Raw genomic sequence first — 71166 nt, 5'->3', positions numbered from 1 at the left:
GCATTACGGTACGAGTAAAGTGACTTGCCGGTAACGAGATTGAACGAGGTATTGGGATACCGACGATCGGATCTCGGGCAAGTAACATACCGATTGACAAAGGGAATTGTATACGGGGTTGCTTGAATCCTCGACATCGTGGTTCATCCAATGAGATCATCGAGGAGCATGTGGGAGCCAACATGGGTATCCAGATCCCGCTGTTGGTTATTGGCCGGAGAGCGATCTCGGTCATGTCTACATGTCTCCCGAACCCGTAGGGTCTACACACTTAAGGTTCGGTGACGCTAGGGTTATAGGGATATGTATATGCAGTAACCTGAATGTTGTTCGGAGTCCCGGATGAGATCCCGGACGTCACGAGGAGTTCCGGAATGGTCCGGAGGTAAAGAATTATATATATGGAGTGCTATTTCGGGCATCGGGACAAGTTTCGGGGTCACCGGTATTGTACCGGGACCACCGGAAGGGTCCCGGGGGTCCACCGGGTGGGGCCACCTGTCCCGGGGGGGCACATGGGCTGTAGGGGGTGCGCCTTGGCCTACATGGGCCAAGGGCACCAGCCCCAAGAGGCCCATGCGCCTAGGGTTTCAAGGAGGGAAGAGTCCCAAAGGGGGAAGGCACCTCTAGGTGCCTTGGGGAGGAGGGATTCCTCCCCTTGGCCGCACCCCCCTAGGAGATTAGATCTCCTAGGGCCGGCGCCCCCCCCCCTGGCCCTCCTATATATAGTGGGGAGATGGAGGACTTCTTACCTTGATCTTTGGTGCCTCCCTCTCCCTCTCCAACACATCCTCCTCCTCCATAGTGCTTGGCGAAGCCCTGCCGGAGTACTGCAGCTCCATCACCACCACGCCGTCGTGCTGCTGCTGGAGCCATCTCCCTCAACCTCTCCTTCCCCCTTGCTGGATCAAGGAGGAGACGTGGCTGTTTCGTACGTGTGTTGAACGCGGAGGTGCCGTCCGTTCGGTGCTAGGATCTTCGGTGATTCGAATCACGTCGAGTACGACTCCCTCATCCCCGTTCTTTGAACGCTTCCGCTCGCGATCTACAAGGTACGTAGATGCATCTAATCACTCGTTGCTAGATGAACTCCTAGATGGATCTTGGTGAAACCGTAGGAAATTTTTTGTTTTCTGCAACGTTCCCCAACAGCATTGTGCCTCAACACCGCTCCAACGGAGACGTACTTCCCTTCAAAAGGAAGGAACTTCAGTAACACATCCTTGTCTTCGCCGGCTCCATTCTTGGTTATCTCGTACCTTTACTTGTGCAAGCTTATTTGTGTCGTATCCCTTACTTGCTTGTTGTTATTGTTGTTGCATCATATAGGTTGCTCACCTAATTGCATATCTAGACAACCTACTTTGATGCAAAGTTTAAATTGGTAAAAAAACTAAAAATTGTTAGTTTCCTATTCACCCCCCCCCCTCTAGTCAACTGTATCGATCCTTTCACCATGACCTATCATCACGACCGCAGAGTCCTCTTTAGGAGTAGACATTGGGAGGCAGGGATGGATGCGGCCAACGAAGTCACGGTAGGTCATCATCTTCCAGGAAGACGGCGCCCCACGGGAGGTCGGCGTCGACCAGGAAGACGGCGACGGCGCGCAAACCTAGCTTCCGAGCGGGCTGCCTCTGAGCGGAACCGTTCGCTTGCCAAACATGATGAAACAACCCGTGGACGAGGGTGTTGGTGTGACAAAAAAAGACAAAAAATCACAAAACAGATAACAAATTAAATAGGTACATAAATGCTTTCATGACGAGGTTTATTTGTTTCCAAAAACTCGTTATTTGTTTCCAGAAAATATGTTATTTGTTTCCTAAAATAAATTGCATTAATAAGAGAGATCGGTTGATTTGGATAAATTATGAAAGTTTAGTCCGTGATTTTTGTACGTTAGGAAAGTGCTGATTTGCTAAAAAATGAAGAAAAAAATAAACCAACATGGAGAGTGGTGGTGGGAGGGGAGACGAAAAAAATCAGTGAAAAAAAGGTTGAAAGTGATGGGACGAAAATAAATCGTACTATTCAACCAACTCAGACATTACAAGTAATGATTTTTGCAACGAGTACTCCTCAACTAGTGATTTCGTTCTATCTGCCGCTTATTGCGCGGCGGGCGCGACTATCGCTGGCCTTCAGCGGGTGAGCGAGCAGTACCAGCCCATTAGCACAGGACGCCACAGCCTTTATTTCCTGCTCTTTTTTACGTTTTCAGTTTTATTTTTTTACTTTTATTTTAGTACTTTTGTTTATGCTGAACAAGTATTTCACAATGTTGAGTAGGTATTTGAAATTTTTTGAGAAATTATTTGAAAAATGTTGAACAACTATTTGACAAACATCTTGATCATGTATATAAAAATGTTGAACAAGTATTTGAAAAAATGTTGAGCAAGTATTTGAAAAATGTTGAAAAAAGTATTTGAATTTTTTTATCATGTATATAAAAATGTAGAATGAAAAACAGAAAGATAGAAGAATGTTGAACAAGTATTTAAAAAAATGTTGATCATGTATATTAAAATGTTAAACAGGTATTTCAAGAATGTTGAACAGGTATATAAAAATATAGAATGGAAAAAAGAAACAAAGAAAAAAAATGAAACAAAATGTCGATCCTGTATATTTGAAGAAATGTTGAACATGTGTATAAAAATATGGAATGGAAAAAAGAAACAAAGAAAAAACAAAAATGAAACGAAATGGAGAATAAAAAGAAATGAATGAAAAATCGGAGAAAACAAAATAAAAAAAAAACCGGAGAAGATCGGCTCTGGTCGCCTCTAGTAGGTCGCTATCCTACTACTAACTACTAACTACTCGTGGGTGGATTGGTTAGTCGCGCCGGTGATCACCCTTGGAGACCAGGGTTGCGATAAATAGTCGCTGTGTATTGTGGCAAACTGTCGGGCAAACGCACAGGCGACTGACTGGGCTGGCCCGCTGGCACATGAGCGGATATGTACGGAGAAACGATTGAGCACTGTAGCATAAATTCGCAAAAATATCACGCATTACCAGAGATCAAACCCAAGACCTTCGGCTTTAGAGCTTGTTGTGCTAGCCACTAGAGATATTCAACGCGAATAATTACAGTGCGGTGCAAGTTTATAAGATCCAAAATTTTAGTTTCTTTGTTCCCGGTTTTTCTTTTTGATGTTTTCTATTGGTTTACTCGAAATTCCAAATAATGTTCTCGATACTGAAATTTGTTCAGAAATTCAAAAAAAATATGTGTATTTTCTGAAATTACTCATATTTTTCAAACATTGTTCATGTTTCTAGAAATCCGATTTTTTTAAAAAAAATTGAATGTTTTAGAAACGAGAACACTTTTCAATTTTTAAAGTTATTTTGAAAAAATACAAATATTTTCTCAAAATGCAAACATTTTTATAAATCACGAACAGTTTTTAACATAAGAAGTTTTTTTTAAACGGAGAAAATATTTTGAAACTCTTATTTTAAAACGTGAACATTTTTTAACCTCCCCCCCCATTTTTTTTGAAAATTGGATCATTTTTAAAAATTGGCGAACATTTTTTTAAAATACTAATAAATTTGGAAATACGATAGTTTATAAAAAAACTCAAACATTTTTTGAGAGTGCAGAACAAATTTGAAAACGTGAATAATTTTCAGAAACAAGAACACTTTTTTAAATTTGCAAACAACATTTAAATAAAGGAACAGTTTTTGGAAACACAAAAGTTTTTCCAGGACGTGAACATTTTTTGAAACTGCAGAACAAATTTGAGAACATGAATAAATTTTGGGAACACAAACTTTTTTTGAAAATGAGAACATTTTATGAACGAATTTAATTTTCAAAAACACCCAAATTTCCGTAAAATGCAAACATTTTTATAAATTTGTTGACAATTCCCAAAAAAACACAAATATTTTTTGAAATAAACGAGAACATTTGTCGAAAACTCAAGCTTGTAGCATTTTTTTGGTTTTCTTCTACTTTTATGGGTTTTCAATCAACTTTTAATATTTTTCCATTAATATGAATGTTTATTTAATAAAAGGTTGTGCATAATCAATATTTTTAAAGGACACGACCATTTTGTAAAACTGTAGACATTTTGTTATTACATGCACATTTTTAATAGTTTGCCAGTATTTTTTTACATGATTTCTTTCAAAACTACATGATTTTAGAAAATATGTTTCATTTCTTAAATTGCACAAACGTTATGAAAACTCACAATAGACATATAGAAAATTCACAATATATTTTAAATATATATAATTTCATATATATTCATGTATTTTTAATTAAATATGTATCAAAAAGGAGAAATAAGATAAAAGAATAGGAAATCCCTGAAAAGAAGAAGAAAAATAATTAAGAAAAAGAAAAGGAAATGAAGACTAAAAACCGAAAGAGTAAAAAAAGAATAAAACCCGAAGAACGAAAAAAAGAGAGAAAGGAAAAACGAAGAGAAAAACGCCAGCGAAATCGCTAATGGGGCCTGGGCCTACTGCCCCACGCCTGTGCGTTAGGACAACTATTTGCCGCATTGAGCGGCAAATAAGATTTTCGCAGCCGAATTCATCCCCTCTGCACCTCTTTTTTTTTTTTTTTTTTTTTGAGGGGCATCCCCTCTGCACCTAGACGCACCTATTTCCGATAGGCAGGCCGGCGCTGCGAACCCACGACAGATCTCCCTATTGTCGCCATCTCTCTCACGGTCCTCTTCCCCTCCGGCGACTCCAGCGCGCGGCACAGCCGGCAAGGCGGCAAGCAAGGTAATACTCCGCACCCATCCTTCTCGTCCTCCTCTTCTCGCCCCTATAATCCTTCCAAGAATTCCTCTTATGTCGACATGGATCCACGGAAACCACGTCCCGGCGCCCCAGATCCATCCACGATCCGCCCCTTTTCTTGTACCAATCGAACCACCTGACCCCCGTCCTCTCCTTTCTTGGTGCGTAGATGGATTGGCAGGGGCAGAAGAGCGCGGAGATGCTGATGCAGGTGCTGCTGGTGGCGTCGGCGGTGGCGGCGTTCCTGGTCGGGTACGCGATGGCCGACTTCCAGCTGATGCTGCTCGTCTACGCCGGCGGGGTTGTCCTCACGGCGCTCGTCACCGTCCCCAACTGGCCGTTCTTCAACCGGCACCCGCTCAAGTGGCTCGACGCCGCCGAGGCTGATCGCCACCCCCGCCCGCAGATCAGCAGCGCACCAGCGACGACCGGGGGTAAGAAGAAGACCGGGAAGAACAAGTAGTCATGTTACTTATTGGTCCATGTGTCGCAGACATGTTTTATGATATATCAGTTGCAGAACTTCTGAGTATGACATGCTAGATGTTGTGTTACCTGAATGTTTTATATGACAAAAAATTAGCTTCCTTCTTGGTGTCTGGATGTCTGCTTTCATGGTGCTGAAAAGCCTGGTCACCTATATATGCTCAATACGGGCAGTGCCTATCAAAAGAAAGGAAATTATAGCATGTGCTCAGTTCTATCATGTGATTTTGAAACTAAATGCTTTGTTGCCTCTCTGGAGTATGGAAAGGACTGGTGAGTTCTTAACAATTGCCAGGATATGAGTTGTGACTGTTGGTCATTGCAAAATTAAGATACCTTGAGAACTGCCTTGATTTGCCCGGGTGGTTTCAGGTTAAGCTGTGCCTACAAATTTTCTACAGTATCATTTTTTGCTCTCAGTTTTGCTGTTAAGTGCAATCTATGCTTAGCTACTGTTTTGCTGGTCGTTAGATGCGTGATGATAGACTGCGTTGTAGCATTTTATTGGTATCTCTGGTGTTTGTTTGTTTCAGTCATCATGATGTTCAAGAATACCATGCATGATGGAGCTTTTGTGCGTTCTGAGTTCATCATTAACCTGTTGTTAATGGTCAACGTTGCAACTGGAAAATATTGGTCATCCCTAGTTAGTTTCTTTGTCTAATACAACCTCGGTCCGAATTACTTGTCTTAGATTTGTTCAGACAAGGATGTATCTAGACAAGTGTAAATCTAAGACAAGTAATTTGGGACGGAGGGAGTATTTGATTGAGGTGGCATCTAACATGGTTGTCTGAAGGGGACAACTTGAACACCTTCAAGAGTCAAATTGAGTTTTTTTTCAGACTTTATCTCTGACCTTTGAGACTTCAGGGTACCAAACATGTATTCAGAAATGCTTTTGTTGGGGTAAAATAAACTTCCGGTTATGCTCCCCTAGTTATACGGCCATATCTTAGTCATGTTGTAATAATTTTTTAACTAAGGGAGAACCTTCAACCACTATGTCTCAACATTTGGGCTGTCTTATTGCCAATACTTCTGTCCACCATTGTTTGTCATATCAAAATCTTAACATCAGCCACACTTGAGCCACCACAGAAACTGGATGATTTTTGTATTTCGATGTACTCCCTCCGTCTGAAAAAACTTGTCCCTCAAATGGGTGTATCTAGCACCAAGTTAGTGCTAGATACATCCATTTGACGAACAAGTTTGGGACAAGTTTTTTCGGACGGAGGGAGTACATTTTTTTTTTGAAACGAAAGGGGCTGCCGCCCTGCCCCAACTTTTTATTAAAAAAGCAAAGGCAACCATAGCAGACTGTTTTTTTTTTTTTGCGGGAAACTTCGAGCTTTATTCAACTATTCTCTGTTCCCGCATGATCAGCCAAAACGCTGGTCATGAGGAAGCCAGGGGGGAGTCCATCCAGCACTCGGTGATCCCCAAGGTGCAAGCATGTTTAGCACACAAGTGGGCCGACATATTAGAGTTTCTCGATACATGTTGAACATCAAAAGATAGAAAAGATAAGGCTAGCTCTTCTATTTCTAATAATAGCGGCGCTACGATGGAGCGCGAAAACCGTCGCGAGTGCCATAGCTAAACCAATTCTAAGCAATCTGTTTCCATGAGCACTTGCGAAAAGCCTTGAAGTTGTGCGAATATCACCCCATCTCGCAAAGCAGACGCCTCGGGGTAGGGCTTACTCCAGGCTGCCAAGAAGGTCGAGGAAGTCCGTGCCACTCCTCCAGCTCCACTTCTATGTTCAAGCACTGAAACACTAGCATCTGTGTTTACCTTTGTCCAGCCTTGATACGGTGGCCTCCAGCCATAGCCAGGTAGAACCTTCGTCTGTTCCAAGGGAAGCTCCATCAAGGCAAGAGTTTCTCTTATACGTTTGAGAGATTGCATCGGGTTCATACTTGCTCTGTCATGCGTTATATTATTGCGAGAGGTCCAAATAACCCACATGACAGTAACAATTTTTGCCAGATCACTCTCTGAGAACCAAGAGTCGCAAAGAATATCCCTACACCAAGTCATAGGGTGTAACTCCGGTAGCTTGACTTGCAACCATTTTCGAGCTTCTGTCCAGAAAGTTTGAGCATGTGAACACTTGATCAAAGCATGCATCAAATCTTCATCAGCTCTCATGCACACCTTGCATCGTGCTATGGTTGCAATATGCCTGTACTGTAGTGTGCTCTCCACTGGAAGAATGCCACGGAGGACCCTCCACCAAAACACACGTACCTTAGGTAGCACTTTGAGCTTCCAAAGACGAGTCCATAACTGCTTATTATTCTCTGAAGATTCTGTAGTCGCCCCTTCCTCTAGAGTTGAATGCTCGTTATGAGTCATTAGAGCGCGATACGCTGACTTCACAATATAGGAACCCGACCTCTCATGATCCCAAGCCCAATAATCATCACCACCTCCTTGTCTGAGTGGAATATTTAAAATAGCATCAACATCCGGTGGGATAAAATTTTCTCAAACAACGCCAGCTTTCCAAGATCAAGTCACATCATCGATCAAGTCTGAAACAAGATTAATAGGTGATGTACCTATCTGTGCAGTGGGCCGCAACGAAAGCTTGCCTGGTAGCCATCCATCCTGCCACACGCGCGTGGACGAGCCATCGCCAATCCGTTTTAGCAGGCCAGTCTCCAGTGCCGCCTTCCCGGCAACGATTGCTCGCCAGGTAGCCGAAGCGTTACAAGGAACAATAGCATGCATAAAATCCGTGTTCGGGAAATAGCGGCCTTTTAACACCTACAAAAAGAGGGGTACACTTTTTGTACCCCTATAACTGTGCACGGGCAGTCTGAGCCACGGGCACCACCACACTGAGCAAGGCAATGGAGGTGAGCCAAGGTAAGGCCGAAGCTCAGGAGAAGCAGAACGACGCCAAGACCAAGACCACAGAGAGCAAAGGGGACGAAGCGGACCCCCCCCCTCGGCAAGATCCTTGCCGGGAGGCGGTTTTAGCAAACCCGGCAAGACCCTTGCCGTGGCAGCTCGCCCCACGCCTGCGGAGTGAGTCACCCTTGAGTCCACTGCCCCCATGGGGCAAGGATTCGGGAGACATCCCCGTGGTGGCATGCAGATCTTTATGAAGGCATTCAAGATCAGATACACCCTTTAGAAGATGATGATCCTTGGCGGGATCCCAGCCAAGGAAGACCACAAGGCCCCCGGCAAGAGCCTTGCCGGGGATGACAGCAGGCGCCACGGCAAGACCCTTGTCGGGGCCCCGGCAAGGCCCTTGCCGAGAACACCCGTAGGGCCACCATCAGGCCCACGCCAGTCAAACCTCCACCACCGTTCACATGCAGCTGCCGACCCAACCAGCTGGGCAACCTCAGCTGCCTGCCTGCCTACATGGCACCGCGAGCGCCGCTGGCCAGGGCGCGTGTCAACATGAGAGGGAGCGGCGACAGACGAGACAGGGCTCTCCCCCATCCCCGATAAAGCAAGGACACCTGGGCAAGATGCATTAAATGCGCCTTGTCATGTAATGCGAGGGATAACCTCACATCACTGTTCCCTTTCCACCTCCTGGTGCTACTGTGGCAACCCCTTTCCTATAAAAGGAGGCCCGAGGTGACCAGGAAGAGGATTCGGCTTTTGGAGCTCCTCACGTCCCATAGCTAGCTCAAGAACACAGATATGCAATCCACCAAAGCAGGAGTAGGGTTTTACGCATCCTCGCGGCCCGAACCTGGATAAACGAACCGTGTGCTACCTGTTAGATCCGCTCTTCTCACGACCCCGCGCCCCGCAACCGTAGCAGGGATTCTTGTGATCCCATAGGTGTCGTTCATCACCGACATCTTTGGCGCGCCAGGTAGGGGAGCGCAGTTGTGAGAATCGGCTTTAGCAGTTAGTTCGACGCTTCTTCATCATCATGGCGCCCAAGAAGAAGACGATGGTGGCGGTTGGCCCGTTGGAAGCCGGACATCCCGTCCCGACGCGGGCGAGCAGCGGACCGGTCGCAGAAAGGACCCGGGGCGCCGTTCGCGAACACCAACACGTCCCAGCAGCCGGAGTTTGGGAGACGGCGATGTTCGTGCGCCTGGTAACGGGCCGCACGCCGCCAAATCCAAAGACGGAGCCAGGCCCTCCGCGGGTGGCGCGGGGCCTTCCAAGATCGCTACCGCCCCGCCCGAAGGCGATGCGAGGGCCTCCAAGACTCCCACGCCGGCACCGACGGCGCGCTCTTCTCAAACGGCGCGTGACGAACGACGCAATCACGCAGAAGACCCCGGGCGACGCCGTGGGAAGAGCCCCGAGCGCCACTCCCGGGAGGTAGAAGACCTGCCCGCTTGCCGAGGCGCTGGTGAAGATGGCATGCGACCGCGGGGTCGTGATAGAGCTCCTTCTGACATGGTCAGAAGTCGAAGCGCGTCGCGATCCGTGCAGGTTTCGCTGCCACCAACGCCAGCAGAAGCCCTGGCGCGCGCGCGGTTGCTCCTCGATTTTCCTCCCACTACGGGGAAACTCGACGAATGGAGAGCCACTATCCGAAGCCTTGTTGCGGTGGCCAACAAAGACGAACCGAGTCTGGTGGAGCCCCCGAGTCGACGCTCCGACGGAGTCCCACGCACCAGTGGCAGGAAAGCCGGCGGCGCCGCGACCATGGTGCACTCGCCTCCTCCTCGCCCGGTACCGCGGACGCCAGCCCGTCGCGACGTTGCGGGCGACGAAATCTCCATAGCGTCGTCCGACCCGCGGACCCAGTATGACCAGCGCCAATTCCTTCGGGAATGAGAACATGAAGACGCTCGAACCACTATCGAGCGCCGGCGCGGAGCGCGCCACCAGACAGACAGGCGAGCAAGGCCTGCTGTGAACCACCCGGCACCGGAGAGCCCTGGAGGCCTACCTTACGAGGTAGGCTGCCCGGCTTTTACCCGTGAGCTGCGGCAGTTCCAGTGGCCCACTCACCGCACTTTCAAACCTGACGTGGACGAAAAGTACAGCGGCAAGACCCACCCGTCCGAGTTCCTCAGCATCTACACCATTGCGATGCAAGCTGCCGGAGCTCGTGACGATAAGGTGCTTGCGAATTACTTTCCGTTGGCTCTTAAACCCAACGCCATGTCGTGGTTGATGCACTTGCCGGTAGACTCTATTTCCTCCTGGTCGGATTTGTGCCATGAGTTTGTGGGCGCCTTTACTGGAGGCCACCAAGCCCATGGCCAAGCGAGCGACTTGCACATCATTCCCCAGAAGGGAGGCGAGAGTCTCCGCAAGTATATACAGAGGTTCAGCTGGATACATTACAATATCCCTGATGTTCACCCTGCCGCCATCATCAGCGCGTTCCATCAGAATGTGCGTAACCGCAAGATGCACGAAGAGCTGGCAATGAACAAGGTGAAAGATGTAGCAGAACTCTATGTTCTTGCTGACAGATGTGCCCGGGCTGAAGAGGGAAGGAAGTACCCCGGCGAAGACGCCGGCGTGGAAACCGACTCCTCAGATGAAGATACCGCCGCCTCAGCGAAGAAGGGCCGGCGCCATAACAGGAAGCGCAAAGGTAAAGCCGTGCTTGCCGTTGAGGGATCTGGAGACACCAGCTCCACCAAGAAAACCAAGGCAGATGACCCCGGCAAGGAAATTGTCGGATGTGTCGCCTGCCGGGCCTTGGCGGTTGCCGAGAAGCCAGGAAACTCCGACAAGTGATACTGCAAGATCCATCGCACCAAAGGCCATGCTCTCCAAGACTGCCGACAGGTTGAGCTCCTCGCTGAGAAGCAGAGGGCTGAATATGAGAGGCGGGACAAGGAGAAGGGCCAAGACGGTGCTGAGGGGTCCGGCAAGAAGCGTGACGGCCAGGCGGGCCGTCGCGGCAAGGATAAACAACCGGAGAGGCCCGCCCGGGGCCGTGACAAAAAGCCAGACGACGACGATCACGAAGAGGATGACGAATCCGGTGACCAAGAGTTTCAGAAAGCTATAGAGGCCATGTGCGTCGACGGCGGCGCCTCGCTGCATACTTCTCACCGCCAGCTTAAACAGTGGGCACGTGAGATTACAGCGGCAGAGCCGTCGTTTGATGCCCGAAGGCCGCTGAAGTGGTCCAGCACACCTATCATTTTTTACAGGATCACCCTGATCGCACTACTGCGGTCGGGTGCTTGCCATTGTTGGTTTCACCAACAATACGCAACCTCAAGGTGACAAAGATGCTAGTCGATGGCGGGGCCGGTCTGAACTTGATCTCGCCTGCCGCGATCGAGAAACTGCAGATTCCTGATGGAGACCTCGAAGAGATGGGCATGTTTCAGGGGGTCAACCCGGGAAGAAGCCAACCTAAGGGAAAGGTCACGCTGCCCGTGACTTTTGGAAGCGACCTGAACTACAGGACAGAGAGGATTGTGTTTGATGTTGCCAAGATCCCCTTGCCCTACAACAGGATCCTTGGCCGCCCAGCGCTGGCCAAGTTCATGGTGGCGTCACACTACACCTACAACATCCTGAAGATGCCAGGACCTGTGACGATCATCACCATCCCCTCCGATAAGAAAGATGCGCTGATTTGCGCTGACCAACTATACCAGCAAGCAGTTGCAGCAGCTGCCGCCACTAGGGCACTTGCTCCTGCCGCTGGGACCCCGGGAGGGAAGAAGAAGACCGGTGAGACCTCAGACACCCACTCCGGCAAGCGCACCTCTTCGAAGTGTAGCACTCCCGTCGAGGACGTGCCAGAGAGATCCACCGGCGGAAACAAGAAGCCCAGGGCCATACCGCCGGGAACCAAGAAGGTTTCCGTCAATAAGGACGGCACGGGAGGAGCTTTCACCATAAGCTCCACCCTTGACGACAAATAGGAAGACGCGCTCGTCACCTTCCTACGGGCGAATGTCGATGTGTTTGCATGGCAAGCTTCCGACATCCCCGGCGTTCCCAGGGAGGTGATTGAGCACCAACTTGCTGTCTGTCCTCATGCGCGGCCCGTCAAGTAGAAGGTCAGTAAGCAAGCTTTGGAACGACAAGAGTTCATCACAAAGGAGATCCAGAAACTGGAAGCAGCGGGTTTGGTAAGAGGAGTGCTCCATCCAACATGGTTGGCCAATCCGGTCGTAGTGCGCAAGGCTAATGGGAAGTGGAGGCTGTGTATTGATTACACAAATATCAATAAGGCTTGTCCTAAGGACCCCTTCCCGTTGCCGCGCATCGACCAGATTGTTGACTCCACAGCTGGGTGTGATCTGTTGTCATTCCTCGATGCCTACTCCCGCTACCACCAGATCTTCATGACAAGAGAAGACGAAGAGAAGACAGCATTCATCACCCCATGTGGTACGTATTGTTTCATACGGATGCCTTTCGGGCTGAAGAGTGCTGGTTCGACGTTTGCGAGGGCGGTCCAGATTGGTTTTGAACCCCAGCTCCATAGAAATATGGAAGCTTATATGGATGACACAGTGGTCAAAACCAAGGACAGGGCAACCCTCATACCAGACTTGCAAGAAACATTTGCAAACCTGCGCAAGATCAATCTCAAGCTGAACCCTGAGAAGTGCGTCTTTGGCGTCCCGTCCGGCAAGCTTCTCGGGTTCTTTGTGTCACAGCGTGGGATAGAGGCCAATCCGGACAAGATCAAAGCTATAGAGCAGATTGAAGCACCCAAGCGAATCAAGGATGTGCGTCGGCTTGCTGGTTGCATCGCCGCCATTGGCAGATTCATTTCCAAGTCTGCCGAGCACGCCCTTCCCTTTTTCAAGATCCTGAAAAAGGCGGGCCTGATGGAGTGGACGCCAGAAACCGAAGCAGCATTGCAAGATTTGAAGAAGTACCTCTCCTCCGCGCCGATACTGGTTGCGCCTAGGCCACAGGAGCCGTTGCTGCTATACCTGACGGCAACGAACCAGGTGGTCAGCGCCGCATTAGTGGCGCAGAGAGAGGTTGGCGACGAGGTAATGGCAGCGACAGAGCCCGATACCACCAATGCAGAGACGACACGGCCGGTTGAAGTGCCGCCGAAGAAGAAAATGATGCAGCACCCGGTCTACTTTGTCAGTTCCCTCCTGCAGGGAGCTAGATCAAGGTACTCCGGCGTGCAGAAACTGCTCTTTGGCCTTCTTATGGCCTCGAGGAAGTTGCGTCACTACTTCCAGGCACACGAGATCACCGTCGTCACTCGCCTCCCTCTGCAACGGATATTGCACAATCCAGATGCAATGGGAAGAGTTGTGGAATGGGCACTGGAGCTGTCCAGCTTTGGCCTCAAGTTTGAAAGTACTTTGACGATTCAGAGCCGAGTCCTGGTGGAGTTCATTGCGGAATGGACCGCAACACCTGACGAAGAAGCCCAAGAGACTGCTCTCCCCGGCAAGGAGGCAAGTTGTAGTTGGATCATGTACTTTGATGGAGCTTTCTCCTTACACGGCGCCGGGGCTGGCGTACTGCTTGTCGCGCCCACCGGAGAGCACCTCAAGTACGTGATCCAGATGCAATTCCCCAGGGAGGTGTCAACAAACAATACGGCAGAGTACGAGGGGCTGCTTGCCGGTCTTAGGATCGCGGCGGACCTCGGAATCAAGAAGCTCATCATCAGGGGCGACTCGCAGCTCGTCGTCAAGCAAGTCAACAAGGACTACCAGAGCCCGTTGATGAAGGCCTACGTCGATGAAGTGAGAAAGCTGGAAGAGCATTTCGACGATATACAGGCTGAATACGTTCCCCGAGCGGAGAACGATATCGCCGATTACCTGTCAAAACGCGTTGCCCTCAAGCTACTTGTGAAACCAGGTACCTTTGTGCTCCAGCTAACTCAGCCATCCGTTGATCCATCAACAGAGCAGAACAAGAGGAGGAAATCAGGACCCGGCAAGTACTTTCCCGTCGAGCTTCCCGGAGCCGCCGGCAAGGATGTTGCCAGGGACACTGAGCCCGCCACAGGACGGCTAGCTCCGGCGGAGCGTCAAGCTCTTGCCGTCGAGACAGCCGTTCCTATAGCGGAGGAAATGCCTTTAGTCCTCGCCATCGAGCCCCAGGCTCCAGCGTGGGCACAACATACCGTCCGATTCCTCCAAACAGGGGAACTTCCTGAAGAGCGGGAAGAAGCGGAAAAAGTAGCCCGTCGCTCTACCATGTACCAGTTCGTTGATGACGTCCTGTACAGAAAGAGGCCGAACGGTGTAAAATTGAAGTGTATCCCTCGGGAGGAAGGACTGGAGCTGTTGGCGGAGATACACGGAGGCATATGTGGATCCCACATCGGATCAAGGGCCCTTGTCGGCAAGGCATTCCGGCAAGGCTTCTTCTGGCCCACCGCCCTCCAGGATGCGACGACACTAGTCACCAGGTGTGAAGCGTGTCAGTTCCATTCAAAGAAGCTTCATCAGCCAGCTCAAGCCCTTCAAACCATTCCTCTCTCCTGGCCCTTCTCGGTCTGGGGGCTCGACATACTGGGCCCTTTCCCCCACGCTGTCGGGGGCTTTGAGTACTTGTACGTTGCAATCGACAAGTTCACAAAGTGGCCGGAGGTGGAGGCAGTGAGGAAGGTCACAGCTCAGTCAGCCGTCAAGTTCTTCAAGGGACTAGTGTGCCATTTTGGTGTACCCAACAGGGTCATCACCGACAACGGTACACAGTTCACAAGCCGCACCTTCATGCAATATATCCAAGACCTCGGCAGCAAAGTCTGTTTCGCTTCCGTTGCTCACCCACGGAGCAACGGTCAAGCTGAGAGGGCAAACGCTGAAGTACTATGAGGATTAAGGACCAAGACCTTTGAAAGAACATGCGGTGCCCCCATGTTTGGTTTTGGTAATTGATGACAATCTCTATGGACTAATGGTTGCCTTGAGTTATATTTGAAGGTTTTTGTCCATAGGCTTTTCTTGGAGTACATGTGTTGGTTTCAAGGAGAGTTTGTGTCGACCAAGGTGCTATTCAAGGAATTACCTAAAGATTGGTCTTGTGAGAGGTTGATCAAGACTAAGTCAAAGAGTGAATCAAGTTGACCAACCCACAAAGCGTAGAAGATGTACCGAGAGGGATCAAGTGATCCCATGGTATGGTAAGCATTGTCAATTACGCTTCGTGTACTAACCCATGGTCTTCGTGAGGGTTCTTTGTGGGGTTAGGTTGTGGTGTGCAAGTTCAAGTGGAGTATCACGAAGAGATCAAATGCTTGAAGCTTGCCGTCCTTTGTGGTGACAATGGACTTGTGAAGATGTGCGGAAGAGTGGCTCACCCATAGTGGAGTATAGGGGAGCAATCAACTAGTCTTCATCAAGTCAACCCAATCAAGAAAGGTGGTCCAACTTGAGGGAGTCAAGATCGTCTTCATCTAGCTCAAGTGGACCATGTGCAAGGCAAAGGTTTGCCCTTGATAGGTTTTCTATTTTACCGGTCTCATGATGGTAGTTGGGAGACTGGGTTATAGGATCGATTGCCGTACTATCAAGGGGGGCTCTCGATGAGTAGCTTGATCGTATCGTTCACTGAGAGCTCAAACCATTGCATCCTTGCATCATCTTTCTTGGTTCTTGTTTGGTTCTCTTTGTGAGTCTTAGAGCTTATGGTCATCTTGATGACAAGCTTGAGTTCATCGAAAACGGAGTTCGCATGCGTCTTCTATGATGTTTTCGGTGTTGTAGGTTTTACCGGTCTTATCCGAGGAAGGGTCCTCACCATTTTCTTATGGGCATTTTCTAATTTGCTTCTTATTGTTATTTCTTTCAATATTGTGTTATCCCTTGTCGCTAGCTTTCCAACAAACTTGGTTTCATCGAAAACGGAGTTCGCATGCGTCTTCTATGATGTTTTCGGTGTTGGAGGTTTTACCGGTCTTTTCCGAGGAAGGGTTCTCACCATTTTCTTATGGGCCTTTTCTCATTTGCTTCTTATTGATATTTCTTTGAAGTTTGTGTTAGCCCTTGTCGCTAGCTTTCCAACAAACTTGGTTTCATTGAATTCGGAGTCCGTTTGCAAAAGTTGTGGCAGTTTTGGTGTTCTGAAAAGGCTGCAGCGGTACTACCGCGAATTGGAGCGGATGTAATTTTTTACTACCGCTCCAGAGCAGTACTACCGCGGCTCCTACAGCGGTAGTACCGCTCCGGACCAAAAACTCGTCCCAAGTCTTGCGGTGGTAGGCCCGGATGTATTTTTTTAGTACCGCTCGCAAGCAGTAGTACCGCTACCGTTTGCGGTAGTACCGTGAGGTCGAGCGGTAGTACCGTGAGGACGAGCGGTAGTACCGCTCTGGCGGTTCTTCTGGCCTTTTGCCTCCTCGCTGTTGTTTTTCAAAGGGGTACTTCCGCCCTAGCGGTAGTACCGCTCCTTGGAGCAGTAGTACCGCTCTGTGCGGGCTGTGAGCATAACGGTTGGATTTTACCCCACCTATAAAAGGTGGTGTTCTTCCCCAATGAATCTTATCCTTTTAGCTCGTGTTCTTCCCCCATTGTTGACCTTCTTAGAGCTTGCTAACTCTCAATCCCTCCATGGATTCTTGCTAGTTTTTGAGGGAAAAGAGAGAGGAGATCTAGATCCACGTTTCCACCAATCACTTTCTCCTCTAGGTGAGGGGAACCCCTTGGATCTAGATCTTGGAGTTCTTGGTGTTCTCCTTCTTGTTCGTCCTCTCATTTTCCTCCCTAGCATTAGTTGCTTCGGTGGGATTTGAGAGAGAAGGACTTGGGCATTCTGTGTGCCCTTGCCATTGCATTTGGTGCATCGGTTTGAGTTCTCCACGGTGATACGTGGAAGTGAAGTTTGAGAAGCTTATTACTCTTGGGTGTTTGGGCACCCTAGAGCTTGTTCATCTTGGGTGCCTTGGCGCCCTAGACGGTTGGTGTTGTTCGGAGCTCAATCATTGTGGTGTAAAGCTCCGGGCAAGCGTCGGGGTCTCCAATTAGGTTGTGGAGATCGCCCCGAGTAATTTGACGGGTACCGGTGACCACCCCCAAGGGTTGCCAAAGTGTACGGGTTCGGTGACCGCCCCCAAGGGTTGCCATTTGTACGGGTTCGGTGACCGCCCTCAAGGGTCCCTTAGTGGAATCACGGCATCTTGCATTGTGCAAGGGAGTGAGGAGATTACGGTGGCCCTAGTGGCTTCTTGGGGAGCATTGTGCCTCCACACCGCTCCAAACGAAGATTAGCATCCGCAAGGGTGTGAACTTCGGGATACATCGTCGTCTCCGCGTGCCTCGGTTATCTCTTACCCAAGCTCTTTACTTATGCACTTTACTTTGTGATAGACTTATTGTTTCTTGTCATATATCTTGCTATCACATAGTTGCTTATCTTACTTAGCATAAGTTGTTGGTGCACATAGGTGAGCCTAGTTGTTTTAGGTTTTATGCTTGAAAAATTAACCGCTAGGTTTATTCCGCATTTGTTAAAGCCTAAACCATAATTATTTTAAAACGCCTATTCACCCCCCCTCTAGGCGACATCCACGATCTTTCAACCTTTGACAGGCTGCACAAGAGTGGAAGGCGCTGGATTGATGAGTTGCCGACGGTTCTTTGGTCGATCAGGACGACGCCAAATCGAGCCACCGGCCAGACACCCTTTGCCCTGGTATACGGGGCAGAAGCAGTTCTCCCCACTGAACTCATATACGGGTCACCTTGAGTGCTCTCTTATGATGAGCTTGAGCAAGAGCAACTGTGGCAAGATGACGCAATGCTCCTTGAGGAAGATCGTCTTCGGGCGGCTGTGAGAGCGGCACGCTACCAGCAAGCCTTGCGCCACTACCATAGCTGCAAGGTTCATGCCCGAAGCCTTGAGGAAGGCGACCTTGTTCTTCGGCGCGTTCAATCAGCCAAGAATTCCAACAAGTTGACGCCAAAGTGGGAAGGCCCTTATCGGGTAATACGAGTCACCAGGCCCGGCGCAGTCCGCCTGGAGACCGAAGATGCCGTTCCGGTGAGTAACTCCTGGAACATTGAGCATCTTCGCAAGTTTTACCCATGAGGCGCGGCTTGCCGGGCCCCCCCGGCAAGCCACCTTTTGTACAAGCATTGTCGATGATGCATGTAACCCTTTGTACAAAGCCAGGCGCAGACCCTGAGCACAGATAAATGAAGCGCTGGCGCCCTAAGTTATAGCATGCATGCTAGGTCGAGTCTCGTCCTTGGTTAGGGTTGATAGTGCTTAGCGGCGACTAACCCCTAGCTTAGAGGTCGAGTGTGCGTATCTTTGTCTTTCTTTTGTCTTCTTTGGTTCACAGGACACACGGATATCCCTGCCAAACCACTTGGGAAGGAAAAGAAGATGAACAGACCAGCATCTAGCCCCCGGCAAGCCAGCATTGCCGGGGGCTGCAAGAGCAAGGATTCACCCACGGCGAACCAGGGTTGCCGAGGGCTGCATCTTCAGATAAGGTCTTCATCCCTTATCATGCATTCCATTATGGACCGAGGTATGTGAAACCTTGTTTTCCCCTAAGCTACCGTGCTCCCATAACTCTAGGCCCTAGGGCTCGTTCCTGGGGCCAGGTTTGGTCGTAGTCGCGGCAGCGAGAGGATGAAACAAGGAGCCTGAACCCACCTCATCCCTGCCTCCGCCAAAGGTGTGAGAAAGGTTGAGCGAAGTGGGGAGACGGCAAGGCCTGTTGCCGGGCAAGGAAATGTTTATCTTAAAGATATCAAGGATTTACTCCTTGTCGTGTGTTTTACCCACAAACAAATGACCCGACAAGCATCCCTTTTTCATTAAAAACATTCTACTCAGGTACAGTCCATAGGGAATGAAAAACATGAATGATGGGATTACAAGTTTTAAATTCAGCTAAGGCCCGAAGGCTTACGGACTAAAAAGAGATAAGGTGCACGTAATCCCTTCCTTGTCCCTCTCCTCAGGAGGCAGGTCAAGGAGGCGAAAAGGGCAAAAGGAGCGCCTAGGCGAGCTACGGGCGGCAGAAGACACCAAGAGAATATCTCGGTGGCCGTCCAAGGGCTGGATGGTGATGGCGGCGCCGGAAGCGGAGCTCGAAGACGAGGCGGCAGGACGTCAGCATGCGTCGAAGGCGTCGGTGCCCGCGTACTCCGACTTGACGGCCTTGCCGCCCGCCCTCTTCCTCCTCCGCGGCCTCCCAACGCCAGCCGCCCAAGGAGACGACCCCGAGAAGTTCAGGGAGCCGGCGACGCGGATGATGGGGTCGCCGGTGCCGCACGGAGCGGCACCCGACACCTAATCAGACCCGTCATCCTGCCGCCTGCTACCCTCGTCGTTGCTGCCGTTGTCCTTCTCGTCACTCCCACCCGAGGAGGAGTCTTCACTATCGGAAGAGCTCTCCACGCAGCACCTTGCACGGGTCCCAAAGCACCCGAAGACCTTGACGGAGAGAAGGCCACCCTCCATCAGTTTAAAATGGAGAGTGAGCCCCTCCGTCAAGCGGTGGATATGAGCGAACGTCTTCCATCCCCGACGAAGATACATCACGTGAGGGGAGGGGAAGTCGACGCGGGCCCGTGTGCCACTGATCCCGCAGCCCCTCATGCGCAGCCACAACGACTCCGGCGGATCCAGCTCCATCTCCCGCGCGAATGGAGTCGGGAGACGAAGGCGACGGCGAGGCGGCCGGCGCAGCCTGACGAAGAACTCGCAAGGGTCGTCCCCAACGTGGCCCTCCATGGGGGGAGGAACTGCCAGCGGAGGCGAGGCCGGCGCGCCGCCCCGTCCTCCTCTTCCCCGAGCGCCTCGGCCTCGCCCATGGCCTCGCCCCCTCCCCCTTCCCCTCGCGGCTGGCTCTGCCGCCGCGGGTGCAGGAGAAGGAAGGACGCGTTGTCGAGCGGCGACCCTCGCCGCCACCGTTGAAGGACCAGGATTCCCTCCCTCCATGACGGATGGGAGGGGGGAGCAGAAGTTGAAGGAAGGAGGAGATGAAGGAATGCAGGACGCCATCCCCCCGTTCTTTATAAAGGAACGGGGTGGGGGCTCGGCCGCCCCACTCAGCCAATCAAGACGCGGAAGGCGCAGGGAACTGGAACCGACCCGCCGCCCCAGCCCGCGGCGGCCCGGTTTCCCGCCTCCACCGTTCGCCACCCCGAGCGCATGAAAGCCACGTGGCGGGCGTGCAGGACCGAGGCGACGGGTGAGGCGACCTCTCCCCACCCCGTGATCGTGGGGAGTGGACGCCTTGAAGACTACGCCTTGGCCCGGTTCAGTAAATGGGCCGCGCCTCCACGCCTCCCTCACTCGCAGCTCGTCGTCAAGCAAGTCAACAAGGACTACGAGAGCCCGTTGATGAAGGCCTACTTCGATGAAGTGAGAAAGCTGGAAGAGCATTTCGACGGTATATAGGCTGAATACGTTCCCCGAGCGGAGAACGATATCGCCGATTACCTGTCAAAACACGCTGCCCTCAAGCTACTTGTGAAACCAGGTACCTTTGTGCTCCAGCTAACTTAGCCATCCCTTGATCCATCAACAAAGCAGAACAAGAGGAGGAAATCAGGACCCGGCAAGTACTTTCCCGCCGAGCTCCCCGAAGCCGCCGGCAAGGATGTTGCCAGGGACACTGAGCCCGCCACGGGACGACTAGCTCCGGCGGAGCGTCAAGCTCTAGCCGTCGAGACAGCCGTTCCTATAGCGGAGGAAATGCCTTTAGTCCTCGCCGTCAATCCCCAGGCTCCAGCGTGGGCACAACATACCGTCCAATTCCTCCAAACAGGGGAACTTCCTGAAGAGCGGGAAGAAGCGGAAAAAGTAGCCCGTCGCTCTACCATGTACCAGTTCGTTGATGACGTCCTGTACAGAAAGAGGCCAAACGGTGTAAAATTGAAGTGTATCCCTCGGGAGAAAGGACTGAAGCTGTTGGCGGAGATACATAGAGGCATATGTGGATCCCACATCGGATCAAGGGCCCTTGTCGGCAAGGCATTCCGGCAAGGCTTCTTCTGGCCCACCGCCCTCTAGGATGCGACGACACTAGTCACCAGGTGTGAAGCGTGTCAGTTCCATTCAAAGAAGCTTCATCAGCCAGCTCAAGCCCTTCAAACCATTCCTCTCTCCTGGCCCTTCTCGGTTTGGGGCTCGACATACTGGGCCCTTTCCCCCGCGCTGTCGGGGGCTTTGAGTACTTGTACGTTGCAATCGACAAGTTCACAAAGTGACCGGAGGTGGAGGCAGTGAGGAAGGTCACAGCTCAGTCAGCCGTCAAGTTCTTCAAGGGACTAGTGTGCCATTTTGGTGTACCCAACAGGGTCATCACCGACAACGGTACACAGTTCACAAGCTGCACCTTCATGCAATATATCCAAGACCTCGGCAGCAAAGTCTGTTTCGCTTCCGTTGCTCACCCACGGAGCAATGGTCAAGCTCAGAGGGCAAACGCTGAAGTACTGCGAGGATTAAGGACCAAGACCTTTGACAGGCTGCACAAGAGTGGAAGGCGCTGGATTGATAAGTTGCCGATGGTTCTTTGGTCGATCAGGACGACGCCAAATCGGGCCACCGGCCAGACACCCTTTGCCCTGGTATACGGGGCAGAAGCAGTTCTCCCCACTGAACTCATATACGGGTCACCTCGAGTGCTCGCTTATGATGAGCTTGAGCAAGAGCAACTGTGGCAAGATGACGCAATGCTCCTTGAGGAAGATCGTCTTTGGGCGGCTGTGAGAGCGGCACGCTACCAGCAAGCCTTGCGCCGCTACCATAGCCGCAAGGTTCATGCCCGAAGCCTTGAGGAAGGCGACCTTGTTCTTCGGTGCGTTCAATCGGCCAAGAATTCCAACAAGTTGACGCCAAAGTGGGAAGGCCCTTATCGGGTAATACGAGTCACCAGGCCCGGCGCAGTCCGCCTGGAGACCGAAGATGCCGTTCCGGTGAGTAACTCTTGGAACATTAAGCATCTTTGCAAGTTTTACCCGTGAGGCGCGGCTTGCCGGGCCCCCCCGGCAAGCCACCTTTTGTACAAGCATTGTCGATGATGCATGTAACCCTTTGTACAAAGCCAGGCGCAGACCCTGAGCACAGATAAATGAAGCGCTGGCGCCCTGAGTTATAGCAAGCATGCTAGGTTGAGTCTCGTCCTTGGTTAGGGTTGATAGTGCTTAGCGGCGACTAACCCCTAGCTTAGAGGTCGAGTGTGCGTCTCTTTGTCTTTCTTTTGTCTTCTTTGGTTCACAGGACACACGGATATCCGTGCCGAACCACTTGGGAAGGAAAAGAAGATGAACAGACCAGCATCTAGCCCCCGGCAAGCCAGCATTGCCGGGGGCTGCAAGAGCAAGGATTCACCCACGGCGAACCAGGGTTGCCGGGGGCTGCATCTTCAGATAAGGTCTTCATCCCTTATCATGCATTCCATTATGGACTGAGGTATGTGAAACCTCGTTTTCCCCTAAGCTACCGTGCTCCCATAACTCTAGGCCCTAGGGCTCGTTCCTGGGGCCAGGTTTGGTCGTAGTCGCGGCAGCGAGAGGATGAAACAAGGAGCCTGAACCCACCTCATCCCTGCCTCCGCCAAAGGTGTGAGAAAGGTCGAGCGAAGTGGGAGACGGCAAGGCCTGTTGCCGGGCAAGGAAATGTTTATCTTAAAGATATCAAGGATTTACTCCTTGTCGTGCGTTTTACCCACAAACAAATGACCCGGCAAGCATCCATTTTTCATTAAAAACATTCCACTCAGGTACAGTCCATAGGGAATGAAAAACATGAATGATGGGATTACAAGTTTTAAATTCAGCTAAGGCCCGAAGGCTTACGGACTAAAAAGAGATAAGGTGCACGTAATCCCTTCCTTGTCCCTCTCCTCAGGAGGCAGGTCAAGGAGGCGAAAAGGGCAAAAGGAGCGCCTAGGCGAGCTACGGGCGGCAGAAGACACCAAGAGAATATCTCGGTGGCCGGCCAAGGGCTGGATGGTGATGGCGGCGCCGGAAGCGGAGCTCGAAGACGAGGCGGCAGGACGTCAGCATGCGTCGAAGGCGTCGGTGCCCGCGTACTCCGACTTGACGGCCTTGCCGCCCGCCCTCTTCCTCCTCCGCGGCCTCCCAACGCCAGCCGCCCAAGGAGACGACCCCGAGAAGTTCAGGGAGCCGGCGACGCGGATGATGGGGTCGCCGGTGCCGCACGGAGCGGCACCCGACACCTAATCAGACCCGTCATCCTGCCGCCTGCTACCCTCGTCATTGCTGCCGTTGTCCTCCTCGTCACTCCCACCCGAGGAGGAGTCTTCACTATCGGAAGAGCTCTCCACGTAGCACCTTGCACGGGTCCCAAAGCACCCGAAGACCTTGACGGAGAGAAGGCCACCCTCCATCAGCTTAAAATGGAGAGTGAGCCCCTCCGTCAAGCGGTGGATATGGGTGAACGTCTTCCATCCCCGACGAAGATACATCACGTGAGGGGAGGGGAAGTCGACGCGGGCCCGCGTGCCACTGATCCCGCAGCCCCTCATGCGCAGCCACAACGACTCTGGCGGATCCAGCTCCATCTCCCGCACGAATGGAGTCGGGAGACGAAGGCGACGGCGAGGCGGCCTGCGCAGCCTGACGAAGAACTCGCAAGGGTCGTCCCCAACGTGGCCCTCCATGGGGGGAGGAACTGCCGGCGGAGGCGAGGTCGGCCCGCCGCCCCGTCCTCCTCTTCCCCGAGCGCCTCGGCCTCGCCCACGGCCTCGCCCCCTCCCCCTTCCCCTCGCGGCTGGCTCTGCCACGGCGGGTGCGGGAGAAGGAAGGACGCGTTGTCGAGCGGCGACCCTCGCCGCCATCGTTGAAGGACCAGGATTCCCTCTCTCCATGACGGATGGGAGGGGGGAGCAGAAGTTGAAGGAAGGAGGAGATGAAGGAATGCGGGACGCCATCCCCCGTTCTTTATAAAGGAACGGGGTGGGGGCTCGGCCGCCCCACTCAGCCAATCAAGACGCGGAAGGCGCAGGGAACTGGAACCGACCCACCGCCCCAGCCCGCGGCGGCCCGGTTTCCCGCCTCCACCGTTCGCCACCCCGAGCGCATGAAAGCCACGTGGCGGGCGTGCAGGACCGAGGCGACGGGTGAGGCAACCTCTCCCCACCCCGTGATCGTGGGGAGTGGACGCCTTGAAGACCATGCCTCGGCCCCGTTCAGTAAATGGGCCGCGCCTCCACGCCTCCCTCCGTTTATGGGGAAGGCGCGAACCGCCCCCTTTACTACGACGTGACGCATGCATGCAAAGCCCAGCCCCACGCATGCTGCCCACGTCACACACGCCTCCCCACGCCGCGCCACGCACGAGAAGCACGGCGCGTGAAGAATCTTACCGCGGTAAAAACCGCCCCGTCTGCCCGCGCACCGTTTTTGGGCCTAGCCCAACGACGCGATTGCGCTTACGTGTGGCCCAGGCCCGGGGGCTCCTGTCGGTGTACAAAAAGAGGGGTACACTTTTTGTACCCCTATAACTGTGCACGGGCAGTCTGAGCCACGGGCACCACCACACTAAGCAAGGCAAGGGAGGTGAGCCAAGGTAAGGCCGAAGCTCAGGAGAAGCAGAACGACGCCAAGACCAAGACCACAGAGAGCAAAGGGGACGAAGCGGACCCCCCCGGCAAGATCCTTGCCGGGGGGCGGTTTTAGCAAACCCGGCAAGACCCTTGCCGTGGCAGCTCGCCCACGCCTACGGAGTGAGTCACCCTTGAGTCCACTGCCCCCATGGGGCAAGGATTCGGGAGACATCCCCGTGGTGGCATGCAGATCTTTGTGAAGGCATTCAAGATCAGATACACCCTTTAGAAGATGATGATCCTTGGCGGGATCCCAGCCAAGGAAGACCACAAGGCCCCCGGCAAGAGCCTTGCCGGGGATGACAGCAGGCGCCACGGCAAGACCCTTGCCGGGGCCCCGGCAAGGCCCTTGCCGAGAACACCCATAGGGCCACCATCAGGCCCACGCCAGTCAAACCTCCACCACCGTTCACATGCAGCTGCCGACCCAACCAGCTGGGCAGGCACCTGCGTGGCAGCATGCAGATCTTCGTGGAGACCTACCACTGCGCCACCTCAGCTGCCTGCCTGCCTACATGGCACCGCGGGCGCCGCTGGCCAGGGCGCGTGTCAACACGAGAGGGAGCGGCGACGGACGAGACAGGGCTCTCCCCCATCCCCGATAAAGCAAGGACACCTGGGCAAGACGCATTAAATGTACCTTGTCATGTAATACGAGGGATAACCTCACATCACTGTTCCCTTTCCACCTCCTGGTGCTACTGTGGCAACCCCTTTCCTATAAAAGGAGGCCCGAGACGACCAGGAAGAGGACTCGGCTTTTTGGAGCTCCTCGCGCCCCATAGCTAGCTCAAGAACACAGATATACAATCCACCAAAGCAGGAGTAGGGTTTTACGCATCCTCGCGGCCCGAACCTGGATAAACGAACCGTGTGCTACCTGTTAGATCCGCTCTTCTCACGACCCCGCGCCCCGCAACCGTAGCAGGGATTCTTGTGATCCCATAGGTGTCGTTCATCACCGACACCGAGAGCATAACGAATTTGGGCTGGTGATAAGCCTCTAGCCATGTTTCCCTAACAATGCAATGTTGAAGCATTCCAGATCACGAAATCCCATGCCTCCTCTGATTTTTGGAAGCGACAAAGACTTCCAATCTATCCAATGTAGAGATCTTTGATCTATAGAACTGCTCCACCAGAACTTTGCCATCGGTGAGGAGATGTTTTTGTACACTTTTTCGTGAGTTTAAAGCAACTCATAGTGTATGTTGGCACCGCCTGTGCTCTTGCCTTGATGAGCACTTCCCTTGCCGCGCAAGAAACCAATCTTTCGGTACCCCCATTCAACTTTGACCTCACCCTTTCTCCAATGAAATCAAAGGTGTCTGAGGTGATCTGTCCAACTGCTGTGGGGAGGCCCAAATACCTCTCATTGAATGCCTCAACTGATATACCCATCGCAGTTTTCACAATTGCTCGTACAGGACTAGGAGTGTTTGGACTAAAAAATATGGAGCTCTTCTCTTTGTTAACACACTGTCCCGAACACTTACCATAAATCCTGAGAATGTTGTTTAGACGCTCTGCACTCTCCAGTTTAGCTTGCATGAATATAAGACTATCATCTGCAAACAGTAGATGATTAATCCACGGTGACTGGGTGCACACTCGAATCCCCTTGTCTGCATACACTCCACCATATCTGTTTAAAAGTGTAGTAAAGCCCTCGGCACACAGAAGGAATAAGTAAGGTGACATGGGACATCCTTGCCTGAATCCCCTAGAAGGGGTGAAAAACGGAAGCAACTCCCCATTCACTCGAACCGCGAACCGCACTGATGTTACAAACTTCATAATCAGTCGGATAAAGGACGAGCTGAAGCCCAACTTGGTCATAATCACATGAAGATAATGCCATTCGACACGGTCATAAGCTTTCATCATGTCCAACTTAACAGCACACACCCAGTTCTTTCCTTTCCTCCTTTTCTTCATTGCATGGATACTCTCATGAGCAATAAGAACATTATCTGTAATGAGGCGCCCAGGCACAAAAGCACTTTGCTCCTCACTTATACTCTCATCCTGTTAACAATACATTTTGATGCAATCTTATACAACATAGGACAAAGAGAAATAGGTCTATATTGGGTTATTCTTTGTGGATGCCGAACCTTTGGGATGAGGGTGATGGATGTATCATTCATACCTTCTAGAATCTCGTCCCCATTCAAAAAGTTCAACACTGCCGGGGTTATGTCATCTTTCAGCAGTGGCCAATGCCTCTGAAAAATCCAGCAGTAAATCCGTCCACTCCGGGTGCTTTGGATGGTGCCATCTGAAACAGCTCCACCCTCACCTCTTCTGCCGTAAATGGCTTATCTAGGTGTGCATTCATAGGTGTTGTCACCCTATTTGGAACTAAGTCCAGTAGTTCATCAAGGGGTCTGACTCCTTGAGATGTATACAAAGTTGTATAGAACTGGTGTACCTCCTCATGGTCATTTGCCCAGGACTGGCATACCGACCCATCAGCTCGCACAAGTCCCCCAATTTTGTTAATTCTTCTGCGTTGAGCTGCTTGTGCGTGAAAAAAAATTGTATTCCTGTCTCCCTCGCGCAAGTATGGTACTCTAGACCTCTGGCGCATCCATATTTCCTCCTGATGAAGTGCCTCACGTAGCTTCTTGACTATGGCTTTCTCTTCATCAGTTGGACCTCTCCTGCCCGCGCGGCTCCTAAGCTGGTTCAACCTCTGTCGAAGTTTCCTCACTTTGGCCGCCAGGCTGCCGAACTCACGTGCGCCCCATGTGGATAATGAACTCTGCATGTTATTAAGCGCGTTAATCACCCCTGCCAGGCCATTCAAACCAGCTCCTTTTTGCAAATTATTCAAGACAACACTATCATAGTCTGCATGTGTCTACCATACATCTTCATAGCGAAACTGCTTCCCTCCCCTTCTCCTCTCGGCCACATCCTTACGAAGTTCGACCAGGACCAAGCAATGGTTGGAGTCCGTGGTACTTATGTGCCGAACTCTTGAGTGCCCGAATATCTGGATCAATGTTGGGTTCCCAAACGCTCTATCAAGTCGGGCCCTGACATTATCGTCACCTGTTTGACCATTATCCCAAGTGTACTCTATTCCAGACCACCCCATATCTTGGAACAAGCAATCATCAGCTGCTTCACGGAACGCATGCATCTGCCATTCAGGCCGGGCAGCGAGTGAAAAATGTTCCGTAGCATACAGTGTTTCATTGAAATCCCCTACGCATAACCATGCCGGCTGTTGGATAGAAAACAAAGTCCGAAGACATCTCCAACTGTGGTGCCTGTCTGATGCTCGAGGGGCCCCATAAAACCCCGTAAATCTCCATTTATCTCGATTCAGATTACTATTCTGCACCATCACGTCTATGTGCCCCGAACTGAAACTCTGAAGATCCACCTGAACCTCACTTGTCCAGAATAGACCGATGCCACCGCTTAGACCATCACTATCAACTGCAAAACAGCCCGCAAAGCCCAGAAGATTTTGCAGACTTTCTACCCTCTTTGCCGCAATCTTAGTCTCCATCAGAAATAAGAGACCGGGCCCTTCTTGATTCACCACACTGCGAAGCTCACGAACTGTCGCTGGGTTCCCAAGCCCGCGACAGTTCCAGCTGAGGCAATTCATTGTGCCCGGCATGGCTGCACCGCAGCCTCTGCCGTCTCAGCGGAGTTGACCTGTGTAGGTTTCTTCTTCTTTAGCAACCTCTCGCCTTCACCACTTTTCTCAGAGGAGTCCGAGAGCACCTCTACATCGCCCTCTTGGCCATCCTCTGGGTCGTGTGCCTTATCCCTCAGCAAGGGTATAACCCTCATGTACTCTTGTTTCTTCTCTTGCGGCCCTCCCTTGCGTTTATTTAAATTTTTGCTCTTAACCGGAGAATTAACTTCAGCTCCTTTCTCAGCTACATTACTCGAACCTCTTGTCTCTGCTTTGTTCTTTTGACTATTTGATTGATCTCGAGACGAGTTCTCGCTAGCACTCAGCGCTCTGCGATCTTCCGATGCCCGCAGTCCTCTTCCAAAGGGGAGGTCCCCATTGGCATCTCGAGTCCCCGGGGTCGGACAATGCAAATCGGAGTGGCCCAATCTTTCGCATGAGAAGCAGAAGTGCGGAACATTCTCATATTGGATGTCATACAGGTCCGTCTGTTTCCTCCTCGCTGACTCAATTAAGATCCAGCGCCTTAACGGTTTGTCCACATCAACTGAAACTCTAGCTCTGAGATAGCCATTAACATGATCAAACTGCACCCCAGATGCTTGCTTATCAATCTGTTGAGCTATTGCAGCACACCACTTCTCTCCCCGTAGATTGAAAGGCAAGTTGATGACCCTTGCCCACAGATGAATCTTGCTAAAGCTCAATTCAGAAGGCCGCATGCATTCATCAAACTCCGACAAGACGACGGCGTTTTTACTTACATGCCAAGGTGAACCTTCCCAAACTCGATCACGATCTCTCTTGCTCGCGAACTCAGCCACGAACGTGTTTTCCTCTACCGATCTAAAAATCAGACCTTTAGGGTTACCCCAGGCCAGACGAAGTGCGCTGATGATTGTCTGTATGTGTAGAACACGTCAGTGCAGAACCTTCCCCGCTATCATCCACTTCTCCGGCTGACCTTCTTCTCTATCATCAAGAACCAGCGGCGTCGCCTTCTCATAGCAGACTGTTGACAGCTCTCGGCTCGAGCCAGAATGTAGCTGCAGCAGAATTATTACAGGCGAGGAGTACTAAAAGTCTGAAACAACAATTAAATGAGTCTAAGGCCCCAAAGGAGAGAAGCGACAAAGAGGAATGATGATAACATCCTTGCTACGTGATTCCCCCAGGGCCATCCATGCGCCAAGCGATCCTAAGCAATTCCCTGCGATGATGGTCGAGCAGCCTCAAGCATCGGAGGAGTAGCGTAGCTTGGGAGTCCACACATAGGATTTTCCATTGGCGAATATGTCTCCCCACCAAGTCCAGCACACATTTGATACTTCGTCAACTTCTCCCTTGAAAAAAAATTTTATTCCGAAGCAACCATAAGCTCCATAAGGAACTGAATGATTAAAGAGAAACAGGAACTGAATGATTAAAGAGAAACAGGAACTGAACGATTAAATAATCTGAGCCTTTCTCATAGTTATCATCAAACCAGATGTTGTGCTTTGTTTTTAACTTAACCAAATGTTGTGCTTTTGTTTTGCTCTGTGCCATGTAGTTTTTTGGGAGGCAACTCTGTTCCATGCAGTGATAATGCTAGCCTAATTTGAGTTGTGTGCATCAGGGTCAGCCCATGTAGGTCTCTGCCCCTGGGAAGAGGCCGAGTTCTAACTGACCTCCATATTTTATCACCTTGCATAACCTGATTATTCTCAAGACTGGTAGTTTGTATGTGCATAAGTTTTCGTCTTATGATTCTTTTGATGGGTAATTTGATGAAAGAGGTGCGCGTAGTCATGCATCTCCGACTGTTTTTTCATATGCCAAAGATTAAGAGAGATGCTAACAACATGGACCATGAAATTAAAAATTTTGTCTTAAGTATGAGAATGATGGTCTGTTTGTGGTTGCCGTACTGACCTACATTACGGATTATCTTAAAGACGATCATATGCACATTGCTTTTTTGGGGATTGCATAAACTTTGATGTGTGTGTGTGTGTGCCTGTGTGCTTCGCGAAAGGGACCTCAGATGGGCCGGCCCGATTAACGAGCTACTTCTGTTTCATTTTTTACCTTTGTTTTTTTTTTCAGATCGTGGGTTCTCTCCTGCCATTTTGGTATTTTATTTTTGCACTTATTTAGTTTTTATATGTTTATTAATATATGGTGAACTTTTCTCAGATGCACACTCAACTTTTATTGATGTGATTTTTTTTTCAAATGCACACTAACTTCTTTTTAGCATTTTGTGAGCATTTTCTTTAAATTACAACCTGAACTCTTTTTATATATGATGAATATGTCTGGTGTATGCATTGAACATTTTAAATATATAGTGAATGTTTTTTTAATACACACCAAACATTTTTAATACACACCGAACATATTTTTTATTATGGTGAATATTTTTAATGTACAGTAACCTTTTTATAAAACATATATTTAACAATTTTTGAAAATATACTTTTCTAATTTTTAATATGTTATAGGAATTTCCAGCTTCTAATTGTTTTTAGTTTTTTTGGGATTCCGACGAAAACCTGAAGAGGAAAGACCTAAAAAGGAGAAACCCGCTTCGTTGGCAAAGTGGGCCGGCCAATTCGTGCAGGCTTAAGTGAAGCTACTCCTAACGCACGAGCATGAACTAGGAGTTCTCCTCACCCTAAAAAATAGGAGTTCTCCTTTTAATCCATCATTTGACAGAAAATAATAATAAATCAGGCCTGTCATACTAAATTGAACATTTAAGCCTATCAAGTAAGTGGATTGATTTTGCTTCAACCTTCTCTCTTTGGCGCATCCTAGCTGGCACTGGTTGTTATGTCCCACGTCCCATCAAATAAGTGGATTGATTTATTTTTTGGATGCGTTTTTGGGTTTGTTTTAGTTTTGTCGGGTTTATGATTTTACTTGGGTTTTTTTGTAGGTTTTCATGATTTTTTTACTTTCTTTCTCTTACCTGAAGCACACTGTGCGGAAAAATATAGTTGTGATTCACGGTGAACAACATATATGTTTTTCCCATGAAGCCCGACTGTGATTCTCAAAAGTGAAAAGGCACAGTTGTGCTTCTGCGTATCTGTGCTTTCCACAATGGTGCTTCTTGGAAAGTGAAAATCACAGGTGTGTATCCTGAAAGTGAAAAGGCACAACTTTCAAAAAATATATGAAAAGGATATATGTGCTTCTGGTTCCCCTTTTCCAATTATTTTGTTTCCCTTTTTTGGCTTCAGTTTTCCCCTCTTTTCTGGTTCTTTTTTTATTTTTGTTTTTCCCATTTTTCAAATTTTTATTTTCTCACCAGATTTTTTTTCCGGAAAATGTTTGTTCAAACCTACTAACATGGGATCTAATTTCGAAGATCTCGACACGAGAAGCACAACGATGAAAATAGTTCAAGATTTTAGACCCACGGCTGATGAGATAAAACATTTAAAAAGCCTAAATAAATGAACGAAAAATAGAAAACACTCAGGTTGTGTCAAGTGTTAGAGTGACCTTTGTAAGGAATACACTGTAACTAATGATTTTGATCTTCACCGGGAGATGTGTACGCGGCCACTTCAACGGCTCTTTGGTCACCGAGTGCACTTACGACCGGTGACGCTTGTACACGCGAGCAACACTAAGGGGAATCATCCAAACGCAAGCTAACACTCTTTTTTTTTTCAAGAGTATGATAAGACATACTGTTTGTTTTTATAGAAGGCGAATACAAAAGACTAACTTTGTGTAGTTTAAAATACGCCCGAGCTAATGCAAAGATTAGCAACCGCAATCTTTAAAAACACAATGAAAATGGACCTGCCCTAAACAGAAACTCGACACAATGATGATTTATTCAGCTTCTGAAGTTCTTGGGCCAGCTGCCGAAGAACAGTGGCATGTAACAAGAATGGGTTTGTCTAGAACACATCTAGATGTGACATAGTTATGTCACATCTAAGCTGATTTTCATTCTGTTTGTGGTCTATTTTTTTGTCCTATTTTTTTGTTTCTTGTTAATGCATTATATACTTGTGGGAGGTTAGATGTGACATCTTTAAAAAACATCTAGATGTGAATTAAACAAACTGAACAAGAATGGGAGGAAAAGTGCCGAGGATTGTGTTTGGATGGCAGGGTGGCAGCCCAGTCCAGGCATTTTCCTTCTCCCAGGCCAGGCGACCAGGGAGCTGAACCTTTCGAAATCACAGCACGTCTGCTGGACTACTCGACGTCCCAACCTGGCGGCCCGAGCGGCCGCACAGGTGATACCCAAGAGGCCAGAGCCCAAAGAGAAATGGAGAAAAGCTCTGTCACCTGTCGTCGGCACGATGCCTGAAAAATCCTTTCGGTTTCGCCACCGCCGTTCTCGTGGGCGACCCGGCCACGCCGAACGTGGCGTCGAGCCAGAGCGGCGCACGCCCCATGCGTGCATGAGCAGCAACGTGTGTACACCGGTACGTACCGTGGGAGGAGCGTGCTGGTGCTGCGGCATGACCCGCCGGCCAGCCGTGCCGCTCGGTGCGTTCTGCGAGTCGCGACATTACACGATACACGCATGATGAATCCTGCTCTGCTCTGGACGGCCACGAGACGGCGAGACACTTTCCGGAGCGTGAAAGAAAAAAAAAAGAACGGCCGTGCACGGCTCCGCCGAGCAGCAGAGCTGTTCGGTTCTGCTTGGTCGGTTGTTGCCGTATCCCCTTTTCGCTCCCTAGAAACCTCAGAAACTTCGCGGCGCCATTCCGGGCGAAACGAACAAGGATCGCACCATTATTGTTTTAGAAGTAGGATGTCACTTTCACCACCACTCCGGCGGCTTCTCCGCAAAAATGAAAGGGCAGCACAGCAGTGCACCTTTTCCTAACATCTTTTTTTGGGCGAATATTTCCATTCTGGCGGTTAACAACTTTTCTGCTTCTGCGCGTCAATCAGTGCGTCCGTCGATCAGCGCGTCGCCCTGCGTATTTACCCCCTCGACGACGGCGACGACGACGACCGTGGCGAACTTGCTTGACCCGGCGAGACGCTGCGACACTCTCCCCTGTTACAAAGACTTCTCTGTCACGGGCTGCGTCTACACGTTCGACGCATTGCACCCGTCCGTTCGATGAGAATCCAACGGTCCAGCCAGACCGCGAAACTCCCCCTGATGCTTCCCGGCTAAGGTCGCCGGTCAAAGTCTCCCCCACGGCGGCCTCACCAATCTCGAGGCGGATCCGACGGCTCGTTCGCCCGCTATCCCGTCTCCATAAGCTGCGCCTGAGCCCAAGTGAAAGTCTACCAGACGCGTCTGGCCAATACGCGCACCTCCACGACCCGGCCCCCTCCCCCCCTCCCCCCAACCAGATCTCGCCGCGATGGCGCCCGCCGATGCCGCGCGCCGCCTGCTCCTGCTCCTCGCGGTGGCCGGGGCCGTCCTCCGCCCGGCCGCGGCGGAGATCAAGCAGGAGTCCTTCAAGGACGACTCCCGCGGGACCATCCTCTTCGAGAAGTTCGGCTTCTCGCACCGCGGGTCCGTCTCCATCGCGCTCACCGGCGCCAAGGCCGTCTCCAAGCTCGCCAAGCCGGAGCCCGCGCAGCTCGGCTTCTTCCTCCTCTCCGACGAGGCCCTCTTCGAGGCCATCTACGAGCAGCCGCCGCCCACGGATCTGAACCCCAACCCCGACCCCAACACGGGCTGCGTCCTCAACAGCCGCTACGTCATCCCGCTCTTCACCTTCGGCGACCTCGACGCCACCGGCAACTACAGCAAGACCTTCCCCGTCTCCCACCCCGACGAGTACAGCCTCTTCTTCGCCAACTGCGCGCCCGAGACCGCAGTCACCATGGAGGTACGCACCGACATGTACAACACCAACCCCGACGGCACCAAGGACTACCTCTCCGTCGGCCAGGCCCCCGTCCCGACGATCTACGCCTTCTTCGCGCTCGGCTACGTCGCCTTCCTGGCCGCCTGGCTCTACCTCACCCTCTACCACAACCGCCTCTCGGCGCACCGCATCCACCACCTCATGTCCTGCCTGCTCCTCGCCCGTATGCTCTACTGCATCTCGGCCGCCGAGGACCAGCACTACATCCGCGTCGCCGGATCTTCGCATGGCTGGGACGTCATGTTCTATCTGTTCCAGCTTGTTAAGGGTGTGATCTTGTTCGCCGTGATCGCGCTGATTGGTACCGGCTGGTCGTTCCTCAAGCCCTTCCTGCAGGACAAGGAGAAGAAGGTGCTCATGGTGGTGATCCCGTTGCAGGTTGCAGCTAACATTGCTGCAGCCGTCGTTGGTGAGACCGGGCAATACTTGCAAGCATGGGTGACATGGAACCAGATCTTCTTGTTTGTTGATGTAGCCTGCTGCTGCGCGGTGCTCTTCCCGGTTGTGTGGTCGATGCGTTCCCTGCGCGAGTCGTCCAAGACAGACGGCAAGGCTGCCCGAACCCTCGCCAAGCTCACGCTCTTCCGCCAGTTCTACGTCGTTGTGATTGGATACTTGTACTTCACAAGGATCATTGTCTACGCGCTCAAGACAATCACCAACTACAAGTACAGATGGGTGAGTGTCGCGGCAGAGGAGGTGGCCACCATGGCATTCTACATGTTCATGTTCTACATGTTCAAGCCGGCTGAGAGGAACCAGTACTTTGCTCTGGATGACGATGAGGAGGAGGCTGCGGAGATGGCTCTCCGTGAGGAGGAGTTCGAGCTCTAGAGTGTTGCTGCGAGGGGATACATGATGACAGGAAATGCAGCCCTACCTGTTCAATTTCTCCTCCTTGTGATGTTGATCATACTATACAGATGCAGGATTTAACTTATATTTGTCTATGTACTGTGGTAAATCTTCACTTCTGCTTATTTCTTTTAGCTTCAAATGTTGCCGGTGAGACCAGGGGTAATTTGGATTGCTTGTGTTGCAAACTAGGCGAATTCAATCACTGCTGTCATTTTGCCAAGTCTCAGTTTTGCTTCGTGCCCACTTTGTTATATTTCCTTTATGAGCAAACAATTTCATTTGTACAGTGAGAAGAGAACATTGATTAACATCTTGATGCCTCATAATATGACAGCAAGATCTGTTAGTGTATTTCGATGAAGAAACTTGATGAGGATCTGGGAATTTGCATAGAACCGGTGTGTGATTGTTCGTGCATTGCCATGTAGCTGCAAAGATTTGTATGCTTGCCTGAGTAGCAAATATGCACCTAGAGACCTACATGGTTTGTGAACTTGGAATCAACAGTAAGACCCAGTGTTCCAGGTTAGCATCGTGATATTGATCGTGTGTTACTGAGCTATCTGCCTTTTTTAGTGTGTTTGTTCTCTGAACTATGTTTTTTCTCCCGAAGTAAGTCATTATTGCCTGATTGCCAGATACATTTCTAGCACAGGTACAGGCTTTCAGGTATACTTAGTATAGTTTGGAAGCTGCCGGATTGCAATCGTTTGTTAGCTGATCTTCCTGAGAGTGAAATTTTGATGCTTTTGACACTTCAGTCTGAACTATATTTGAGTTGGCCAATGCGTAGCAGATTGGCAATGGAGCTACAGATTATTCAGGGCCGGCAGAATATGCTCTCTGTGATGATTTTTATGTTCCACGGCAATCTTCATCAACATTTTTCTAAAGGGAAAATGTATTTGGCGAAAGTTACATATTTTGTTATATAACCGAACGACTCGTACGACGCACAATTCGCTTGTTTGGGCCTTTAGTTTGCACGATGGCATGTTGTGCTCGGCATGCTAAAAGGTTGGCAATCATCCAAACAAACACTAATTTTTTGGTCAGCCAAAAATTGTGTAGGGTACACTTTGCTCACAATCCCAACATATCTGAGTGATAACAGAACCGCATATAAGAAACAAATTTCCGTGCTGAATTTGTGACATCTTGGCAAAACAGGCTCCAAGATAAACTTCCCCAAACTCACAAGAAATTCTAAGCTGATTGACTGAAACATTTAGTGGCTACTCTGCCAAAACAGGCTCCAAGATAAACTTCCCCAAACTCACAAGAAATTCTAAGCTGATTGCCTGAAGCATTTTGTGGCTACTCTTTTTTTTTTGCGGGAAATTTAGTGGCTACTCTGCCAAAACAAACAAGTATATATGCCTTTTGACAGGGACAAAGCATATCTGGCATGCACCAAAAACCATCCAGTGAAACTGAAAGGAATTGCAAAAATTAAGAAAGGCAACCAGCATCATCTCGTTTCTCCTCAGCCTATCCTGCCAGTGGTCCACAGAAAAAAGGGGCAGAAATTTACGAACATCAGTTCAGTTCAACAAAAAAGGAACGACGCTGTCGAACTGACCGACCGATGCAACCCTCGGTAACTTCCACATGGGAAACTGCATCCACATCTACAAGTTTCACCAGAAATTTATATGCCTAGCATCATCTCAATAACGTGGCCTATATATATATTCCTAAGTATGCATGGTATACATATATATACTGTATATATCACCAGATCCCTGTTCCTACCAACTACTGGAAACAGAGTTCCCCGCTTTCACCTACCGTCGGCGACATCTTCCAACCTCTGCCCAATGACAATAGGCTCATCCACGACATACTTATCAAGGTCATAGACGCAGAAGTCCCAGGCCAGCTCAGGTAGACGGCAGAGCGCGCGGAAGCCCCTGGCGAGTCTCGGGAAGACGCCCCTGGCAAATATATTAGAAAGAAAAAAGGTTTCTATCCTGTAAACTATAATTTGGAAGAAGACACATATCTTGGAAATAAGGTGAAAATTAGACTATATTAGAAAATGAAACAAAACTACAGGGCTTACCCAGTAGTATGAAGAACCCAAGCGAAAGTGGCACCCAGCGCCAGCGAGAAGATAAACCAATATCCGACTAGGAGGACAGAGGGTGTTGCAGCAAAGGAGTCGAATTCACCTGTGCACAATAGGATTATCCTTCCAAGTGTGAAAGGGGTAAATGCAGATGTACAGGCCAGAACCATGTCAACCATTGTCACCTGATTAGATAGGCATATGTTAGAATTTTTTAGAGACATGTAAAATGACAAGCAGAAAAAGAAATGTAAAGCATCCATTTCAAAAGCATGAACTAAGCCAAAACCTTGTAAAAGCCCGGATAGGATTAGCCTTAAAAACACTGCATGATCACAACGGGAAAGCACCAAAAAGAACAAGTTAAGACACTGTCAGTTGTGCAGACAGACTTTCAGACTCTGCTGAGCGTGCTGGCCCTTTTATCTCTTGGGTAAATTCCCTTGTTTAGGTCCCTACCATGTTGCACATTACCCCTGCCCACCTTCTATCTTTTTCTACTGTATATACTTGTACAGCTTTGTCTAACATTTACTGTCGGGGGCACCCCTACGGCTTCCCTGTCAAATTACCAGAAGATTATACTGCACCTAAATTTGGGAATGCTCCTCTTATCAATGTATTTATCAGTAGTTCAGTACCGATTAATTGGCAGTAGGCACAATTGCAGGGCAGAACACAGAGCAAGGAAATGAGTATCATCTTACTTATACAACAACTCTTACAGGTTTCTTCAATATGGACATCATTTACTTTTGGCAATCTCTAGCCATAACATGTAACCTTAAACCAATGTGGGAAACCATGGCAACAAGATGTGCTAAATGCTACTCCCTCCGTTCACTATTATAAGACTTTGGATATTTCAATATAGATGATACGGACTGAAACGAGGTGAACAAACACAGTAAAACGATTCAGAAAAAAGTTAAAACATCTTATAACAGTGAACGGAGGGAGTAGTAGAGAACATAGGCACGTTAATTGGTGCTTTACTAGTATGGGAAGAATGTAGGACCACATCATTGTAGTATCAAAACCACAATATTAATAAAGTATCAGCAGATATACTAGACTGGTTGAGGAGCAAGGAGAGTAAGCATACCGCCACGGAAAACTGAAGGAGGCGCAGCACGGCGACCTGGCAGCGGCTCCGACGTCCCCCGTACTTTGCGTGAAACACGCGTTCAGCTCGGAGCGCCAGTTGAGCAAGGACAGGAGGTTCAAAGGGGCGGACGGAGAGCAGACGGAAGGCCTCGGCGCGGCTCCTGGCGAGCGCGAGGCGCCATAGGTACAGGCTGGTGAGCTCCCAGGCAACCTTGACTGTCAGGATGAGGCACAACAGTGATACAATGAGACTCGCAAGCGTTGCCAGGGCCGAGGCATCCACGCCGTGGATGGGGCGGATAGAGATCTCCTGTCCGCACACCTGATCAATCAAAGTTCAGCACTTGTCAGTTGGCCCCATTTTACATAAAGGTAAGAGGATCTGTCGGGTCAAGAACGAAAAGAAAAGAGGATCTAAAGGGACAATTTCTTCGCAGTGCTTCAGCCTCAGGATGCAGGCAGACGCGGACGTCTGTGAGCCCGCTTAGAGTGTAATTATTCATAGAAAAATCTGGATGTGTGTAGCAGCTAGTATGCAAAGTTGACCATGGTGCTATATTCTTCAGGCATTTGCAGTTTTCTCTTTTGTTTGTTCAGGAACTCACATATGAGCATAGCGGGCAGCTGAACTCGCGGACGCAGGCGTTGACGGATGGTGGAGAGGGTGGAAAGCCTAGGCAGGGGAGGAGGAGAGGGTGATAGGTACCTCGCAGCGGCGCTGGCGGGTGGTGGAGAGCCACTGGAGCTGGCAGTCATCATGGACGAAGCGGATGCTGCCGCGGCAGGCGCAGGGGGCGCTCCGGCTCGGCGGGGTGGCGGCAGATGTGACACTGCTGCTCCTCTTCCTCCTCGTTCCTGGAGCTGTCCGCCACCGTCGTCCGCAGAACTCCCGCGGCGGCGCCCATCCGTAGAGCCCGGACTGGCTGACGCCCCGGGCGAGAAACTAAGGGCAAAAAAAACCCAGTTTCAAGGTAACAAAAGTCAAGATTTGTTGCATAACTCATAAGAAATCGTAACAAAAATAATAGTTGAATCAGAATAAGTTGGTAATGGAAAAGGAGTGGGAAAAACTCAACTTTGTTAGCTTTTGAAATGTAACGGTATACAAGTACAGTGCAATGTTCGGTTTAGAACACAGTTAGGAAAAATCTTTTCTGAACAGCAACTCTGCATTACCTTGAAAAATGGAAGCAAGGATCCCAATCCAAAACAAATGGATGAAAAAGATCAAAATTGCATGTAAATTGCCAGGCATCCAGGATCTGCGTGGGAGAACCTAAATAACGGTTTTCGATTCAGCTGGGGAGTGGGCGGTATCGACCATGAGTTGTGAACTTGTGATGTAAACCGATTACATGGGACCTAATTACAGGCCACGTGAAACAAACGCATGTAAAGCTTTCAGGTTACGGTGTTATCAGTTTTTTTTTTCGAAAAGGGGGTTACCCCGGCCTCTGCATCAGAACGATGCATACGGCCATCTACGGTGTTATCAGTTAACGGGCTGAAAATCTCGAACCAGGCCAAATGGGTATATCCATGGACTTGAAGATCATGTTTCAATCCAGGCAAATGGCTATACGTTTGAGGTCAGCAGCAAGAGAAAAGAGATACTACATTTCTTTGTATTTCAGCATTTGATAAACACATAAGAGGCGTCTCTTTTCGGCATTAACAAGATAAAAATTGGGATTTGGGAATTGCGAGAGTCTGAGATGAGGGATACCTTTGTTGCTGCTGCTTCTGAGGCGGAATGCCGAAGGGCGCAGGCCGCCGGGGTTGCTCCTCCTCGAGATCGAACGGGGTCGACGCCTCGCCGGGGCAATTGCCTGGGGAAGCAACGAAGAAGGGGACGGAAGGGGAAGATTGCCGGCCTGCTGGGTAGAGCGAAGGCCGAACGGCCGAACGCGACGGCCGGACGGGGCACGGCGTGGGTGGCGGCCGCCCGGCAGCGGCGACGGGGTAGGGTTTCCTTTCTTCAGAGCGAGACGGAGAGCAGTGGGGTTTTCCGGAGTGAAAGGAGGAAGACGCGGCTTCCCTCCAAATCCATCCAAAAAGAAAAGGAAATGAAGCCCAAAGCGGCAGGGCGGCCCACCCGTCAGTCTCTGCGTCCACAGGTCCATTCCACGCCACACTCGACACGAGCGAGCAGATCGCACTCCCTGCCAGTCGGCCAGTCCGGCGATTCCCACCCGATTCCCAACTCTAGTTGACTCCTGACGGCGGCGCCGGCCAACGACGGCAGCCACGCGCCCACGCCGGGCAGCGGCGGCGGTTTCTGCGGCCAGTCTGTCGCTCCCAGGAGGAGCCAGGTTTCTGCGGCGGCAAGCCTCCCGTAGCGCAGTCCCGCTCCTCCGATTGACGGTTGTCCTGGTCGGCTGCCTCCCCGAAGCCCCCAAAAGATCCATCCACGGCCAGTACCGCTGCCAAACAAGTTTCTTCAGGTAATTTCTCCTCTGACTTTCAACAATTCACAAGCTTTTTTACAAGTCCATGCTACTGATCGCTACTTTGTTCTTGTGATTTACGTAGATGTAATTGTTCTTGTGATGTGGGTGTAGTGATGTGCTGATGCATCTTTTTGTCAAAATCTGTTGAAATGGTACTTTCCTCTATGAACTATGTGAAGAATCAACTAAGGAATAAAATGGGTGACGAATATTTGAAAAATTGCTTGGTCATGTTTGTTGAGTGAGAATTCTTCAAGCAAGTTAAAGACTCAGAAAGGGGACCGTAGAGTTATATTGTAATTTCCCTTGTTGTTTTGTAATCTTTCTTAATTGTTAGAGATGTTGCCATATTTTTTTATCGATATATGGTCATTGACTCATTGATGTTGCTATCTTACCGCACATTTGTTGTCCTGTTATATTGCATTGCAAAAAAAAAAACCAAGAATACCCAGGAGCAAATTCCTAGCTCCGCCACTCCTTACAGGTCATCACTTCTAAAAATGAAACTTGCTCTAGCTGGAATAAACTCAAAAGGTTTTGAAAATCTGCATCAGCCGTCCACCTCAACCCGCTCTATTCGTTATCTAGCAGAAGTAATATGCCGGGAATAGGAAAGAAAGGTCGTGCGTTCTTTATTTTGAGGACTAAGTGTGCAGTGTCTTTTGCGAGCAAGAATAAGTCTCTAGTATTTACTATTTCACTTTTTACTCTCAGTCACCTGACAATCTTAGTTTGTAGATGTCAAGATTTGTCAATTTAACATTGAGATCCAATTAAAGTTAATACTTTTAAAATTGAGAATAAATACTAACAAATATTCATAAGTTGAACAAGTTTTGTCTAACATTTACTGTTGGGGGCACCTCTATGGCTTCCCCTGTCAAAATAACCAGAAGATTATACTGCACCTAAATTTGGGAATGCTCCTCTTATCAATGTACTATTTATCAGTACCGATTAGTTGGCAGTAGGCACAATTGCAGGGCAGAACACAGAGCAAGGAAACGAGCATCATCTTACTTATACAACAACTCATACAGGTTTCTTCAATATGCACATCATTTACCTTTGGCAATCTCTAGCAAAAACATGTAACCTTAAACCCATGTGGGAAACCATGGCAACAAGATGTGCTAAATGCACACTCCCTCCGTTCAGCATTATAAGATTTTGGATATTTCAATATAGACGAAAAGCTCAATGGGGCAAACATCTGTCGTCGTGATACGGCCAAGGAAACCAACTAAGTTTGCTGAATATTCCAATTGGCATGAAACAACTAATTCAGTAACTGATGTCACGTTTCATGGTGGGAGGCTCCAATGTTAAACAACCACACACGTGTTGAAATGATGGCGATTTTAACAATGGAAAGGAGGAGTTTCTGAATTACTAAGTGGAAGATTGCATCATTCCTTCTTGAAAGATTTCAGACAAACCAATAACAGGGCACCGCTCTCCATTCGAAGACGATCCGGCGAGTGGGCGTTCGGGTGTGGGGTCGCTGGCCTGCACCAAGACCGGGCGCACCCCTCGCGTATGCATGCGCGCGCATTATTATACTGCTACGACCAGCACACAACGCGGTACTCACGAGGGAAGCGACTCCCAGGCGCAGGTCTGCGGGAAAAGAACAGTTTTCAAACAGGGAGAAGGCTTCGCCGTGCCCGTCTCAGGGCATGTACAACGCCGGTGCTTAGGCCGAGCGCTAGGATCAAATTCCTGGCCGTTAGGTGTGATTCCCGGCCAAGTTAAGGAAATTAGCTAGCGTCGATGCCAGGAAAGTCCTCGGACGCTCCGGCTTTTTCGTTGTGGGATTAGCCAATCTCTCCGTTCTTTTCTAACTGGCCTAGCGCCTGCTAGCGTTGTAGGAATGGACTCTAATGCGGGCGCTACAAAGAAGAATATTGCCCATCTAAGCGCTGAGCATTGGAGATGCCCTCAGAGGGAAGCGTCTCTCCTCGTCTCGCCGGTTTGGTACGCTGCAGCTCGTCTGCTCACGGCCCGGTCCGGTCCAGTCCAGTGCACCCCCGCCTGCATCGATCGCCTGTCGGTCGCCGGGCGGACAGATCAGCATGTCCTCTGTCGGGAATCTTCTTGCCCGACGACCAGCCACTCGGACGACCATGATCATCATGGTGCTTCCTCTGGAATGGCTCGGTTGCCGCTTTCGTCCGTTCCAAGCCGAAAAACGAGCCGCTACTGGCACATACTCTTACTACATACAAGTGGTAGTAGGAGGTGTTGAGCATTTTTTGTTTCGGTACTGGGTACATTGTCAGAGGGGGAGGCGGCACGGGAAATGTTTCAAGGAAGCTGTATATATATTCTAGAGAAAACTGGTTGAGCTACCAATCAACAATGGTTACGCCCAAGCGAAACCAAACCCCATCCTTGCTGCTTTCTCCGCCACAATACTGTTGTTAAATTCTCCTCTAGAACCAGAGAGATGTCCGATCAGCTGCGCTCGCACAAGCAAAGCAGAGCAGAGACTTTTACGGATGGATGCAGTATCGGAGAAGCGAGTGGGAGAGCACGTAAGCCGGTGCGTACCTTGTCTCGTGGCCATTCATTACGGCCCGCCGATGCAGGTGTGACCCCTTTGGTTATGATAAGTAGACCTAACCATCACCCAACCCAAACCCATGTCTCGATCCCTCCCGCACGCTTCCTATCTAACCCAGTCTCTGTTATACCAACACATGAAAGCTAGCCGTGACATTTTCATGTTAATATGCTAGCATCTGATGTTCGGTTAGGAACATAATAAAGGGATATGGTAACATGAGAACGGCACAGATTTGTGCTCTGTTGTTCGAAAAGGGGTCCTGCTTTATTCGTTTCAGTGTCTATAACAAGGAACGTTCTTCTTTTCTGCACCAGTGAACAACACGGCGCATGCATTATGAGTGAAGTTCCAAACCACATCCCACCAAATAAAGTGAGGCGGGAGAAACGGATAATAAGTGATCGACCACAACACTACAAAACCATGTTGCTTTGCATCAGACTGCGTTTGTTTTTCCTGAGATTTGGACAAGCATTTTGGAACAAAAATAGCAGTAATACTTCATTTCACAGGTCTACAAGGCTACAACACACTATGGAAAAATGAACAAAAAGGGCAGTGGATAGGAAAGCATATGTAATGTATGAACCACTTAATTATTTGACTTGCAAAATCACAAGGAGAAGAAAAGAAAAGGAAAAAAGAAGTCAAAAGCACATCTGTTCAACAATTGCAGAGACCGATAGATGATAATAGTGTGGCATCTGCTTAATCATGTCATCGTCTTCTTCCCTCCTCGGACGGTTCAAATCAAACGTACGCATCCGCGCGCGCTGCACGAATGATCACCTCCTCTTGTTCTTGCTGCCGAGCACGAGGCTGAAGTAGAAGAGGATCCGGAAGAAGAAGCCCCAGGCCGCCGTCACCAGCAGGCACTCCCACTTGCCGAGCTGCGTCACGGCCGCCTGCCGCAGCACGCTCCGCCCCGTGGCCACGCAGGTGTCGGCGCCGATCCCGACCCCGAGCGCCGAGCTGATGGACGCCAGCACCCGCTCCTTCACCGCCTCCGGCAGCGCCCCCAGCGGCGAGTTGTCGAAGATCTGCGTGCCGCGCACGAAGCACTCGCCGCCGCGCGCGAACTCGTTCTGCAGCACCCCCTCGAACGGGTACTTGACCAGCGACAGGTAGTGGAACCACAGCCAGTAGGCCGGGATCCTGTCCCGGTTGATGAAGAAGCCGCTGAAGAGCAGGAAGTAGGCCAGGATGGCCACCACCACCGTGTACCCGATCATCACGTGCGGGATCACGCCGGAGAGGAAGGTCACGAACCCGCTCCCCGCCCAAAAGGACGCCAGGATGGCCAGCGTGTAGAAGGCGAACCCGGACGCGCCGCCGGCCAGCCCCACGGCGAAGAAGGTGGTGAGCGCGAAGGCGAGAGAAAGGACCACCAGCGGCGGGAAGGAGACGATGGCGTTGGAGAGCACGTAGGAGACGTGGCGGTACGCGCCGTAGGCCGTCTCCCGGAGGAACACGTACCGCTCCTGGAGGAACACTGGGAGTGCGTCGGCGCAGGTGTAGAACATGGTGGACATGGCGAAGGCGAAGAAGCCCAGCCGCTCCTGCGCGCCCTTGGGCGACTGGTCCAGCTTGAAGAAGACGGTCGCCAGGATCGCGCCGGTCACCACCACGGCGCCGAGCCGGATGAGGAACAGCTCCGGCATGCGTCGCGTGTTGATCGCCGACCGCTTCGTCAGCACCTTCATCTCCACCCAGAACGGGTTCGCGTACGTGTGCATCGACGCCGCCTCCCCGCTCGACACGTCCGCGCCCGACACCAGCTTCCCGCGCGAGATGCTCGCGCTGATGGCCTCCTTGAGCGACATCGTCGGCGCCCACGCCGCGGCGTCGTCCCTCGCCGCGTGCATGAGCTTCCACGTGCGGTGGAAGTCGGCGAGAGGCTTCGTCCCCGTCGGCGACGCCTCGAGCTCGCGGATGAGGTCGAGCGCAAACTCGGCGCGGTTCTCGTCGTCGGGGACAGGGAACCCGAACTCGGCGAAGTAGGTCGGGAGCGCGGAGGGGGCTCCGCTGAAGACGGTGTGACCACCGGAGAGGAGGATGAGGCGGTCGAGGAGGCCGAGGATGCGCTGGCTGGGCTGGTGAATGGAGGTAATGACAATGCTGCCACTCTCGGCGATGCGGCGGAGCACCTTGACGACCATGAACGCCGACGTGGAGTCGAGGCCGGAGGTGGGCTCGTCGAGGAACAGGAGGATGGGGTCGTGGATGATGTCGGTGCCGATGGAGACCCTGCGGCGCTCGCCTCCGGAGACCCCGCGGTGGCCCTCGTCGCCGATGATGGTGTTGGCGGCCGCGCGGAGGCCGAGCTGGTCGATGAGCGCGTGCACGCGCGCGCGCTTCTTGGCGGCGCAGAGCGAGCGCGGCAGGCGGAAGTCGGCGGCGAAGGAGAGCGTCTCGGTGACGGTGAGCATGGGGAACAGCAGGTCGTCCTGCATGACGTACGCGGACATGGACTTGAGGATGTTGCCCGTGAGCGGCTCGCCGTTGAGCGTGACGGAGCCCTTGAGCGCGTCGCGGGAGATGCGGTTGGCGAGGGCGTCGATGAGCGTGGACTTGCCGGAGCCGCTGGCGCCCATCACGGCGAGGATCTCGCCCTCCTTGGCCTCCCCGGAGACGCCGGCCAGCAGCGCCTTGGTCCGCGGCGCGTGCGCGTCGGGCGCCGCCGTGACGCGGTCGGACCGGCGCTGCACGGGGAGGCAGAGCCCCCCGCCGCCGCCGTCCCCGCCGTGGCGCGCGCGCCGGACGCTGTAGGTCAGGTCGGTGAACGCCAGCCGGAACTGGATGGTCCGGCCCGGCGCCTCGCCACCCGCATTATTGTCACCTACGCCGGCAGGCGCGGACTGCGGCATCGGGAGGGAGAACACGGAGCCGTCGTCGTCGGTGCCCGCCGGGTCGACGGTGGCCGCGCTGACGAGGCTGAGCATCTCGGAGAGGGACGGGTTCCTCCGCCTCCCGGCAGGCGCCGGCGGCGCGAGCGCCGGCTCCGGCGAGGCGAGGAACGGGAGGCGGTCGTGCACGGCCCGCGCCATGGCATGCATGTATGTACGCACTACGCGGCACTCCTGCTGGCTGGCTGGCTGGCTACTGGCGTAAAGGCAAGACACGCAGAGGCGAGCTTAAGTAGGAGGACGAGGGGTCGGGAGGTGGGTTTGAAGAGGCGATGGCGCTTCTCCTCCAAGGCAGCCCGGGCGAGGTGTGGTTAAGACTTTGTCGGGGGAGTCCCTGGGAGCTCGTGTTTTAAAGAACTCGGCGGCACGTGTGGTGGTGGCGCGGTCGGGATGCGGTGGTGTAGGAGATGGGGTGGTGACCAACGCGCGCCATTGCGGAGCAGCGGGGGAGGGGAGGAATCGGGGTGCGAGCGATGGCGGCGGGGGCGCGTTGCGTGCATGGTCTCCCCGGGCCGGGGAGGAGGGGAGAGGGTGGGGTTAGCTGACTGACACGTCTAATTCGTGTGGTGTAGGTTTGGGTGGGTGGTGAGGAAATGTTGACTTTGATACAGGAGAGGAGAGTTAGAAGGACAAACAAACTAGACTTTTTGAACAAGAAAGGTAAACAATTGAGGTTTAGGGAGAGAATGCGAGACGGTGCAATGCGTCTTGACAGGATCTTTTGTGGGTTACTAAACATGGCATGTTGACCAATGCAACCTGGGTGCACATGTACCCGAATTTAAAAAGGTACTACTGTATAAAACATTTTTGTGCTATTTTGTAACAAATATGGTTTTGTGTTACGTGATTGTTAAATCTTAGTCGACTAAGATTTAACCAAGTCTCAACCGATACTATATTCATGTGATCTTACGTGGAGATCCGTGCACATTTTTCTTTTTAGTTTTTTCTTTTTTTCTTTCTTTCTTGCATGTTATGTCACTTGATTTAGACTTGGTTAAGTCTCAGTCGACTGAGACCTAGCCACATCCTTTGTGTTATGTTCATGTGTAAAGTTCCGAGAAGGGATGACTTTCATGGTACTCTGGGAGAAAAATGTCATTTGGTTGCCTTTGTTGCACTGGGTTGATGCACTACCCGACGTTTGGTTGCGCGATGCAGTGTGATCACCCCTTCGTACTAGTGATAACCTTACCACACATGATTAAAAACATCGTTTCTGTCCTATCTAGGAAACAAATGGCAGATCATCCTAACTACTAACAAACAACAGTACAAATTAAAATTCATATGGTTCAACGGGGGAAAGTTCATCGACGTCGAACTCGGTGGAACTCTGTCCCCTTCTTCTTCTTCTTCTTCTTCTTCTTCTTCTTCCATTGCTGCTTTTTCTCATCTACTGTAGTTGCTTCTTCTCCTTCAGATCCTTGTGTGAGCCCTGTTTGCCCTTGTTGACTCAGCCTGCTCCATCCTTTTGTTTTTCCAGGCTTCATTGTCAAAAGCCTCCACACCAAGGTCGGAGCTATCAACATCATCAGCCGTCACATCTCCTCCTCCGTCACAAGCTCATCATATCCCCGTTGTAGGATCTAGTTATGAAGGATGCAACATGCAAAAACAAGCTTAATCTGGGTGGAAACAATGTGGAATGGTTTCTGATCGAGGATCTTAAATCATTCTTCAGAGCTCCAAATACCCTCTCAACCATAACTCTACGGCTAGAGTGTCTCAAATTAAACAATTCATGTGCAACCCTAGGATAGTTCTTGCCAGAGAACTCGTTCACATGGTACCTGGTTTTCCTGAAGGGTTGAAGAACACCAGGCCGACATGCATAGCCAACATCTCCTAGGTAGAAATTGCCATCAGGTCGAGACATGTCGTGAGAAAGAATGTTAGCATCATGGGCTAATCCTTCCCAGCCAGCTAACACATATGTCAATTTTAGATCAAACTCAACAGCAACAAGAACATTCTGACTTGTGTAGTGCTTTCTACCCATGTATGATGCGGCTTGTGACTTCGGCACTCTAGCAGACACATGAGTAACTAATACGTCCATTTTGCGTCATGTTTTCCTACTGTTATTTTAATGTTTTAGAGTTATAATCCACTTTATGATGCAATTTTAATGATTTTTTCTCTTAAATTGCAAGATACATGACAAGAGGGAGATTGTTAGGAGCTGGAATTCTGATCCTGAAAAAGCTACATTAGATATAGCTATTCTCCGGAGCTTCAAATGACCTGAAAATTTACGAATAATTATTTTGGAATATATAAAAAATACTGGAAGAAAGAAGTATCAGAGAAGACCCTCGGTGGGGCCACAAGCCAATGAAGGAAATATGCCCTAGAGGCAATAATAAAGTTTTTATTTTATATTTCCTTATTCATGATAAATGTTTATTATTCATGCTAGAATTGTATTGATTGGAAACCTAAATACATGTGTGAATACATAGACAAACACTATGTCCCTAGTGAGCCTCTACTTGACTAGCTCGTTGATTAAAGATGGTTAAGGTTTTCTGACCATGGACATGAGTTGTCATTTGATAACGGGATCACACCATTAGGAGAATGATGTGATGGACAAGACCCATCTATTAACTTAGCATATTGATCGTTCAGTTTTATTGCTATTGCTTTCTTCATGTCAAATACATATTCCTTCGACTATGAGATTATGCAACTCCCGGATACCGGAGGAATTCCTTGTGTGCTATCAAAAGTCACAACGTAACTGGGTGATTATAAAGATGCTCTACTAGTATCTCTGAAGGTGTTTGTTGATAGATAAAGGGAATTGCGTATGTTGTCATAACAGTTCGACCGATAAAGATCTCCGTAGAATATGTAGGAGCCAATATGAGCATCCAAGTTCCGCTATTGGTTATTGACCGGATAGGTGTCTCGATCATGTCTACATAGTTCTCGAACCTGTAGGGTTCGCACGCTTAACATTCATTGACGATATAGTGTTATATGAGTTATATGATTTGGTGACCGAATGTTGTTTGGAGTCCCGGATGTGATCACGGATGTGACAAGGAGTCTCGAAATGATCGAGAGGTAAAGATTGATATATAGGATGATAGTATTCGGACACCGGAAGCGTTCCAGAGTGTATCGAGTATTTATCAGAGTACTGGAGGGGTTACCGGAACCCCTCGGGGGGAATATATGGGCCATGAGAGGGGAGCACACCAGCCCACAAGGGGTGGCGCCCCCCTCCTATGGCAGGAGGCCGAATCGGGAGAAGGAAAAAGGGGGTCTGCCCCCCTCTTTCCTTTCTCTCTTCCCCCTTCCCTTTCTTCTCCGGTGAAATAAGGAAGGGGCGCCACTTGGGGAAACCCCAAGTAGGATTCATATCCTACTTGGGGCGCACCCTGGCTGCCTCCCCTCTCCCTCCCACCTATATATATGGGGGGCACCCCCAGCACACACCAGACAATTGTCTAGCCGTGTGCGGTGCCCCCTCCACCGTTTACGCCTCCGGTCATATTTTTGTAGTGCTTAGGCGAAGCCCTGCGGAGATCACTTCACCATCATCGTCATCACGTCGTCGTGCTAATGGAACTCATCTACTACCTCGATGTCTTGCTGGATCGAGAAGGCGAGGGACGTCACCGAGCTGAACGTCTGCAGAACTCGGAGGTGTCGTACATTTGGTACTTGATCGGTCGGAGCTAGAAGAAGTTCGACTACATCAACCGCGTTGTCAAACACTTCCGCTTACGGTCCACGAGGGTACATAGACACACTCCCCCCCCCCCGCGTTGCTATGCATTTCCATGGATAGATCATTGCGTGTGCGTAGTATTTTTTTTCCATGCAACGATTCCCAACAGTGGCATCATGAGCCAGGTCTATGATTAGATGATATGCACGAGTAGAACACAAAGAGTTGTGGGCGGTGATAGTCATACTACTTACCACCAACATCTTATTTTGATTCAGCGGTATTGAGGGATGAAGCGGCCTGGACCAACCTTACATGTCCACGCACATGAGACCGGTTCCAGCGACAGACATGCAACTAGTTTTGCATAAAGGTGGCTGGCGGGTGTTTGTTTCTCCTACTTTAGTTGAATCGAATTTGACTGCGGCCGGTCCTTGAAGAAGGTTAAAATAGCAAACTCGATGAAACACCATTGTGGTTTGATGCGTAGGTAAGAACGGTTCTTGCTAGAAGCCCATAGCAGCCACGTAAAACTTGCAACAAAAAAGTAGAGGACGTCTAACTTGTTTTTGCATGTCATGTTGTGATGTGATATGGTCAATACATAATGTGATAAACATTATTGTATGAGATGATCATGTTTTGTAAGATATCTGACAACCGACATGAGCCTTATGGTTGTCTCTTTATTGTATGAAATGCAAACGCCATGTAATTGCTTTACTTTATCACTATGCATTAGCGATAGTTTCAGAAGCAATAGTTGGCGAGACGACCACGACGCTACGATGGAGATTAAGGTGTCGAGCCGGTGACGATGGAGATCATGACGATGCTTTGGAGATGGAGATCAAAAGCACAAGATGATGATGGCCATATCATGTCACATATCTTGTTTTCATGTGATGTTTATCTTTTATGCATCTTATTTTGCTTAGTACAGCAGTAGCATTATAAGATGATCCCTTCACTAAATTTCAAGCTAAAAGTGTTCTCTCTGAGTATGCACCATTGCGACAGTTTGTCGTGTTGAGACACCACGTGAAGATCAGGTGTGATAAACTCTATGTTCACATACAACGGGTGCAAGACAGTTTTGCACATGCGGAATATTCGGGTTAAACTTGACGAGCCTAGCATGTACAGACATTGCCTCGGAACACTGGAGACTGGAAGGTCGAACGTGAATCGTATAGTAGATATGATCAACATAGAGATGTTCACCATTGATGACTACCCCATCTCACGTGATGATCGAACATGCGTTAGTTGATTTGGATCACATATCATTTAGATGACTTGAGAGATGTCTATCTAAGTGGGAGTTTTTAAGTAATTTGATTAATTGAACTTAATTTATTATGAACTTAGTCCTGATAGTATTTGCATATCTATGTTGTAGATCAATGGCCCGTGCTACCGTTTCCTTGAATTTTAATGCATTCCTAGAGAAAACTAAGTTGAAATATGATGCATGGTAGTAACTACACGGATGATACGTCTCTAACGTATATATAATTTTTTGATTGTTCTTGCTATTATATTATCTGTTTTGGATGTTTTATATGCATTAATATGCTATTTTATATGATTTTTGGGACTAACCTATTAACCTAGAGCCCAGTGTCAGTTTCTGTTTTCTTCCTTATTTTAGAGTTTCGCAGAAAAGGAATACCAAACTGTAACATCCCAAATTTTCAATTTGGAATGTTATACATAGATCATTCTTGCATATCATATTTTATTGCATTTCGTCTCGCGATCCTTGAAATCCTAAGCAACTCAAGGACCCTCGGAGAGAGTTGGGGATTTCCCTGGTTTTCAAATTTGATTTTTATCAAACTTTGAAACAAGGATTTTTGGTTTTAATTATTTTTCTCTCCGAAAATATTTCATATTAAAATATATGAGAGGAAATAATATGACTTCTCCAAAATAATTGAAATATTGGATGAAAAATATTAAAATCAAATATTTGTTTTTATTTGGATTTTATTTGCAATTTTGTTTGCACTAGAAAAATTGCACGTTTTCAAAATTGCATTTTAGGGCCAAGAAAATGTTCATCTCGTTCTAAATATTTTATTTAGACGGTGAAAATTTGTTTTGGCATTTTTAGAATTTTATTTTATTTTCTAGGATTTTTTTTTCTGTTCGGCGTAATTGTTTAAAAAAAAAATCTTTGGACGCCGACTGGGCCGAAACCCCAGCCAGGCCGGCCCATCCTCCCCGCGCGCCGTCTCCCTCCTGGAGACCGGCCGCCGCCGCCGCCGCCGCCTCGGACGGAGTCCGAGCCGGACTCCGCCTCCCGCCGCCTTGCCCCCTCCCCAAGTCACCCCCTCTCTTAAATACCCAAGCCCCCTGCCACCACCACCCACCCCGCCACCCTCGCCCCGCCGCCGCTCCCGTGCCTCACCACTGCCGCTGCCAGCCGCCGCCGCTCCCGCATCTCACCGGACCGACGAGGTAGCCGTTCGCCGCCGTTTTTTTAAGAAAACCGATTCGTTTTTTTAAAAACCCTAGTTCGTTTTTTTAGTTCGGTTCACCGGTTTTTTTCCAGTTCTTCTCTTTAGCGGACGTTCGTCCGTACGTTCGTTTTAACGATCGGTTTTCGCTCATTAGTTACAGACAACGAACGCTCGTTCGTTAGCCTGTTCGTCAGCTTTCTTTTATCGGATTTTTCCGCGATTATTTCTGATCGCGATTTCTGATCCGATTTTCGTTCTAGTTTATCTTTTCGCTCGTTTGTCGGAATCAGGCAATTCAAGCGCCTAGATCTTCGTCTCGAGACCCTCTTTCTGGTTAATCAACTTGAACAAGGTTTTGCTACTGTAAAATTTGACCTAGGTCCAGATTAGTAAACGGATCTTGTTTCTTTCGCCGTTTGAGTTTCGTTGCTCCGCTTGATTTGATTCTTTTTGCAAACCAGTGTTCTTAAGTTGAACTTTCTGGTAGACCTTCTTATTTGAGATTTACCCGTGCTTCTTTGCTTGATTTCTTATGTATGCTATTGTTTGTTTGCGATAGAATTCCTGGGGTGCGAAGCGTGTTATTTGGAGTCCCTAGGTTTCGCGGATCGTCAGCAAGGCAAGTAACACTTTGATCATATCCCTTTATCACCCAGTTTTTATGCATTAGCTCCAATCCCCAAACATTGCATGGTTAGGATGTGATTAACATGTGGGTTGGGAAGTAGTTGATGAGGTAGAACCTATTGCCCTGTTTATATTCAAACCTTGGGAGTTACTTATACGAATTGCTTATATTGCTATGCTCGTAGACGTGGTTTGGGTGAGTGAAATCCATGACAGATGTGAGATTATTAATTAATGGTTTAACTTAAGGTGGCAACTTGAATACACATCTGGGTGGATTGAGGCGCCTGGAGAACCCAGTGTTGTCTGTATTTTTGGAAATCCCGGGGTTCCGTGTGATTTTCCTATGGACCGCCACCCAGGCTCAAAGGGAACTGAGATGATTCATGCTAGAAACTTCCGTGTGCAGCCACAAGCTATTATGGGCTCTAGCATAGTTGAGTAAGTTACGTGAAGCTCTTGAAGAGGTGGATCAGCAGGTAGTGGGTTGTAGGTTTGGTATGGTATGCCCGGAGTAGAGAGTTAATGTTCCTAAAGAACTCTGTCTCGGTCATCCGTTTCTCAAACATCAGGTAGTGCGAGAAATCCAACGGAGGCGATCGAGTCTTCTGAGGAAAAGTTCGCAAACCTCTGCAGAGTGTACAAACTAATCATGGTTAGCCATGTCCCTAGTTATGGACATCTTGAGTATCTAGTACTTGGAGTATCTTAAGTATCTCATCACTTTTAATTTAATATTGTTGGGTTGATAATTACTTTAATTGGGATTGAGTTGGAGGAACCTTCTCAATAATGTTTCAACTACCATGATAGTTAAATTAAAATCTATTCCTTTGTTGTAGGGAAAATTTGGCTTTTCGCAAAAACTATAACCATAGAGCTTTCCACCAGCCAAATATGCATGTAGTGATAGCATTATTCTGTTCTTGCTCTACTGTGTTACTTTGCCAGCATATTCCATGTGCTGACCCGTTTTCGGGCTGCAATGTATTATGTTGCAGACTTTTCAGACGAGGAGTGAGGTTCGTTAGGTCGTTGCCGTGCAGCTCAGCTATGCCGTTGGAGTTGATGAACCCACTTTATCTTCCAAGCCTTCCGTTGTTATCGTATTAGATGGCCTTAAGCCATATTTATTGTAATAAGTTCTCTTTAGAGAAATTCGATGTAATAAGTGTGTGATTGCTACTCTGTTATAAATCCTCGAGTATTGTGTGTGTCAGCATTACCGATCCAGGGATGACAATGAAGCACAGAGACTTGACCGTTTGAGGTCGGGTCGCTATAAGATGGTATCAGAGCACACGCTGAGTGTAGGACACGACCACTAAGCTAAAACCATAGATCACTATTCTCTTCTCATGTCTGACTCCTCTCCATTTTCCACTCTTTAGGATGGCAGATGCAAGGAACAAGTTTGAACAACCGGATGAAGACACACCTTTTGGGCGACACTTGAAGGAAGTCACTAGGTACCTGAACATAGGAATACCAAGCTTCACCGGGACCTACAACGCCACTTTACCAGAAGAGGAGCGATGGATGATTCAAGTTCAAGTTCCAGGAAGGACATTCACACCAGTCACTAAGCCCATAGAGTTTTCCTTTGATGCACCAACCTGGAGTCTAGAAAAGAGTATGGCAGCTCACATCACCATGGGACGCATTGGAGAAGTTTACGAAAAGGAGCTTAAGGATACTATCTACCAGATCTGTGGGCGCCGAGATGAGCAATGGGAGATGATCAGCACCAGGAAAGATAGATCAATTGCATCTTTCATCCAGGAACTAAACCAGCACATTCGACGTCAGGAGAATCAAATGTGTGCAGGCATGATAGATCTAAAGAAGGCGAAGACAAGGATCATCGAACTGGAAGAAGAACTTAAGTCTACACGCGATGGATATGAGGAGGAAATTGCGACACTATTGGAGAAGAATGACGACCTGATTATGAAGATCGGAGTATTCATGGGAGACCCCGCACCAGTAGAAGAAGACGAAGAACCCAAGGAGATCCGTCAGGAGGACTACATCATCATCGACGACACCGACTCCGACCTTAGCGATGATGACTTTGAAGACGAAGCTGGAGCAGATATCATGGAGTCTTCAACCGAGGAATATTTTTAGTAGACCACCACATCCGTAATAGTATTCCACCATGTAAATAGAGTAGTCTGAGCACTTTTGCGATAGTTCTAGACCGATTGTATGCCCTTGCTTGATTGATTGAGTGAAATGATTGTGTTTGTCTCATGTTCATATGGGTAGTGCTTTCTCATTAGACCTCATTCTATTCTAATATCTGCCCTCTAAACCCATCAGATGCCTCCGAGACGTGACCCCGGATTCGCTTTCCCACCCGAGCTCACTCAGTTGATCCAGCAGCAGAATACCCTGATGCAGTTGTTAGTCCAGAATGAAGGCAACAAAAACAACAACAACAACAATCCACCACCACCACCAGTTGACAACTTAGCCCGTTTTCTGAGGTTGCAACCGCCGGTGTTTTCCAGTAGCACCGAGCCTATAGTAGCAGATGATTAGCTCCGCAGGATTGGAAGGGAGTTAACCACTGCAGGATGTACCGATGCTGAGAAGGTGCGTTTTGCCGCACATCAGTTGGATGGACCAGCAGCCTCATGGTGGGAGAATTACATTGTCACCTACCCTATAGCCACGGTGACATGGGATCAGTTTCAGCAAGCTTTCCGTACAACCCATGTCTCAACTGGAGCTATGAGTATGAAGAAGCATGAGTTTCGTAACTTATGCCAGGGGAACCGTACTGTGGCTCAGTACGCGGATGAGTTTAGCAAGTTATCTCGCTATGCCCATGATGATGTGGCCACAGATGCCGCAAAGCAGGAGAAGTTTATGGAAGGGCTAAATGATGAGATGAGCATGCAGTTGATGGTGGCAACATTCAACAACTACCAGGAGTTGGTAGATAAGGCTCTTATGATTGAAGGGAAGCAGCAGCAGATTGAGAAACGTAAGAGGAAGTATGGACTAGGGAGGTATAACTCAGGAGCTCAGCAGAAGCCTCGCCTAACCCCGAACACGGGAGGACTTGTTCATAACCATGGAGGCCACACCCACAATGGAGGAAGTAACCATAATCATACTGGCCCAAGGAATGGGAATGGGAATGGAGCAAGCAACAATCAGAATCGCCCCAATCCAGCTACACCCACCAAGAGAGACCTAAGCCACGTTACTTGTTTCAAGTGCGGGAAGATTGGACACTATGCCACGGAGTGCCCTGAAGGGAAGAATGGAAACGGAAATGGGAGCGCTGGGAAGAAGCCCAATCCATTCAACAAAGGACAAGTGAACCACGTTAACATGGAGGAGGTGGAAGAGCAGCCAGACACGGTTATAGGTAAGTTTTTGGTTAAGTCATTTACCGCTCTTGTTCTTTTTGATACTGGTGCATCGCATTCATACATATCAAGGGAATTTGTGGATAGGTTTAAACTACCAACCCAAACCCTTAGGACCCCTCTGTTAGTGAGTTCACCTGGAGCAGAGTATATGGCTAGTCGATGGTGCGACCAGATACCCTTAACCATTGGCAACCATGTTTTTCCGTCCGACCTAATTATCTTGGAGTCACAAGGATTGGATGTAATATTAGGAATGGACTGGATGTCAAAGTACGGAGGAAGCATTGACTGTGTTAGTAGGTCAATTTGTCTCACCACCCCTGAGGGCAAAATGATCAAGTATGTATCTAGGCATGCGCCAAGAAGTAGCCAAATAAATACCCTCACGGGAGTTGTTCAGGAGGAAGTGCCTGTAGTAAAGGATTACCCGGATGTTTTCCCAGAGAAGTTACCAGCCATGCCACCGGATCGAGATATCGAGTTTTTGATAGAGCTATTGCCAGGCACATGGCCAATATCCAAGAGACCCTATCGGATGCCCGCGAATGATCTGGAGGAGATTAAGAAACAGATCAAGGAGTTATTGGAGAAAGGTTACATTCGACGGAGTTCATCACCATGGGGAGCCCCAGTGCTTTTGGTTGAGAAGAAGGATAAGTCCCTAAGAATGGTTGTTGATTATCGGGCCTTGAATGAAGTAACAATCAAGAACAAGTACCCATTGCCGATGATCAATGATCTGTTTGATCAGCTGCAAGGAGCTAAGGTGTTTTCGAAGATCGATCTGTGATCGGGATACCATCAGTTGAAGATACGAGAGAAGGATATACCAAACACATCATTCACCACACGGTACGGGTTATACGAATATACGGTCATACCGTTTGGACTGACCAACGCCCCTGCCTATTTCATGAGCATGATGAACAAGGTGTTCATGGAATATTTGGATAAGTTTGTTGTGGTGTTCATTGATGATATAATGGTATATTCGAAGAATGAAGAGGAGCACAAGGAGCATTTGCGTTTAGTTCTCGAGAAACTCAGGGAACATCAGTTGTATGCCAAGTTCAGCAAATGCGAGTTTTGGTTGAAGGAAGTAGGATTCCTTGGACATGTTATATCAGGAGAAGGTATAGCAGTAGACCCCATCAAGGTTTAGTCAGTCACTGAATGGTTGGCACCCACTTCAGTTAGCGAGATCCGCAGTTTTCTTGGACTCGCAGGATACTATCAGAGATTCATTGAGAATTTTTCCAAGATCACGAAGCCAATGACAGAATTATTGAAGAAGGATACCAAGTTTAAATGGATGGAAGATTGCGAGGAAATTTTCCAGGAGCTGAAGAACCGTTTGACTACAGCCCCAGTGCTGACACTGCCAGATATACGTAAGGATTTCCAAGTGTATTGCGACGCCTCTCGCCTAGGACTTGGAAGTGTGCTTATGCAGGACAGAAGAGTTATTTCGTATGCCTCATGACAACTAAAACCACACGAGTTGAATTATGCCACGCATGATTTGGAGTTAGCAGCCGTAGTGCATGCGTTGAAGACCTGGAGACATTACCTTATTGGAAATCGTTGTGATGTGTACACGGATCATAAGAGTTTGAAGTACATTTTCACACAGAAGGAGCTGAACCTTAGGCAGAGAAGATGGTTGGAGCTTATAAAGGATTATGACATGAAGATTCACTATCATCCAGGCAAGGCCAATGTCGTAGCAGACGCTTTGAGTCAGAAGAGTTGTGCTAATACCCTAGTAAGCACAGGATTGCCAAAGGAGTTAGCAGAGGATCTCAGGGAACTTCGATTGGAGATTGTTCCTAGAGGTTTGGTTGCAACAATGGAGGTTCAGTCTACATTGTTAGGAAAGATTCGAGAAGCTCAGAAGGATGACAAAGATATTGCTGAGATAAAAGAGAGAATGAGCGAAGGAAAGGCCAAAGGTTTTCGTGAGGATGAGCACGATACCTTATGGTTCGAGGACCATGTTTATGTGCCCAATAACATAGAGATCAGGAAATTAATACTTCAGGAGGCTCATGACTCACCATACTCGACACACCACGGAAACACCAAGATGTATTTGGATTTGAAGGAACGTTTCTGGTGGACAGGGATGAAGAAGGATATCGCCGAGTATGTAGCCATATGTGATGTATGTCAGAGAGTGAAGGCAGAGCATCAAAAGCAAGAAGGATTGCTACAACCTATGCCAATACCCGAATGGAAGTGGGATAAACTTGGCATGGATTTTATCACCGGATTACCAAGGACCAAATCAGGGTATGATTCTATATGGGTAGTAGTTGACCGCTTGACCAAAGTGGCACACTTTATCCTAGTGAAAACAACTTATACCAATGCAAAGTTGGCCAAGATATATATGACCAGGATCGTATGTCTGCATGGAGTTCCGAGGACCATCGTATCAGATAGAGGAACACAGTTTACCTCAAAGTTTTGGCATCAGCTGCACCAGACTTTGGGAACGAGATTGGAGTTGAGTACAACATTTCACCCGCAGACAGATGGACAGACCGAGAGAGTCAACCAGATTCTGGAGGACATGTTGAGGGCATGTGCGCTAGATTACGGATCTAGTTGGGATGACAATATGCCTTATGCAGAGTTCTCATACAACAATAGTTACCAAGCCAATTTGAAGATGGCACCGTTCGAAGCCCTATATGGACGAAGGTGCAGAACACCGTTGATGTGGGATGAAGTTGGAGACCGACAGTTGTTTGGACCAGACTTGATCAAAGAGTCTGAGGAGAAAGTTAAACTGATTAGAGATAGATTAAAGATAGCTCAGTCCAGACAGAAGATTTATGCAGATTCGAAATGCAAGGAGGTAACCTATGAAATTGGAGACAGAGCATATCTGCGAGTATCACCTTTGCGAGGAGTGAAACGTTTTGGAGTTAAGGGAAAGTTAGCCCCGAGATTTGTAGGACCGTATCGTATTTTGGAACGGATGGGAGAAGTTGCCTACAAGTTGGAGTTACCTGAAGGACTGTCAGGAGTTCACGATGTGTTTCACGTTTCCCAGTTGAAGAAGTGCCATGCTGAGATGGCCGATATACCGCTAAGAGATACCGTACCCTTGGAGGCGATTCAGTTGGACAATGATTTGACTTATGAGGAGAAGCCAGTCAAGATTTTGGAGTTTGCCAGTCGAGTCACCCGCAGCAAGGTTATTAAGTTTTGCAAAGTTCAGTGGAGCCACCATACCGAGGATGAAGCCACCTAGGAACGAGAGGATGATCTTCGCAAAGACCACCCAAACCTATTTTCTAGCCAACCCGAATCTCGAGGGCGAGATTCATCTTAAGGGGGGTAGGTTTGTAACATCCCAAATTTTCAATTTGGAATGTTATACATAGATCATTCTTGCATATCATATTTTATTGCATTTCGCCTCGCGATCCCCGAAATCCTAAGCAACTCAAGGACCCTCGGAGAGAGTTGGGGATTTCCCCGGTTTCCAAATTTGATTTTTTTATCAAATTTTGAAACAAGGATTTTTGGTTTTAATTATTTTTCTCTCCGAAGATATTTCATATTAAAATATATGAGAGGAGATAATATGACTTCTCCAAAATAATTGAAATATTGGATGGAAAATATTAAAATCAAATATTTGTTTTTGCTTGGATTTTATTTGCAATTTTTTTTGCACTAGAAAAATTGCATGTTTTCAAAATTGCATTTTAGGGCCAAGAAAATGTTCATCTCGTTCTAAATATTTTATTTCGACGATGAAAATTTGTTTTGGAGTTTTTAGAATTTTCTTTTATTTTCTAGGATTTTTTTATGTTTGGCGTAATTGTTTTAAAAAAAATCTTCGGGTGCCGACTGGGCCGAAACCCCACCGAGCCGGCCCATCCTCCCCGCGTGACATCTCCCTCCTGGAGACTCGACGCCGTCGTCGCCGCCGACTCGGACTCCGCCTCCCGCCGCCTTGCCCCCTCCCCATGTCACCCCTCCCCCTCTCTCTTAAATACCCAAGCCCCCTGCCCCCACCACCCGCCGCCGCTCCCCGGCCGCGCCGCCACCGCCGCCACTCCCGCGCCGCGCCGCCGCCGCCGCTCCCGCGTCTCGCCGGACCGACAAGGTAGCCGTTCGCCGCCGTTTTTTAAGAAAACCGATTCGTTTTTTTAAGAAAAACCCTAGTTCGTTTTTTAGTTCGGTTCACCGGCTTTTTTCCGGTTCTTCTCTTTAGCGGACATTCATCCATACGTTCGTTTTAACGAAAGGTTTTCGCTCGTTAGTTACAGACAACGAACGCTCATTCGTTAGCCTGTTCGCCAGCTTTCTTTTATCGGATTTTTCCGCGATTATTTCTGATCACGATTTTTGATCCGATTTTCGTTCTACTTTATCTTTTCGCTCGTTTGTCGGAATCAGGCGATTCAAGCGCCTAGATCTTCGTCTCGAGACCCTCTTTCTGTTTAATCAACTTGAACAAGCTTTTGCTACTGTAAAATTTGACCCAGGTCCAGATTAGTAAACGGATCTTGTTTCTTTCGCCATTTGAGTTTCGTTGCTCCGTTTGATTTGATTCTTTTTGCAAACCGGAGTTCTTAAGTTGAACTTTCTGGTAGATATTCTTATTTGAGATTTACCCGTGCTTCTTTGCTTGATTGCTTATGTATGCTATTGTTTGTTTGCGATAGAATTCCTGGGGTGCGAAGCGTGTTATTTGGAGTCCCTAGGTTTCGCGGATTGTCAGCAAGGCAAGTAACACTTTGATCATATCCCGGGGTCACCCAGTTTTTATGCATTAGTTCCAATCCCCAAACATTGCATGGTTAGGATGTGATTAACATGTGGGTTGGGAAGTAGTTGATGAGGTAGAACCTATTGCCTCGTTATATTCAAACCTTGGGAGTTACTTATATGAATTTCTTATATTGCTATGCTCGTAGACGTGGTTTGGGTGAGTGAAATCCATGACAGATGTGAGATTATTAATTAATGGTTTAACTTAAGGTGGCAACTTGGATACACATCTGGGTGTATTGAGGCACCTGGAGAACCCAGTGTTGTCTGTATTTTTGGAAATCCCGGGGTTCCGTGTGATTTTCCTATGGACCGCCACCCAGCTCAAAGGGACTTGAGATGATTCATGCTAGAAACTTCCGTGTGCAGCCACAAGCTATTATGGGCTCTAGCATAGTTGAGTATGTTACGTGAAGCTCTTGAAGAGGTGGATCAGCGGGTAGTGGGTTGTAGGTTTGGTATGGTCTGCCCAGAGTAGAGAGTTAATGTTCCTGAAAGACTATGTCTCGGTCATCCGTTTCTCAAACACCATGTAGTGCGAGAAATCCAACGGAGGCGATCGAGTCTTGTGGGGAAAAGTGGGCAAACCTCTGCAGAGTGTACAAACTAATCATGGTTAGCCGTGTCCTCGGTTATGGACATCTTGAGTATCTAGTACTTGGAGTATCTTAAGTATCTCATCACTTTTAACTTAATATTGTTGGGTTGATAATTACTTTAATTGGGATTGAGTTGGAGGAACCTTCTCAATGATGTTTCAACTACCATGATAGTTAAATTAAAATATATTCCTTTGTTGTAGGGAAAATTTGGCTTTTCACAAAAACTATAACCATAGAGCTTTCCACCAGCCAAATATGCATGTAGTGATAGCATTATTCTGTTCTTGCTCTACTGTGTTACTTTGCCAGCATATTCCATGTGCTGACCCGTTTTCGGGCTGCAACGTATTATGTTGCAGACTTTTCAGACGAGGAGTAAGGTTCGTTAGGTTGTTGCCGTGCAGCTCAGCTATGCCGTTGGAGTTGATGGACTCACTTTATCTTCCAAGCCTTCCGCTGTTATCGTATTAGATGGCCTTAAGCCATATTTATTGTAATAAGTTCTCTTTGGAGACATTTGATGTAATAAGTGTGTGATTGCTACTCTGTTATAAATCCTCGAGTACTGTGTGTCAGCATTACCGATCCAGGGATGACACTGAAGCACAGAGACTTGACCGTTTGGGGTCGGGTCGCTACACAAACGGAGTCCAAACGGAATAAAACTTCCGCGCTGATTTTTCTTGGACCAGAAGACTCCCACGAGACTTGGAGTGCAAGTCAGAAGAGCCATGAGGCATCCACAAGGGTGGAGGGCGCGCCCAGGGGGGTGGGGCATGCCCCCCAACCTCGTGGGCCCCTCAGTGGCCTCCTGACCTAGATCTTCCTCCTATATATATACTCTTATACCCTGAAAACTTCCAGGGGAGCCACGAAACCACTTTTCCACCGCCGCAACCTTTTGTACACATGAGATCCCATCTTGGGGCCTTTCCCGGCATCCTGCCGGAGGGGGATTCGATCACGGAGGGTTTCTACATCAACACCATTGCCTCTCCGATGAAGCGTGAGTAGTTTACCACAGACCTACGGGTCCATAGCTAGTAGCTAGATGGCTTCTTCTCTCTCTTTGATTCTCAATACAAAGTTCTCCTCGATGTTCTTGGAGATCTATTTGGTGTAATACTCTTTTGCGGTGTGTTTGCCGAGATCCGATGAATTGTGGATTTATGATCAGCTTATCTATGAATATTATTTGAATCTCCTCTGAATTCTTATATGCATTATTTGATATCTTTGCAAGTCTCTTTAAACTATCTATTTGGTTTGGCCAACTAGATTACTTTTTCTTGCAATGGGAGAAGTGCTTAGCTTTGGGTTCAATCTTGCGGTGCTCGATCCTAGTGACAGAAGGGGAAACGACACGTATTGTATTGTTGCCATCAAGGATAAAAAGATGGGGTTTTCATCATATTGTTTGAGTTAATTCCTCTACATCATGTCATCTTGCTTAAGGAGTTACTCCGTTCTTTATGAACTTAATACTCTAGATGCATGCTGGATAGCGGTTGATGTGTGGAGTAATAGTAGTAGATGCAAAATTGTTTTGGTCTACCTGACACGGATGTGATGCCTATATTCATGATTATTGCCTTAGATATCGTCATAACTTTGCACTTTCCTATCAATTGCTCGACAATAATTTGTTCACCCACCGTATTAGTTTCTATCTTGAGAGAAGCCTCTAGTGAAACCTTTGGCCCCCGGGTCTATTTTCCATCATATAAGTTTCTGGTCTACAATTCTAGTTTCCTATTTACTTTCTTTTGCAATCTTTTACTTTCTGTTACATAAACCAAAAATACCAAAATATTACTTTACCATTTATCCATATCTATCATATCTCACTTTGTGAATAACCATGAAGGGATTGACAACCCCTTTGTCGCGTTGGTTGCAAGTTGGTGTTTGTTTGTGTAGGTATTCAGTGGCTTGTCGCGTTGTCTCCTACTAGATTGATACCTTGGTTCTCAAAACTGAGGGAAATACTTACGCTACTTTGCTGCATCACCCTTTCCTCTTCAAGGGAAAAACCAACGCAAGCTCAAGAGGTAGCAATAAGGATTTCTGGCGCCGTTGCCGGGGAGATCTACGCCATTCCAAGACATACCAAGTACCCATCATAAACTCTCATCCCTTGCATTACATTATTCGCCTCTTGTTTTCCTCTCCCCCACTTCTAAAACGATTTTGGAAAAGATTCGTGTTTTCTTCGCCCCTCTTTCGTTCGTATTTTTAGTTTGCTTTTTGTGTGCTCGTGTGTTGGATTGCTTGCTTTGTCATGATGGCTCAAGATAATACCAAATTGTGTGACTTTTCCAATACCAACAACAATGATTTTATTATCACTCCCATTGCTCCTGATGCTAATGCAGAATCTTGTGAAATTAATACCGCATTGCTGAATCTTGTTATGAAAGATTAATTTTCCGGCCATCCCAATGAAGATGCCGCATCCCATCTTAATAATTTTGTTGATTTGTGTGATATGCAAAAGAAAAAAGATGTGGATAATGATAATCCCCAAGTGCAAGGAATCATCATAGCAATTTCCAAAGGTGGAAGTGATAAGTATGGAATGTCGAACCCACAAGGAGCTAAAGGTAAGATCAATATTCTCTCAAGCCCTATCTGCCACTGATACGACTCTACATACACCAAACATTTGCTTGCAACTAGAAACGAGAAATAAAACTACGTTGTAGGTATGAAGTGGATAACTTTATATGATATCAGAGAGCTAAAATATAAAAGGAGGTGTTGTTATCATAAAGTTAAAATATATTACTAAATATTATAAATAGCGAGTGTGGAATAATGGTGGATCGGTGTGCGGAATTGTCCTAGGCAATGGTTTACAAGACCGGTAATCACTATTGCAGTTTCATATGAGGGAGAGGCATAAGCTAACATACTTTCTCTTCTTAGATCATATGCACTTATGATTGGAACTCTAGCAAGCATCCGCAACTACTAAAGATCGTTAAGGTAAAACCCAACCATAGCATTAAAGTATCAAGTCCTCTTTTGTAATGCCCTCGATGCGGCTATATCTCCTATGTGTCGAAGCACGACTTAGAGGCATAACCGCATTGAAAGCAATGTCGCAAGTAAGGTAATCTTCACAACAACCCATGTAAAAAGATAATAAGGGGAAAGGTACATAGTTGGCCTACACTCGCCACGTCACACAAAGTACATAAATAGCATTACATCATCCAATACACTCATGGTCCGACTATGGTACCAAAATAAAAGATCAACCCCAACGTGCGACATGTTCCCGATCGCCCCAACTGGGAACCACTACTGATCATTAGGGAAAGACACATAGTAACAGCGTGAGTCTTCGTCGAACTCCCACTTGAGCTCAAGCGCATCATCTGGAACGGAGTCATCGGGCCCTGCATCTGGTTTGGAAGTAATCTGTGAGCCACGGGGACTCAACAATCTCGCACCCTCGCAATTAAGACTATTTAAGCTTATAGGCAAGGCAAAGTAATATGTGGAGCTGCAACAAGCGACTAGCATATATGGTGGCTAACCTGTTCGCAAATGAGAGCGAGAAGAGAAGGCAAAGCACGAACGAAGAACTATAGAACAACCTACCGCAAACATTACTCCAACACCGTGTTCACTTCCCGGACTCTGCCGAGAAGAGACCATCACGGTAACACACGCAGTTGATTCATTTTAATTAAGTTAAGGTTCAAGTTATCTACAACCGGACATTAACAAATTCCCATCTGCCCATAACCGCGGGCACGGCTTTCGAAAGTTCAAATCCCTGCAGGGGAGTCCCAACTTAACCCATGACAAGCTCTCACGGTCAACGAAGGATATACCTTCTCCCGAGACATTCCGATCAGACTCGGCATCCCGGTTCTACAAGACAACTTCGACAAGTTAAAACAAATCCAGCAACACCGCCCGAATGTGCCGACAAATCCCGATAGGAGCTGCACATATCTCGTTCTCAGGGCACACTCAGATGAGTGCTCCATACAACTAAAACCAAACCTCGCGTTTCCCCGAGGGGGCGCTGCACACGACTCTAGTTTGGACCAACACTCAGAGGAGCACTGGCCCCGGGGGGGGGGGGGGGGGTTAAATAAGATGACCCTCGGGCTCCGGAAACCCAAGGGAAAAAGAGGCTAGGTGGCAAATAGTAAAACCAAGGTTGGGCATTGCTGGAGGAGTTTTATTCAAGGCGAACTGTCAAGGGGTTCCCATTATCACCCAACCGCGTAAGGAACGCAAAATCCGGGAATGTAACACCGATATGACGGAAACTAGGGCGGCAAGAGTGGAACAAAACACTAGGAAAAAGGCCGAGCCTTCCAGCCTTCACCAAGTATATAGATGCATTAAGATAACAAGATAATATAATGATATCCCAACAAATAAGCAATGTTCCAACAAGGAACGATCTCCAATCTTCACCTGCAACTAGCAACGCTATAAGAGGGGCTGAGCAAAGCGGTAACATAGCCAATCAACGGTTTGCTAGGACATGATGGGTTAGAGGTTTGACATGGCAATTTGGGAGGCATGATAAGCAAGTGGTAGGCATCATAGCATAGGCATAGCAAAAGAGCGAGCATCTAGCAAGCAAATATAGACGTGATTTCAAGGGTATGATCATCTTGCCTGCAAAGTTGTCAGAGTTGACTGGATCCTCGAAAGCAAACTCAACGGGCTCCTCGTTAGCGAACTCATCTCCCGGCTCTACCCAAACAAGACAAACAAGCAAAAGGAACACAATCAACCACGTGCAAGTGCTCGAACAACATGATGCAAACATGGTATGATATGCGGGATGCGATATGTGATACATATGCAAGATTTGACAAGGAAAGATGGAACCTGGCCTCAACTTGGAAATCCAAGTGTGCTGCTAGAAAGGTGAGGTGATTTCGGTTGAAATCGATATAAAGAACACCGGAATCGGATGCACGGTTTGGAAATGGCGAGCAAAACAAATATGGCAACGGTCTGCGATAAACAACAAGTAGCCATCTAAGTGCATCAAGATAAATATGCTATAGCACTCAAACATGGCAGGGATCCACTCATAATGCTTGACAAAAGATGAACACTGAGCTATGGCCAATTCATCCATTAACAGGTTCAAACAAGCATGTCAAAAATGCAAATGATAAACAGGTTTCAGACTTAGTGAAATTAACACAAGCCTGGAATTTCAGATCAGGTAGCACACTTTGGAGCAAGAAAACTACATGCTACAGGAACTTAACATGGCAAAGCAAGGCATGGCATGGAGCTACTCAAAGAGCTTAATAAAAATCCCTTAGTGACCTTGAGCCAAAAGGGATCAGAAAAATACAATTGCAAGCATGTGAACATGGCAAAAACATAATCAGATCTCAGACTTGGAGAAAAACTGGAGCATGCAAATCTGTTAACGAGTAGGCATGTTTACGAGCTTGATGCACTCACTATAGAGCAAGGCATGACAATCTAAGCATACACCCATCAAGAAACCATATTATATAAACTAGACATGGCAAGAACAACAACATAGCATGCAGGGATCAACGACAACATCCTCGGCAAAATCGCTAACAAGTAGACAATCTGCCAGGAATTATGAAATAGCAAAAGTAGAGCTCGATTCACTCAAGCTAGGGTGCTCCATAAATGCAAACAAGGACACGGATGGATAGAGCACCACAATATTAAGAAATCATCCTTACTGATCATCCTCAAAAGAGGCACGGATCACTAGGAAACAACATGAACATATGGCATATTGATAAAAACAGATCAAGGACTTAGTGAAATTCTAAGTCCCTGAGATCAGCATTAACGAATGCACTACTTTGCAAGCTTGTGCTAGTCACCACACATATCACAAAAATACATGGATAGCACCTCTTTAAATATGGCAAAGCATATAACAAAACTCATATAGAGCTCAGGGGCATATCATGCACACATTAATCATGGAAAAAATGACAAATAGCTATTTGGTGCAGCAGATCTGACAATTAACTCAAATAGCTCTCTTCCAACAACATTTCGGGCATGAAGATGAGCCCAAATGAAAATGATGCAATGAGATGAAATGATCTACTCTCTGAGACGAACATTTTGATATGCTACACGCACAAAACGGAGCTACGGATGTGGAGTTACGATGCGATGAACATGGAATAAAATACTGCAGAAAAATGACTTAGAAAATATCTCGGGGTCAACCTAGGGTTTGACCCGATCCAGATCTGGCGCACGGAAGCCGAGGATGGCCGTAGAAGGAGGTTCGCCGAAGTTCCACGCGGTGGCCGGAGCTAGGGCTCGCCGGAGAGCTCAGGGAGGAGGTCGGCGGCTTGCGGACGACGAGGGAGGCTCGAGAGGACGGAGGCGCGACGCGATGGAGCTGCTCCGGCGGCCTTGGCGCGCTGGACAAGGTGGCGGAGTCGGTGCCGGCGACGAGCTGGCGGGCGGCGGGGGCGGCCGGCGCTCGAGGCGGCGCGGAGGCCCTGGCGGCGGGGCGGATCGAGGACCGGGACGCGGGGAAGCCGGGCCGCGAGGGCCCCGCCTGGGCCCGGGCGGGCCGGCGGCGCGGAGGCGGCGAAGTGGGCACCGCGGGGACACGTGGCGTGCCCTTATTGGACGAGGGCTGCGGCGGCGAAATGTCCGGCCGGAACGGACATTGTCCGGCGGCTGGAGGGGAATTTTTTTAGGGTTTGGAAGAGGAGATCTGGGATTTCGGAGGAGGGGCTATTTATAGGCATAGGAGGAGTTAGGAGAGTCCAAATGAGGTGCAGTTTTCGGCCACGCGATTGTGATCGAACTCTCTAGATGATGAAGAGGGTTTTGGTGGGGTTTGGGCCAGTTTGGAAGGGTGTTGGGCTGCAACACACACGAGGCCTTCTCGGTCCCTCGGTTAACCGTTGGAGCATCAAACGAAGTCCAAATGGTACGAAACTTGACAGGCGGTCTACCGGTAGTAAACCCAGGCCGCTTGGCAAGTCTCGGTCCAATTCGGAAATGTTTAACCCCCACACACGAAAAGAAGGTAGAAAGGACCACCGGAGGAGATAGGAGCACCAGAATGCAAAATGGACAACGGGGAAAATGCTCGGATGCATGAAACGAACACGTATGAAAATGCAATGCACATGATGACATGATATGAGATGCATGACAATGACAACAACACATGGAGACAAAAACCCGAACCCGAGGAAATAACAGAACTTAGCGCCGGAAACGGCAAGAGTTGGAGTACATATAAGGTAAATTACATCCGGGGTGTTACAACACTCCACCACTACAAAAGGATCTCGTCCCGAGATCTAGGACTGGAAGAACGCCGGGTACTCAGAACGGAGGTGATCCTCGCGTTCGCAGGTGGTTTCACGGTCGGAATGGTGTGACCACTTGACTTTGAGGAATTTGATTGACTTGTTGCGAGTCTTGCGTTCAGTCTCTTCAAGAATAGCAATGGGGTGCTCACGATAAGAGAGATCTTCTTGGAGATCAATGTCTTCGAAGTTGAAGGTGCGGTCAGGAGTCTTGAAGCACTTGCGGAGCTGAGAGACATGGAACACGTCATGCACATTTGCAAAGTTTGAAGGAAGCTCGAGTTGATAGGCGAGATCTCCTCTCTTGCTGACAATTTTGAAAGGACCCATGTATCTAGGGGCAAGCTTCCCTTTGATACCGAGGCGACGAGTACCTTTCATTGGAGAGACGCGGAGGTACACATGGTCTCCGATCTCGAAAGCCAAATCACGGTGCTTACTATCATAGTAGCTCTTCTGGCGCGATTGCGCTGCTTTGAGGTTATCTCGAATGACCTTGCACATTTACTCTGCCTCTGTGATCAAGTCATTTCCAAGAAGTTGACGTTCACCAGTTTCTGACCAGTTAAGAGGAGTACAACACTTCCTGCCATACAGAATTTCGAATGGGGCCTTGCCCGAACTTGCTTGAAAACTGTTGTTGTAGGAGAATTCGGCATATGGAAGACAATCTTCCCACGTCATACTGAAGGAGATAACGCAAGCCCTGAGCATATCTTCAAGAATCTGATTGACACACTCGACTTGACCACTAGTTTGAGGATGGAAAGCTGTGCTGAAGCGGATGTTGGTGCCCATGGCCTTCTGAAAAGAATCCCAAAACTTGGAGGTAAAGATGCTGCCACGATCTGAAGAGATCACCTGTGGAATACCGTGCAGTGAGACAATCCGAGAGGTATAGAGCTCTGCCAATTGAGCTACAGTGATAGACTCTTTGATAGGCAGAAAGTGAGCCACTTTAGTGAGTTTGTCGATGACAACGAATATAGCATCATTGCCACGCTTGGACTTTGGAAACCTAGTCACGAAGTCCATCTCAATGTGGTCAAACTTCCATTCTGGAATGGCAAGAGATTGGAGGAGACCAGCTGGCCTTTGGTGTTCTGCCTTCACTCTTCTGCAGACATCACATTCATTCATGAACTAAGCAATCTCTCGCTTCATTCGAGTCCACCAATAAGCCTGCTTGAGGTCCTGATACATCTTCGTACTCCCAGGGTGGATGGAGAGGAGTGAATTGTGAGCCTCATTCATGATAACTTTACGAAGGTCACCTTTGGGCACAACAATACGATCCTCGAAGAAGAGAGTATCCTTGTCATCAAGGGGGTAGCACTTGTACTTGGGTTGACTCTTGGCAATCCCAATCTTCACCTTCTTCACCATAGCATCAAGAAGTTGAGCCTCACGAATCTGATCTTCCAAAGTAGGAGAGACTTGAAGGTTGGCGAGGAAACCTTGAGGAACAACTTGCAGATTGAGTTTGCGGAAAGCTTCAAAAGCTCGGGTTGGTAAGGCTTGAGAATCAGACTGTTGCAGTAAGCCTTCCTGCTCAACGCGTCAGCAATCACATTGGCCTTGCCTGGAGTATACTCGATACTCGGATTATACTCTTGAATCATTTCGACCCAACGAGTCTGCCTGAGGTTGAGATTAGGCTGAGTGAAGATGTACTTGAGACTCTTGTGGTCAGTGAAGATGTCCACTTTTCTTCCCAATAAGAGATGTCTCGAAGTCAAAAGAGCATGCACAAATGCCGCCAACTCGAGGTCATGAGTGGGGTAGTTCTTATTGTTGGGCTTCAACTGGCGAGAGGTATAAGCCACAACTTTCTTCTCTTGCATCAACACTGCACCAAGACCTTGAAGAGAGGCATCGCAGAAGACCTCGAACGGTTTGGATTCATTAGGAGGAGTCAGAACTGGAGCAGTGACCAATTTCTCTTTCAAAGTGTTGAAAGTGATGTCACATTCCGGAGACCAAACGTACTTGACGTGCTTCTGGAGAAGGTTTGAAAGAGGCTTCGCGATCTTAGAAAAGTTCTCAACGAACCTTCGACAGTAGCT

The 71166-nt window shown here is 48.7% G+C and overlaps 4 protein-coding genes and 1 long non-coding RNA gene across 5 annotated transcripts; 3 read left to right on the top strand and 2 right to left on the bottom strand.

Moving 5' to 3' along the window:
* The first annotated feature begins 4610 nt into the window (after window positions 1-4610).
* Window positions 4611-5372, top strand: LOC125545223 (signal peptidase complex subunit 1). The gene is made up of 2 exons (XM_048709114.2): window positions 4611-4767; window positions 4955-5372. The coding sequence occupies exon 2, from the start codon at window positions 4955-4957 to the stop codon at window positions 5246-5248; it is 294 nt and encodes a 97-aa protein (XP_048565071.1). The 5' UTR covers window positions 4611-4767; the 3' UTR covers window positions 5249-5372.
* A 28298-nt stretch (window positions 5373-33670) lies between these two features.
* On the top strand, window positions 33671-35315 carry LOC125545222 (protein CANDIDATE G PROTEIN-COUPLED RECEPTOR 7-like). The gene has a single exon (XM_048709113.2). The coding sequence runs from the start codon at window positions 33725-33727 to the stop codon at window positions 35069-35071; it is 1347 nt and encodes a 448-aa protein (XP_048565070.1). The 5' UTR covers window positions 33671-33724; the 3' UTR covers window positions 35072-35315.
* Window positions 35316-35469: 154 nt separating this feature from the next.
* Window positions 35470-40323, bottom strand: LOC125546999 (uncharacterized). The gene is made up of 6 exons (XM_087515693.1): window positions 40303-40323; window positions 40000-40245; window positions 38980-39216; window positions 38272-38595; window positions 37161-37351; window positions 35470-37032 (listed from the first exon to the last, which is right to left on the bottom strand). The coding sequence occupies exons 1-6, from the start codon at window positions 40321-40323 to the stop codon at window positions 36879-36881; spliced, it is 1173 nt and encodes a 390-aa protein (XP_087371819.1). The 3' UTR covers window positions 35470-36878.
* A 42-nt stretch (window positions 40324-40365) lies between these two features.
* Window positions 40366-41079, top strand: LOC147980643 (uncharacterized). Its single transcript, XR_015598580.1, has 2 exons — window positions 40366-40717; window positions 40806-41079. It is a non-coding gene; the product is annotated as an uncharacterized LOC147980643 (long non-coding RNA).
* A 2690-nt stretch (window positions 41080-43769) lies between these two features.
* LOC125545221 (ABC transporter G family member 6) lies at window positions 43770-46701 on the bottom strand. The gene has a single exon (XM_048709112.2). The coding sequence runs from the start codon at window positions 46349-46351 to the stop codon at window positions 44081-44083; it is 2271 nt and encodes a 756-aa protein (XP_048565069.1). The 5' UTR covers window positions 46352-46701; the 3' UTR covers window positions 43770-44080.
* Between the last annotated feature and the right edge of the window lie 24465 nt (window positions 46702-71166).

Source organism: Triticum urartu, chromosome 3A (genome assembly GCF_056163025.1).
Source record: "Triticum urartu cultivar PI428250 chromosome 3A, HENAU_Tu73, whole genome shotgun sequence".
NCBI lineage: Eukaryota > Viridiplantae > Streptophyta > Magnoliopsida > Poales > Poaceae > Triticum > Triticum urartu.
The sequence above is the reverse complement of the archived record's forward strand: the minus strand, read 5'-3'. Positions and strand labels throughout refer to the sequence as shown.

What these genes read in the sequence shown, in the direction of transcription:
- LOC125545221 (XM_048709112.2), bottom strand. Translation starts at nt 46,351, where the DNA reads ATGCATGCCATGGCGCGGGCCGTGCACGACCGCCTCCCGTTCCTCGCC.
- LOC125545222 (XM_048709113.2), top strand. Translation starts at nt 33,725, where the DNA reads ATGGCGCCCGCCGATGCCGCGCGCCGCCTGCTCCTGCTCCTCGCGGTG.
- LOC125546999 (XM_087515693.1), bottom strand. Translation starts at nt 40,323, where the DNA reads ATGGATTTGGAGGGAAGCCGC. An exon ending in TGGATTTGGAGGGAAGCCGC is followed by an intron (nt 40,246 to 40,302) that starts GTCTTCCTCCTT and finishes CTCTGAAGAAAG; the next exon opens with GAAACCCTACCCCGTCGCCG. An exon ending in CCCGCCAGCGCCGCTGCGAG is followed by an intron (nt 38,596 to 38,979) that starts GTACCTATCACC and finishes TTGATTGATCAG; the next exon opens with GTGTGCGGACAGGAGATCTC.
- LOC125545223 (XM_048709114.2), top strand. Translation starts at nt 4,955, where the DNA reads ATGGATTGGCAGGGGCAGAAGAGCGCGGAGATGCTGATGCAGGTGCTG.